The following is a 63,833-nucleotide window of genomic DNA, read 5'->3' as shown; positions in this document are numbered from 1 at the left end:
GCACTTCACCAACCCAGCATGCCTGTATTCCACAGCAGGCCAGCAACATGAGTTGCAAGGAGCTGGCATCTTTCTTCACTGATATTAGCAGACCTCCTATTTTCAGTCACACCTCAGCTATAACTTTTTGAAACTTTTACATTTTAGGACTGAAACACTCCATGCGTAGTCTCTGCTTGGAGCTTGTTTATTTTTAAAGTTTAGGAAAAAAACATTTCTACAGGTTTTAAATGTGAAGAAAGCAAAAAAATATAGACTTCTCCTATTATAAAAAAGTCTTGTAAACTTTCTTTGATTAGGTCTACAGCTGAAGTTGAATGCTAACATGTCATGGAAATAACTCTCACTGGGAAGTTCTTTCACTTGTTTCAAAGGAAACTGGATTATATTTGATCAATTTAGGAGCCTTTGAAAGTCACCTATTGAGCACAGTCGGTTTTTTGCTAAACTTGTGAAGTTGACTGCTAAGGGAAGATCCCAGGACATATCATTCTGCTTCTCTAACTTAGCTATGTAGTGAAATACAAAGCTGTGAATTGTTACCAATGCCTGGGGCTGGAGAAAGGGCCTTGTAAGATGCAATAAATAAGGGTGGGGTTTGTGCACTTTGTAAGGTAAGCATGGTGTTATCTAGGGACTTATCTTGTAATGTTCAGTCAGCAGCAAGCTTTCAACAAAATGTAGAGGGGTTCCAGATTGTGCATAGTACCCTGCCTGTATTGTCAGGGGAGGCAGGGACCAAGGCTATTTTTTGTTCTTTTATGTACCTAGCACACTTTAGGTGCTATAGAAATAATATTAAAACTCCAAATAGACTTTCTATCCATATATGTTAGTATTGTTAAAGTTAAACACAAGATTCCTAAAGTCATATTTAGGTAAGGAACCTCCTCATTATTAGCATGAAGTTTCCCTCAGTTCTATGAGATTTTGAATCCTTAATGCAAAAAGGAGTTTCAGTTCTGCATTATATATTAAGCAAATGCGTTGGAAGTATCGAAGTACTTAAAAAAAAGTAATTTCTTCTGAAATAACTTTCACCTAATTTTTATGCACACGATTTTTCTTAGGAAGCTGGAGGTGTAATTTTTAGCTCACGGCATTACCTGGGAGGGTACTAAAAATAGAGTGCAGCTGCAGCAGTGGGAGGGGCTAGCTGTCTCAAGTATATACCTAGTGTCACAGACAGGTAGCTAGCCCCTCCTACTGCTGCACCTACACTATTTCTAGGGCGCTTGATTAAAGCTAGCACAGGTATGTCTCTCCTCAAGCTGGAATTTACATCTCCAGCTTGAAGTGCAGATATACCCAAAATCTTAAAAGCATTGCTCCATAGGTGCTGGAACTATGGGTGCAGAGGGTGCTGCAGCCATAGGCACCGACTCCGTGGGTGGAACACCCACAGGGAAAAATTAGTGGGTACTCTGCACCCACTGGCAGCCAAGATCCACCCCCAGAGAGCACCGCATCTCCGCTCCTCCGCCTCCCTCCCAGTGCTTCCTGCCCAGCTGCAGCCAAACAGCTGGGAGGGAGGGGGAGGAGTGGGAACGTGGTGCACTCAGGGGAGGAGGTGGGGAAGAGGTGGGGCCAGGGCATGGATTTGGGGAAGGAGTTGGAATAGGGGCAGGGAGGGGGCGGAGTTGGTGCATGGCAGGGGTGTGAGGGGCGGGGCCTCGTGGAAGGAGTGGAGTGGGTTGAGGTCAGAGGCAGAGGGGGGGTCGAGCACCCACCAGGGAGAGCAGAAGTCAGCGCCTATGGCGGCAGCACCCCCCAACTTGAAGTGGTTTCCATTATATACAGGATTTACAGTTTGGTTCAATGGCTTACAGCACCCCCACTATACAAATGGTTCCAGCACCCCTGCATTGCTCTGATTACTTCAGGTGAAAATCACCCTGTACAGGGGTCGAGCACAAGGTCTGTGCAGCACTTAAGTCCTATTTACAGAGCTCAAGCTGGCTCCTACTGAAATTCCTGAAGGTGTTGCCATTTATCTCAAAGGGAGCAGAATCCAGCCCACAAGACTTACAGGGGACTTATATGGTTCAGCAGGCTTTATGCTTGTCCTCAGCACAGACAGGGTGAATTTCACTCTATCAGAAAGTCACTGGAGCAAAGCAACATTTCTACAGCTTTATAATCACCTAAATCTGAAGGACATCCTTGCTCTGACTTTATATACTGCAGTCATGTTTTTCTTTTGTATTTGACAACAATACTATCAATACATTTTGCCCATAAACATTTTTTATCAGCTATCATGGCAAGCAATTTAAATACCAAAAAAATATTTTGAAACATTTTATCACTAAAAAATCCCAAACAGCACTCCGTGTCCCATTTTACCTTCCCTCTGGAGAAAATCATTGTTTTTATCTTTTCAGCTAATATAAGCATTTCATTAATATGTTACGTGCTAGTTCAGTGCTTTTGCTCTCAACTTGCAATCACACTGTCATCAACATTCACTATAATGCTACTTCCATCTACAGACCAGACTCAGCCATTCTTGCACTTGCTGAGTGAAACTCATCCCCATGTGGAAAGGGCCTGCACAGGACCTGAGCATCACTTTGTTCCATTCTAACTAGGGTTTAAATTTCACCTATTGATTTGTAGTAATAAGAAAGTCTGTCATTAATTAAAGGGGGCAAAGTCTACAGTAAGTAGAGTTGAGTTTATTTTATTACGGTATGTTATTTTAGGGGCTCTACTTCTAATAGTTCATACCTGCAATATTTGGAAACTTTTGTTTAATTTAGATAAATAATAGATATTATTTCATTTATTTATATTACAGCAGTGCCTAAAGGTCCCATTTTTTTTCTCTTGATTTGTGAAGTTTTCAGACATCAAAATCTCACATCATTTTAATACAAATTTTCTATGCCTTTGGTGAAATTTTACACCTTTATTTTATTTATTTTTTAAATCAGGATTCGTCTCCCTGTATCTTTACCTTTGCACCAGCTCATTTTCTTGCTTTCCCTGGTTAGCTTTGATGTCACAGTCCCAGCTACTTGATCAATCAAGTCAGAATATTTTCTTGGGAAAAGAGTGCTGCTATGCTGCTGTGACCCCCTAACAAAGAAAAACCCAGATTAGCCCTTGCTTAGTAAATTTACCTTTTCTCCTCACTAAAAAGAAAAACAGTATAGAGATCAAAGTGAGCAAAATGCAAATTTGGGTCATGATTTCTCCCAACAGGAACAACGAGGTATTAGCATTTTATTTTTAATTTGAGAATTAATTTTTTAATTAGGAAAATAAAAAGAGAAGGAAGCTATTAAGAATGGTGAAAGCAGAGACTGAACACGTCGTTCTGCCTTTATAAATTACAGCACAGAAACCCTGGATTCCATACTTTCCAGGTTGTCCCTGCTCAGATTGGGCAGTGTCCCAAGCCATAATTAACAGTAGCTTTTAATATAGGTAGGGATAGTCTTCATCATTCTTCACTCCCAGCCCCTGGTCAGTGGCTGAGATAACATCAGGGCCCATAGGTGGGCAGTCTGACCTAATGGTCAGATCCTAGCGTAGCATAAGGGGTCGCACCGGGGTTACAGCCAGAATTAGAAGCCACACCAAGTGTCAAGCCAGAGTCAATAACTAGAGTTAGGGCAAGGGGGCAGGGGCAAGACAAGAGGAACAAGGAGTAGGAACCACAGGAGGAGGCAGGACGACTCTGGCTGGCAGGAGGCCTAGCAACTAGTTGCTTAGACATGGGGCATGGAAGCTTTATGCTAAGAAGTGACCAAGCAGCAGTCTGCTGGTCTCACTGAGTCAGGGTGTAGCCCCTGTTTGTGTGATATCAACTGCTCTCACTTGGTAACCTCTGGGTTTGAGACTTGCACTGCATGGCAGGTCAATGCACCCGTGGGAAATGGTCTACGAGCGTTACCCCAAGGAATTAGATACACAGGCCCTTTTGCCACACCAATACCAGAAAGCCCACATACCCCAACCTGTATTTTTCTTTCTTCAGGCAGGCAAGGCCCTAAATGGGCTGGGTCACAGACCAGAACAGTTGTGGAGAATACCGAGGTAAGCCTTGGCAAGAATGGAAAGTGGTCACCAGCTCTAGAGTTTTGCCCTTTTGGCTTTGACAGTCCTATCATTACCATTCAGGAAGATTGCTGCAACAGATTCTGCTGCATCATCCCCTCCAGTCTGTGTCCACTCTCACTGATGCAGTGCTGTAGTGCTTCCTGATGGCCCTCCTGTAACCATCCACCTTGCCCCTCTCCCTGTGTTTCCTTTTGAATACCTTGTCCCCCTCTACATACATACAATACATAACATTTCTGTATGTGTATACTCGGGCAGAGTCTTTATTCAAAGGATGAAAAATAGGCAGTGCAGCTTACCTGGTTGCACAGCCTGCTAACTTGAGCTCTCAGCTCTGAAAAATCCCACAGTCCCCCTGGCTCCTTCAAGGGAAAATAGCTTCATTAATCTCACATAAACATCTGCAATAAAAGTGGCTAAAAAGCAATCAATCCGCCACTGGTCACTTACTTTTAAAGACCTATTTTCTCTACTGGAAGTTCCCCCCGGCAAGATCAACAGTGGGAGGCAAAGTGACACTCATATGCCAAACACTTCATGGGTTTGGTTTCGTATTACTTTCTCAGTAGCTTTCAGTTCCTTTGGGAGCTCTTTCAGTGTATGTGTCAAGGTAACTCAGCTTTGAATTGTTCATCATGAAAAAATTAAGCAGATTCCTACTTCCACCAATTTTTGCCACTTTAATCCCAGATCTGTCATTCTTATCTCATGGCTTAGCTGAGGACATATAGTGTATATATATTAACAACTTTTAATGAATAGGTTCCAGTGCTCAAAGTCCTCTGAGATGCAGTCACGCGGTAGTTCTTATCACTATTTACATCTCAACTTTACTCTCCCACGGGTGTTTTAGTACACCTAACATTTTACATGCCGTCAGAGTGATAGCTGATAGAAAAAAGACCATATGTGCAATAATATCTACTTTTACAGAGACCAGGGGCTAAGAGAGACATCTGAACTCTTTACTTTCTCTACTTATGTAGCTGGCAGACAAGAAAGTAGTTCTTGGGGACGTCATAATTGTAGGTTCTGATTTTCCACCTTGTGCCTGTGTAGTCATTTATACCTGTGTGAACTGAGGGCAAAGAAATTTCAAGCAGCAAGTGCAGGGAGTGGCTCTTCACATAGCGTATTGTTTCTCTGTTTCAGACAAGTAGGTCCATGGAGAGAAAAGCAAATGAAGCACCTTCGGGGATTGTTGTGACTACAATCCCATCTAAGGTTACACGGAGTGCAAGTAAGCCCTGTGCAGAGGGCTAGTGCAAACCTATGCACCTCTGAGGATATATCTACACTTCGAGCTGGAGGTATGATTCCCAGCTTATGGAGACATACCCATGCTAACTCTCATTGAGCTAGTGCATTAAAAAATAGTGCATAGCTGCTGTGACGGAAGCTGCAGGACAGGCTAACCACCCCAAGGATGTACCCATTGGAGATCCTAGGGCTACTCAGGGCGGAGTCTTGCCTGCAGCTCACACCATGGCAGCTACACACTATTTTTTAGTGCACTAGCTCTGTAGTTCTCAAACTTTTGTACTAGTGACCCCTTTCACATAGCAAGCCTCTGAGTGCAACCCTCCCTTATAAATTAAAAATACTTTTTAATATATTTAACACCATTATAAATACTGGATGCAATGTGGGGCTTCGGGTAGAGGCTGACAGCTCATGACCCCTATGTAATAACCTTGTGACCCCCTGAGAGGTCCCAACCCCCAGTTTGAGAACCCCTGCACTAGCTCAATCAGAGATAGCATGGCTATGTCTTCTGAAGCTGGGAATCACACCTCCAGATTGAAGTATAGACGTACACTTAAACTCTATTTTTAGTGCATATACTTTGTGCTAACCCTGTGAACAGGGGTAAATTTCACCTTTACAGAGCTGTATGTTGAAATCCTGGTTTCACTGAAATTAGTGGTAAAAATTCCATTGACATTGAAGGGACCAAAATGGCCCTTAAACTCTATTTACATTTAAAGAATTAAAAACTGATTAGACAAATTCTGGTCTTAGGCCTTGTTTAACAGGAAAGTTTTTCTGTGTATGTTTTCTCATTATAACTTCACCAAAAGTGAATCCATACCACTTTGCATATGCTGGTTTGTGCTACTTCCCTGATGAATCATTGTGTGCCCATGTAACTCTATGCTTTTATTAAATTACTTCACAGCAATCTGGCAGCTATCCAATGGTGCAATTGTAACATGCCCCGTTACACAATGTTCCAATCATGATTTTTCTTGCAGCTCATTGTAGGACACTTGCCAGAACCTACAGGAATTCTTGTGGTTGGGGTCAAATTATCAGGAAGAAATCATGTGATTTTGTTATTCCATAATTAATATGGTTCTAGTGAGGTAGTACCATTTTCAAACTGCTGTCACATAGCCTGGAGGAAACACTGCTTAGTGGTGTGACTCTGACAATCATTGATACAAACAGGGTACTCTAGAATCTAGATGTATTGGCTGTCACACAGCCAGATGGCTTTGGATGAATTGAGACATCCACCAACAGAACTGCTGTGATGCTGTGTGTTCCTGTAAAGAGGAGGAGGAGGAAATCAAGCAGTTACTTCGGCGTGACATTTTCCTACAGTGGTTTTACTCGCTGGAGTGCTGCTTCTGGTCTTGCCTAGCTAACACCAACTGGTGGGACAGGATAGTGCTGCAGAACTGAGACAGCCAACAGAGGCAGCAAGAACTTCAGGATGTGGAAGGCTATTTGTATCATAGTGCCTAAGAGTCCCAGGAGCAGACTAGGACTCCGTTGTGCTAGGTATTGTGCAAAGACAGAACAAAAAAGTGGCCCCTGTTCCAAAGAGTTTACAGTTTAAGTATCTGTGCAGAGCTCACCCTGAAGCTGCAATGGAAGAATACCAATATGAGAGTTCTTCTCATTGCAGAGGAGCATTTGGCTGTTGCTATATGGAAGCTTACCACCCCCAACTGTTACCAGTCCATAGCTCACCAGTTTGGTGTGCACACCTATTAAGAGGGTGCTGCTGCCCTCAGTCATACATCTTAGCAATGCTAAGGATGGATGGATTTGCATAGTTGTAGCTACCAAATAGTATTGAGACTACTGATGGAACCCACATGCCTATTATTTGCCATTCCACACTAGGCATTCGAGTTCAACAGAAAGGGGTATTTCACTATGGTGATCCCGGACAAATTAAGCCATTGTAACTGCATTAACATTAGTAGCATCATCCTGGTGCAATGTAACACAGTTTGTCCCTTAACCTTGATTAGATTAAAATAGTCCATGGTTCAGACCAGGGGTAGGCAACCCATGCCACGCATGCCGAAGGCAGCACGCGAGCTGATTTTCAGAAGCACTCACACTGCCTGGCCCCTGGCCACCGGTCCAGGGGGCTCTGCATTTTAATTTAATTTTAAATGAAACTTCTTAAACATTTAAAAAACCTTATTTACTTTACATACAACAATAGTTTAGTTATATATTATAGACTTATAGAAAGAGACCTTCTAAAAACATTAAAATGCATTATTGGCACACAAAACCTTAAATTAGAGTGAATAAATGAAGACTCAGCACACCACTTCTGAAAGGTTTCTGACCCCTGATTTAGACGGTCCAGTTTCAATAATAAAATTGAAAATGTTGGGCCTGCTTACTACAGCTTTAAACAGGTATAAATTCGTTGAAGTTAAAAAGTGGTAGTTAACCAAGCCCATTATTTTATATAAATGCACAAAAGTCCAAATACGTTATTTTCAGTAGCTTAAAAAGAAATATCATGTAACAGCTGTGAGGAGCCACAAAAACAAATAACCGTTTGCTTACTTACTGGCTATCAGAGTCTTGATGGTGCTTTTGGTTCATTTATGGCTCTGGATCCAGATAAAAATTAGCATTGACCACACAACAATAACCTAATACTGTTGCTTGGGAACACAATGCCAATATTTTCCATGTTGAGATCAGCACCTGTTCTGTCTCTTAAATAGCACAATTTATAAATAACTCATATGAATGCAAACATCAACTAGATACCAATTTTCTAAGAATTACATAAAGACAAGGTGTTGGGGGATTAGGCAGATTTCACATTAATTTAAAAAAAACATGTAATTTGTTTAAACTTTGATATAATCCATTCACTAATTGGTTTTAAGGTTGGAATGGAACAGGAATAATTTCTAGAATTTGAGTTATTTCTTTAGTTATTTCTTTATGCATTGTGTTTAGCAGCTAAGCTCAAGTAGTGCACAGAGAGTTATGGTAATATGTTGTGTAGTTTTATTGCAAGCCAGATGAAGTACTGTAGAATGAAGGAGAAGAAATAGTTTACAAGGGTGTCTAGTTAAAACCTGGTGTCTTGTTGTTACATACCCCAGGCCTCCATCCTCCAATCTGGGCTATCACACAGGACTTTTGTTTTTACCAATTGTGATGAAGTCCTTTGGCTCATGGTTGGCTGAACCAGGACAATCTACAATGGTTTGTCTGCAGTGTCACAGGGAGTCACAATCCCTAACTTCAACCCATATTGCAATGCCTTTGAGTTGAGAAATTACCCAAAAGCTCCTGTTTCCAATATCAGTGCTGGACAGGTACTAAAGGAGTCTCAGAAAGCTGTCTTGTATGTGGATACTTCAGAAGGGTTCCATCAAAAGTAATGCTGTTGTGTAGATCCTTAAGCCATTGCAAGGCCAAATAATGTAGCAAACGGCATCATGCAACCAATGTCTCTGAAACAGCATCCTTGCTAATGTAAGACTTTTACGCTGGAGAATGATTTTGGGAAGGGGGAGAATATATTTGCATCTGCTAAACTTTATTAAATGTTAAACTTGGTCGTAAACCTAGATGGGTTGGGCAGAGCCTCCGATGAAGCCCAGGATTTAATAAAGTTTGTTCCATAGTTTACTACCACATCTACCTGCCTTCATGGAAAATAGTCTCTTCTCCAAAAATTAATTACTTAAAAATACAATAAAACCACATGAAAATGATGGAAGTCATGGGCCCTGACAACCATGATCAGCGAGAGTTCATAAAGCATCAAATGAAAAGAACTGGCCACTGAGCTCCCCCACCTTAATCTATTGTTCACTGATGAGATCCTTAAGGCTCTGCAATTTATCACAGTGCGATCACCACCACATATCTGCTTGCCTTCACACTTTTCTTAGCAGTGCATCCAGAGCAGTTGTCACCTTTACGAAACTTGTATTACTTAACATACAGACAAGAGAGGTATTTAGGGCAATTCAGAATGTAAGGGAGATCTCTTATATGTATGCTCTTGGTATACACAAAGTCTTCACAGTAAACCTTTAACTGCTTTATTCTTCTATTAGGTGTTAGGGGTGGGATTTCATGCAGCACTAACAAACTGCTGCATTTAGCATGCTAATTCATTTAATAGTTTTGTAATCCTTTAGTTTCACCACTTGGAAGAAACTAGGAGCTTTAATTAAGAGGTAGTGTCAATGGAATAAGAACAACTATCACAGGACAATGGACTCCTGCTGCTTCACAGCCTGAGGCATTTGAGGAAAAATAAATGTTGAAATGAGGCACAAGAACTGCTGCACTGCATCTTTTCTTTTTGCTGTTTCACTGCAGTCCTTCACAATGTCAGCTGCAGTGATAAAACTATAGGCATGGCTGCAGTTTATAGTATGGTAGTAGTCACATTACTTATGGACTGTGGGAAGGTGCTCAGATACCACAGTGTTAAATGCAGTATAAGAACCTGTGCAGACACTATAAGATGGGTGCTACAACTCCATTTCTTTGTGAGGATGAGGCCTTAGGCCAGGGCATCAGTGCAGCTACATCCATTGCTTGCCACCAGTGGTGGAGTTGGGTCCCTAGGGTAGGCAAGTATCAGAGAGGTAGCCGTGTTAGTCTGGTTCTGTAACAGCAGCAAAGAATCCTGTGGCACCTTATAGACTAACAGACGTTTTGCAGCATGAGCTTTCGTGGGTGAATACCCACTTCGTCGGATGCAAGTGGGTATTCACCCACGAAAGCTCATGCTGCAAAACGTCTGTTAGTCTATAAGACTTATAGACTAACAGACGTTTTGCAGCATGAGCTTTCGTGGGTGAATACCCACTTCGTCGGATGCAAGTGGGTATTCACCCATGAAAGCTCATGCTGCAAAACGTCTGTTAGTCTATAAGATGCCACAGGATTCTTTGCTGCTTTTAGGGTAGGCAAGGTCCTAATGCAGAAGATTTATCAGCTGCTGATGTTTTTAACTCTGTTGATTAGACCCTCTCAGACAGGTTACATGTCAGTGTTAAAAATGCCAGGCACAATTGAAAATAACAATCTCTTACAGGGGCTGACTCAATGGCCACAGATGTCAGGGCAAGTGGGAGTCTGCCCATACGTATTGAAGCAAGTTTATATAATGTTTTTCATCCAGAGATCTCAAAGTCCAAAGACACCAGGAGGAAATAATTAGGAGTACAGTCCTTTGTGTATATCTTTCCCCTAGCTCAACTATCCCTTCTTCTCTCCCTTTGTGGCACTTATATTTTTCTTGGTCCTTCATCATGTTTCGTGTTACTTTTCTCTTGGCTGCATTAGGGTTTATGTCAATCAGGGATATCTGCAGTGGTGTAACAGTCACTCCGGTGCAATCCCCCACACACAGTCCTAGGGTACCAGTGCGAAACATGCCAGTTTCCCTAATCTAGACAAGCCCTCGGGTGCATTCAGTGTCCCACCTCAGGCAACTTTTTCATTACCCATTTGACCACCCCTCCACACGCTCCCCCCCCCCCCAGTTTCCTTTCCAGTTCTAGACCAGTGATTTTCAGCCTTTTTTCATTTGCGGCAGGGCCGGTTCCAGGCCCCAGCACGCCAAGCGCGTGCTTGGGGTGGCATGCTGCGGGGGGGCGCTCTGCCGGTCGCCGGGACGGCGGCAGGTGGCTCCGGGGGACCTCCCGCAGGCGTGCCTGTGGATGCTCCACCGGAGCCGCGGGACCAGCGGACCCTCTGCAGGCACGTCTGCGGGAGGTCCACCGGAGCCACGGGACTGGCGACTGCCAGAGCATCCCCCGCGGCGTGCCGCCGTGCTTGGGGCGGCGAAATTGCTAGAGCCGCCCCTGATTTGCAGACCCCTAAAATATTTCAAATGGAGGTGTTGACCCCACTGAAAATCTTAGACATATTCTGCGGACCACAGGTTGAAACCCACTGCCCTGGAGAGTGTCTCCCCTCTAGTCCCTGGGAGGGAGAGGGGGGAGGAGTGAGGTCTCCTGTACCGAGCTGCCTGTTCACACTGACAATGGAGAAAGGAAAAGCCATGGAGTTAGAGCGTGACCAGTCCCTGGTGCATTAAGTTACTGCCCCATGAACACAGAGACGGGGAAAGCCTCCAGGGCAGCCATTGTAAACGGATTAACCTCCGTTTTGGTTTGCTCGGGGCCGCTCCGGCTCCGGATGGATGGGAAACCGGAGCGAGCCTGCTGCGTGTGATCGCCGCCTGCCCTGCATGACAGCGTGCGCCGGCTTCCCCACCTCACCGGGCAAATCGCTCAGCCCCAGCGGAGGGGGAGGGGTCGGCGAGACTTTCCTGTCACTCTCCAAACAGCGATTTTTAAATCCTATTGTGTCCCTGGGGCGCATCTGGGTTCCGAAGGGGCCCATTGCCCACAAGCAGCGGGGTCACCCCGCCGCAGCGCAGCGCAGCGCAGCGCAGCCCTTTGCCCGAGCCCGGCTGCTGGCCTCTCAGGTAACAGGTGGCAGGTTCCCCCGGCAGGCTCCAAGGGCAGCAGAGGATGACTTCATAGGGGTGGGGCCCTGCGAGGCTGTAGTCGAGGTGGCAGGCAACCTGAGCCAGGGAACAAGTGAACTTGTGAAGTCACAGACAGGTGAGCTGAGAGGCAGCTTTTGCACCCACCTGGGAAACAAACACTAAACCCAGCTCCCTAAGAATCGACATTCTCCCAAGGAAGAGGGTTGTCACTGCTGAAAATGGAAACCAAAGGAACCCCTGGGAAAGAAGGCATGGGAGCCAAGAGGAAGAATTTGACCTTCTTGAAGCACAGGCTGTACATGTTGGAGAGAAGGAAGACAGACACCGTTGTTGAGAACAGTGTTTCTGTGGACCAGGGTAACTCTGGCACTTTGAGGAGGAGCCAATCCGACAGGACAGAATACAGCCAGAAGTTACAAGGTAACAGAAAAAAATCTACTTATTTATTATTTGTATTGCAGCCCCATCACAAACCAGGACCCCACTGTGCCAGGCACCCTATAAATAGGGAACAAGCCAGTAGTCCCTATCTCAAAAAGCTTAAAATCTAAGTGACCATTCCCCCCCCCCCCCACTATGGTAACCATTCCTGGCTGGTTTTATATTTATACATAATGCCACTTGCACAGGATTCCAAATGGGATTCATATGATGCCCAGCTTTTTAAAGCTTATGTACAAAATATAAATGGAACTGAAATCCTACTCTACATGTTAGCCATATTATCTACCAGTTTTCAGTATTTTGAAAATATGTCTCCGCATGAGCTGATAGTATTCTGTGGAATGGAATATACACTGTCAAACTAATAGAGGTAGGAAGGGATATTTTTGTTTAAGTTAAAGCTTGATTAAATTTAAAAGAAAAATGTGCCTGTTCATCTCTTATCTAGATTGAATATGTCTGAATTTCAAGTACACCCAATTACATGCTTTTAATAGTTATACGAACTATGTCATCAGAATACCTTTTATGGCAATAATCTTGTATCAGGGGAATAAAACAATAATGTGTTTTAATAAAATATGTATGGTTTTGGTGTATTTAATAAAAGAACAGCATTCCCTCAAATGGAAAATATAATGTACATAGCTACTGAGCTGTTGAAATGCAGTTAACAGGTCTGGTGATGACATTCCCTTTCAGTGACTAAAATGCTACCTATTCAGATGTAGTAAGAAGTATGAAGAGCTGTAGGTTAATTTTTCCTCTCTGCAATACTGACTTTAAGGAGAAATTCACTATTAGTTAATTTGCTGGTGCTTAGTGAAAAACAAAGCATACTTTGGAATTTGAATTACTTACAGCTTAATATTTTGAGAAAACAGCAATACTAAGATAATTATATCAGTAAAGTGGGAAAAATCTTACTTCAATGTTCTGCCAAAAGAGAAAGGAAACTTAACTATTAGCATATACCAGAATACATGATAGGTGATCTTTTCTGAAGGTGCTGCTCCTTCCTCCCACACACATTGGGCTTGAGTCTCTTCTCACTTATATTACAGTAAATCCAGAGTGAGGAAGTCACAGAAATCTATGGAGTTACAGCAGTGCAAAACTAACTTAAAGTGAGAGAAGATTAGGGCTACTGGGTTTCAGAACGATAGTCCTCTTCTAGTGAATTCAACCAGGAGTCCTTGTAGCACCTTAGAGATTAAACAAATTTATTTGGGCATAAGCTTTCATGGGCTATAACCCACTTCATGAGCCCATAAAAGCTTATGCCCAAATACATTTGTTAGTCTCTAAGGCCTGGTCTACACTGGTGGTGGGGTGGGGAGGGGTTGATGTAAAATACACAACTTCAGCTACAGGAATACCGTAGTTGAAGTCAACATATCTTATTTTGACTTACCTCCCATCCTCACAGCGCGGGTTCAATGGCCGCGGCTCTCCCATCGACTCCGCTACCGCCGCTCGCTCTGGTGGAGTTCCAGAGTCGACAGGAGTGCGTTCAGGGATCGATATATTGCGTCTAGATGAGATGCAATATATTGATACCTGATAAATTGATCACTACCCGCCGATCCGGAGGGTAGTCTGGACGTACCCTAAGGTGCCACAAGGACTCCTGGTTGGTTTTGCTGATACAGACTAACATGGCTACCCCTCTGAAACCTTCTAGTGAATTGTCATTCTTGATAGCAAAATGAACTGTAACCAATTTGGAAAGAGCCATGCAAATTTATACTTAGCAGATCTTTAGCAGAGATAATTCAGGGTTTATTTGTGGGGAAGGAAATCTGCAGGGCTGGTCAAACTTGTTAATAAAAATAAAAGATTTACAGAAGCACTGATCTGACAGTTAACCGTGTCTTATCAAACATTCTCTGAACTAGTAGGTTTTTTTGTGGGGGAGGGGGCAGGGTTTAAGAAATTTTAGTTTAAGTGAAAAATACTAGCTTGATAGATCTGGCCACATTCTCTGAACAGACAGAGAAAGGGAGGCAACCCTGCCCTTCTACAATGTGCCTCAATCCTGTTGAGAAGGCCTCACACATGAAAAGTCTTGTCTAGAATGGTATTTAAGTTAAGCCTGTTTATATTAGGAAAATGTATGAGAGTTTCGACTGTGCAACATCAGTTGAAACCCCTAATGTAGGTACACTGTCCTGGTGCAAAATAGGGCTCTCTAAAAAACCACCTCCACGAGGGGCATAGCTACCAGCACTGGAAGCATGTGCACCGTCTATACTGGCACGTTACAGCACTGAAACTTGCAGCGCTCGGGGGGGTGTTTTTTCACCCCCCTGAGCGAGAAAGTTGCAGTGCTGTAAAATACCAGTGTAGGCAAGCCCTTAGACTGACCTAGCTATGTCACGATATAACCCTGTAGTGTAGACACAAGCTATGTCGATGGAAGGAGTTTTTCCATTGCTGAACGAAAACCATCTCTGAGTGATGGTAGCTACCTCAATAGAAGCAGCACATTCACTGGGGCTTAGCTACACTTAAAAGTTATATCATCCTATATCCTGAGTTTCATAGTCAGGTTGACCTACCCCCAGCACAGACATGGCTAGCTTGACCCAAGAATTCTCTCCACTTCTCGAAGAGGTGGATTAACTACAATTGATGTAGAAACTCCTTCTGTCAATGTAGGAAGCGTCTACACCAGGGGTCGGCAGCCTTTCAGAAGTGGTGTGCCGAGTCTTCATTTATTCACTCTGATTTAAGGTTTCGTGTGCCAGTAATATATTTTAACATTTTTAGAAAGTCTCTTCTATAAGTCTATAATATATAATTAAACTATTGTTGTATTTTAAGTAAATAAGGTTTTTAAAATGTTTAAGAAGCTTCATTTAAAATTAAATTAAAATGCACAGCCCACCCCCACCCACCCCCGGACTGGTGGCCAGGACCCGGGCAGTGTGAGTGCCACTGAAATCAGCTTGTGTGCCGCCTTTGCCACGCGTGCCATAGGTTGCCTACCTCTGGTCTACACTAAGGTGCTGCAGCAGCTGCGTCCTTGCTGTGCTTCTGTATCACAGACGTAGCCTAGATGATGAGAGCAGCTATAATGCATGCTATAATTGTGCTGTTGTCATCCCAGCCCTTTCACAGGCACTAGAATTTACTTTTAAAAGGTTGTTAGGCACACAGAAAAATGGGTGCAATTTGTATGACTAGAATTACAGACATGAAAAATCCACAATTCTTAGGGATCTAGGGCCTCCCCATGGATTCTCATTAGATTTTCCCATTTTCTACAGAATCTAAACTTTCATCTAAAAAGAGTTACTAGATCTCTGGTTGCAAAGATAACCAGGGGCATTCAGTTAGCTTTGTGAATGGAGATATTGAAACAACAGGATCACAAGAGGTGTGAACTTCCCATTGTAAAGGCTTTTCACTTTAAAACGTAATCACTTAATTAGCAACACAGCTATGGAAATTTTAACTAATGATTATACCAGAAACATCCAGTTAATGCACTTATCTAGTGTGAGTGGTCATTCAACATCTTGATGTTTCATTTGTTTAAAAAATTCCTTTTGAGAAAGGCTGCACATTTTGCACTTCAATAGCATCATTTCATTCTTAAATTTCACAATGCATTACAAACGTCAGTCAAGTCTCTCAGTATCTTCTGTAAGGTAGCTAGGTACTATTAGCCCCATTTTACATATGGGTAAACCTAGGCACCTACTGATTGACGTCACAGAGCGCCTCAGTCAGTGGCAGAACCAAAATAAAAAGGAAGTTGGTTGGAATTCAGGAGATCTGTGCTTGTTTCCTGGATCTGCCACAGACTCCTTGGCTAAGTCATTTCTCTATACCACAGTTCTCCTCCTGGTAAAGTGGGGGTAATACGTTACTATTGCACATAGATGTCATGAAGATAATTCATTCATGCTTGTGATTTATTTAGAAACATTGATGGGGATCTTATATGTGCTTAGATGCGTCTTAGGACTTCTGACTCCGAGTCCCCTGAAAATAATGTCGTTTACTTTTGACTGAATAATTGAGGAAATTAATACTGTCCTTAAAAATCATGTAAAAAGTAATGGTTAGTTTGTCAGGTTTTAAAACAAATTGTTGGTCTCCCTACTAGTAAGATTTGGTCTTTCCTATAAAACTTGGACCAACAGCAGTGAAAGTCATTGTTATCTGGGCTTGGACTACTCTAAGGCCTCCATCCTGCAAATACTTTTGTACTTGAGTAACTCAAGTTCAGTGAGTGTAGTTAATCACATGCATAAGTGTCTGCAGGATCAGGGCATAAGCGAAGCCAGGTCTACACTTAGAAATTAGATTGACCTAGCTATGTTGCTCAGGACTGTGAAAAATTTTGCACCCTGTACGACACAGTTAGGTTAACCTAACTCCCTGTATAGGTGCAGCTAGGTCAACAAAAAAATTCTTCCATTGACCTAGATACCCTCTTTACGAAAGATGGATTACCTCCATCAGCTACAGTGCTATAGCTGTGCTGCAGTCGTGTGAACGTAGGAGGAACACACAAAATATTTGAAGAGATTACTTATGTTACGTTTGTTTCTTTTAAAACCTAGCTAGATAAGAGCTTGGCATATTATTGTCTGAGGGATTATGGAAAAAATGGGTTTCCAGAAAGTATCTGATTTAGGGATTTGCAGTATTTCACTTTAAGGTAGTAAATATTTTTGAAAAATCTTCATGTTGGAAGTCTATCTAGTATTAATACCCTTGCTTTTGACTTGTCACTTTAGTGGTGTACTGATCAGCTGTACTGTCAAATTGTTTGCAGTATCTTGGAGGGTAGCAGCACTACCCTTTGATGTTCTAAGAAGTCAGAGAACAGCCCCTCCCCCAGCCTTTTTCTGAACAGCATGCCTCTTCTTCCTGTCAGCTGACAGCTTCTCCAACCCCCTGCTTCTGCATCTCCTCATTGAAAGCCCACATATTTCTCCCCCAATTTCCTTATATGCTTTGTACTATATTTAGATTTTAAATATACATAGAGCTAATTTCTTCTTGCACTGCAAAATTTGTTGCTCTTTGGAGCAGCTGGTTTCTTGATTGAATTAAAGTCCAATTAGGAGTAAAAGTTTGCATATCTTACACTGGTGCAGAAGATACACCTATGTAAATATACCCATTGTCTTGAGATCATATAAAGCAACAAGTCCACTTGTCCTTCCATGCTCAAATTTCTATTCAGTAGGCGTATGTCTGCTTTTACTTGCCCTAGGGTAAATCTGGAGAACTTTGCTGAAGTCATTGGAGTTTCACTGATGTAACCTCTTTGGGGAACCATTTTTGTGTTCTGTGTTTGTACAGCACCTAGCAGAAAGGGGTCCATGACTGAGGCTCCAAAGGGCTACTGAAACAGTCTTCACTCCCTTAGAGTGTCTAAAAGACCCAATGTTTTTAAAGTGTATGAATTCCATCTCCATATACACGGTCAGACACACACAAATAAACATTTTATTAATCAAAATTGTTAGATCTTGGGTCAGAGACACCTGACAATCCTTGCAGACGATCCGTGCCAAAGCTTGACATGTGCATATCACTGGATGTAGCCCTTTCTCAGGTCTTCTGTTACCAACATTAACCAAGTAGCATAAGACTGATATAAATACACCAGCCCATGACATATTGGAAAGGTTTATTTGCAGGTAGTAGCACTAACAGTCAAGGCATTCTTCTGTCACACAGCAATAAGCTTTCTCTTCCAGCACATTCCTATGGGGATCTCTCTAGTCTCCTGTCAGCACACACAGAATTAACAGTCTAATCTCAAGGAACTGAAGAAAGGAATTTCATAGAATATGTGGATTTTTTCTATACCTGATGCAAAACAAATAATGACAGAGTTTGTAATTAGGTAATTCAACCATCTTTGGTCCTGATGTTCTGAGAAATCTCATTGCCCTGGCAACTCATGCAATATACTACAATATTCCTCTTGGTGTATTCTAAATACTGTATTTTTTTCTTCATCTTACACACTGGTTACTTTCATAGCTTCTTCAGGCTGGGTGAAATGCCCCTGACTGCAGAGTGTCAGCATAAGGCTTATGCATCACTTAAGTGCCACTTGAGCCCTCAAAAATAGGCCATGTACTGATCCTTTGCAGAGGGGGCAATTTCATCCTCTAGGCAATTTCATTCTCTAGAATCCTACTCCCAGGGCTGCCCACTCTATGAAGTAGAAGGACTGGAGGATGGTGGATCTTCTGGCTCTGGCTTCTCCCAAAACAGGCCCCAACACCTCCTGCAAGTTGCTGTACAGTGAGGGAGCTATTGCAGATGAGGGATCTATTGTGTATTGCACACAAGGTATATAGCTCCACAAATCCTACCCACACTCGCCTATTGCCAGAAGACCCTCTGTACTTGTGGAGGTAAGTGCAGGGATTTCTGCATATTCACAAACGGAACAAGTAAAACACAGGTAGCTCCTTTGACAATGTCATTGCTTGGAGAATGTTATGCTCATATAACCTGACATCTAAGGACAAAGGGACTGTATTGTACAACAATGGCACTGAGCCTAAGCAATACTTCTTCTTTCTCCTCCCTCCGCCCTCACCAGACTTATATCACTGTTGATGCAGGTGCCAGATGGAAAATAAAGTCTGCCTATATTTGAAGTATGTGTTTGCTATAGCTGCATTCCTCAAGCTTTTCCCCTTTTTCCCTTCTGACCATAGAATGCTATTAAAATCCTCAAAGGGCTTAAAAGCAATCAGCCGAACATAAAACCACAAGTTCTGCTATAATCATTGATTCAGTAGCTCCCTTTTGCATTGTATAGAGACAGGCACATCCAAAGTGAAATAGTAAATATATTTAGCAAAAATGTAAAGTTATATTACAAAAATACAAAGAAAACAAGATTTACTGAATTTTTTCCTAGCTATTTCTTTGTGTTGAGGTTGAGTGTAGTTATTTCCTGGTACCTATATTATGTACTATATTAAGACTAATAAGTGAGTACTGACAATACAAGGATTGAATTTGATCAAGCAATTTGAATGACAAACCAAAAGAATAACTCAAGGGTTACATCTTGAAGCCCAAAATGGGATGCAATAGTTTTATTTTGTTCATTTAAAAAAAAAGTTATAGCGTAAGATTAGAATGTTTTTCTTCAATAAGTCTGTTTACATTCACATTTCTAACAATGTCCTATTAGTCCTGATAGCCAGACAGAGTGATACTAGTGAGATTTTTTCATGTTGTCTGGTGTTTTATTCACAAGGTAGATAAATTATTTTCACATGCCACCTCAATGGAAATGTTAATTTTTGTGCAGAAATCACTACACCTAGAACTTAAATGGATTCAATTCTGCAGTATTTTCAGTGGTTCACTCTGAAGTTTTAAATATAGTTACAAATCAAGATTTCTGTAAAAAAATGAATGCACTATTGCATAGAGGAAGCAGACAGAAAGCTCTGGCCCTATGTTTTTAGCTGGGAAATGGGAAGTAATTGGAAGGAGGCCACGAAAAGGTACAAATGACCCCTTTGTTCTCCCCTTTACCGGTGTGGGCCAATTGCTAGGTACAGCAACAGCCTGTTCATTTATTCCACTTTGCAGCATCCATGATGAATGGGTATTATAGGTGGATGCAGCTCCCTTGTAATCAGCACCTGCTCACATCAGGGCTGAATTCGGCCTAAAAATCTTGATCAATTGGGCCTGGAAAGGAGAAACCTCCTTTGCCTGGTTTGCCATTCGATGGCAATGTTTCAACCTAAAGAAGAAAACATTCACCCCTCCTGATCACCCCTCTTCTATTTGCACATCAAGGCTGAGAAGCTCAATGGTGGAAATAATGATTGCCCAAGAGGAGAAAAAAAACTCTAAGCAGAAAAGTGCCTAACTGAATAGGGCTACAAATTTATTCAGCCTCATCGTTTGTCTTTGCCTCAATTTTGATATTTTCAAAGAAATGCTCTGATTAAAAAAAAAAACATGGCCACACAGGCTTACTAGCAAATGTGTCATATAACAAGGGTAAGATTAGCAACACGACTGCCCTTTCTGAATATCCAGGGTCAGCACTCAGTATAATTATAGAAGATGATGATGACAACATGTTGGATCAATAACAATTTATGACCCGTGATGAAGAACAACTCAGAATATTCCATCTTGCAAGCTTGTTGGTTCTCTGATAAACATTATCCCAAGTATCAGAGACCTAGTCCTTCATTGTCTTATGCAGGCATTGCTGGATGTTTATGACTCTTCTCCTGCTAAGCAGTTCATTCATAAACTACAGAATGTTCAATATGGGTTATCACCTTGCAAAAATAAAAGATACATCTTGTTACTGGCTCATTAGACAATAGGGTGTACACAAGATGTTGACACAAATAGCATAAGAGTGTGCGTCTCAATAGAGGGTTCCAATGCATTGCCACTCAGCTGTAAGTCTCTCTGCTGTCAAACAGTTATACGAGTATTGCACTGATACTCAGTAATGGTATGTCCATTTTTTGCTGGTTCTATACACCATCTTGTGGCTAGCAGTATCTTAAACACCCTCCAAAGTCTCTCTTCCTATTAAGTGTTTTTTCCTGTGAAAAAGAGGTAGATCTGTGCCTACAGATAAAATACACAACCTGTCTACACAGCTCACACAGCATATCTGCTGGATTGGCAAACCAAATGCCTTACGAATCTGTGAAAGGAAGGAACCTCATTACAGACAGTTTCTCTTTCTTCTCTACCTGTAACACATATATATGACTCATCAATATCAAAGGAACATTTCCAAATGTCTGGGATAAAAATAGGTATTTTAGGTTTATTATAAGGTAAAATAGTCATGAGTGGCCACATCCCCATATCTCCTGCTCTTTGGATCCTTTGTTACTGGATATCACAGCTGACCTCATTCTCCTAGAATTTCTCAGCAATGTCCAAAGGAACCTATTCAGATAGAATTACAGATTTCATCATCATCATGGACAGATGAATTCATAGCACAACTTCCTGTATCCCTGAGCCAGAATATCCTCACATTAATCTTTTTTAACAGGGCTAAGGTTATTTCAGTGAGCCTCAGTTAAAGGCAATCTTTATCTTACATAAGAAGTGACATTTTTCCTGCCCCAAAGAGTTAATCTAGGGCTAAAATGTTATTTCTAAAGGAGTCAAATGCACAAATGCTAATCATTTTAAATGGGAGATATGTATCTAAATCTTTCAGAAGTCTCAGCCTAAAATTAAAATAGTAACCTGCCCCAAATGACCACAGCCTTATCCCATAACTGCCAGTGGCAGGGTTTCTTCCACCAAAGCAACTGCTACTGGGCACTCAGAGACAGGTTAATTGGACTAAATGGACCACTGGCCTTATCCTGTATAGCAATTCCTATATAGCTAGTCTGCTGAATACACTTCTCTCCTCATTGCCCATGTGGCTGGAGGAGTCTTCAGTGGACACTAGCATTGTTTCTGACCCCATTTTCTCCCCCTGCACTAACACAAAGCAAACCCTGGAAGGAGCTATGCTGCTCAGTCCACAGGATTCCTACAGTATCAGAGGGGTAGCTGTGTTAGTCTGTATCCACAAAAACAATGAGGAGTCCGGTGACACCATAAAGACTAACAGATTTATTTGGGCATAAGCTTTCGTGGGTAAAACCCCCCACTTCTTCAGATGCATGGAGTGAAAATGACAGATACAGGCATAAATATATATAAGGTAACTCCCTTCTCTTCATGTGCCAGTATATACATTTATGCCTGTATCTGTCATTTTCACTCCATACATCTGAAGTGGAGGTTTTTACCCACAAAAGCTTATGCCCAAATAAATCTATTAGTCATTAAGGTGCCACGGGAGTCCCACAGTGAAGCTCCCCATTCCAGGACAATGAAACAACATGAGTCTGCTGCTTGTTTGGCTTTCCTTGCTTCAGTCAATGAGGCAGGGTTTATCCTTGTCTGAGATACACCAAGCATCTGAAACCACGCTGAAACCAAGCATCTTCGATGACTCTGAATAGACTAAACATGTATCAGTGACTCAAACCAGATTAGGCATGACAGTGGGAATGCAGTTCTACACTACAGTTCTCACAAGTTTTCTGTGCTAAATTTTAACAGAAAAGATGGCCCCACAAGCTGGGTCCTTGTCACCCGTCACTTCACTGCAGGAGAATGAAGAGCAGCTGACCAGGCGAATGATGGCCAAGAGGGTAAAAATCATTGCAGAACTGGTGCAGACAGAGAAAGACTACCTCAATGACCTGGAGCTGTGCATCAGGGAAGTGGTTCAGCCCTTGAGAAACAAGCAGGTAAGAAAGTGTTGGGTTTATTTGTTTTGTTTTTTGGAGGAAAGGCTGATTTGACAGAGATCTGAATTTACCAATCAACAATAAACACAAATGTCTGCCAAGGGATACGCAGGAATGGCATGGTGCCAGGTACAATTCTAGGCATAACTTTTTGGAGGGGATGGGGCTTGCTGCAGGGAGGGCAAGCAGGAATACTTTAAATGCTCAAGGCTTTCAGGGTGAAATTCATTTCACCTGCATAAAGCTGGAATAAATGGGGCAGAAACAGGACTGCAGCTCAGACCTCCCCACCCTGAACCCCATGGCCATTATTCCAGGCTATGAACTAGAATAGCAGCCTCAGCTCCTCCATGCTACTTGGGCAACCTGCTGTGTAATCACAGATTACACATCCCGTCCCCTCCCTGGCTTTCTCCCATCACCATGGAAGCTCCATTATACCAACTTCCCCAGTAAGGGGCTTGAATGTTATGGCCCTTCACACCATGGTGAATTTCACCCTTGAAGACCGCTTTTATTCAAACAAACTCATCCTGGTTGCTTGAACAGCTGTTGTGGGAAAATGCTAGGCAAGGCAACCCAGTGAGTCCTGAGGTATTTGCATTTTAGATAGTGAAGCTACATGTAAGCAGGATGGATCAGATGACATCTTTCCCGCAGATTTTGTAGTTCAGATTATACTCATTCTCCTCTTCCACAGAAACTTCAAACTTGCTTGGCTGCTATTCAGAGAGAGCACATTTTCCCCAAAAACCTTTGCAGTTTTGGGCAAACTGTGTGCTGGAGTACCAGCATTCCCTGCAGGCAGGAGCACTCATATGCTGGTGTGCAACAGGTTCTGGCAGACAAATTTAACTTGTCCTCCTACCTCACAGCCTACCAGGCCAGGCAGCTGGTATATGCTACTAGCACAGCTCAGAATCCACACCGGGTCTTTAACCAATTATCCAAACTGTGTATATATGATTCCATATGAAACAGTTTTGCTGCTTAAGTTGGGCCAAACTATTTTTCAACTGCCTTGACTTCACCTCTCCTGGAATCCTACCTATTTTAGGCACGGCAAAGTACATTAGAGGGTTGTGATTTGTGAAACACTAACATGTTGCTCTAGAACAGCCTGATGTAGACCCTGCTGGTGTGCTCTATAAGGTACTTAGTTCATTTTAACCTGCGCCAGTAGGGCCTGTAGCACACACAATAGAGGAGTGTGATCTGTAAAGTGCTCTTATGTGCTTTGCTGGCACCCTGTAGACAAGCCCTTAGAGACCCTGACACCTGCTGGTGTTACTGAGAGGACAACATGACTCCTCATCTCTCTTCCTCTCCTCACTAGCTGCACTCATCAATTACAATCTTGTCAATGTTGATGCAAGAGCTTTCGCCTCTGCAGCTCCTGCTATTTGGAACCACCTTATGTATCCATTTGCCGCTCCTCATACTGAAAACATGTTCTCCATTGCCTGCTACTTTTAGCAGTTAGGCACATATACCAATTTGGGCCTTTGTCTTTATGTGCCCGTGTATTTCTGAATACCACAAACATATTGCATTAAGTAAGATATCAGAGATCCACTGTTAAAAGACAAAAGCTTATAAAAATAAGATCACAACCCTACATTTTTAATTTAACATAATCTGCATTTTTTTTAAACAAGGCTTTAAGAATGTCATATGCTTTTAAGATTATTTTTTAGGTGAATAACCACATTTGAAAGCTTGTTTTTTTATTTATTTGAGGGCAGACTGCTTCAACAGGGAAAAAGTAGTGTCTAGAAAATTGAGCTATAGATGAATCTTTCACATTTCCTAATGGAGCAAAAATGTTGTTAATCTCTATAATCAGAAATTAACGACACAAGCAATTAAAACATGATGTTGATTCTATTACTGTAACATGCAATTTGATTCTCCTGGACTCCTTCTGTAAGCTGCTGTGTAAACACACTGTTCTATTACTAATGGATAGGCATGGTCAGAAGGAGCAGCATATGTGCCAAAATCAACACTGCCTTTAGTTTTCTGCCTTTCCACATACTGGGTAACTCTAATTGTTCCATAACCTTAATCACTGTCCCTCTGTCCATGGAAGCAAGTTGCCAGTATGAAAAGTATATTTTCTAATTTTTTTTTTTGCCTATTTCAAAATAAGCAGAGCGATAATTTTGCCCTATGTATTAAGATTTCCTGTTAGTGTAAGTTCGTTCAGCTTGACTGAAGTCAATGAAGTTGTGCCAGTTTGCATCAGCAGAGGGTCTGGCCCACAGATTATATTAATGACTAACCACAAATCTGCATATGTAGTGTTGTTGTAGCTGTGTTGGTCCCAGGATATTAGAGACAAGGTGTGTGAGGTAATTTTTTACTGGACCAACTTCTGTTGGTGAGAGAGACAAGCTTTCAGGTTAGGAAGAGTTCTTGGGCCAGAAGTTGGTCCAATAAAAGGTATTACCACATCCACCTTGTCTCTAATAACCATAAATCTGTTTATTCTAGCCAAAATACACTGCCTGGATTTTACTCCTATCACCTCACATAAAATGGCCTCTTCTAGGCCAGAAAGGCTATTTGCCTGATATGTGGCACCTATGTAAACAAACAACCAGGGCTCAGTTTATGTAGTCTCTATGGGTAACATCATAAAGGGAGCAGATTCTTTCATAATTGTCACTTTCAGTTTTACTGTCTTTTTTTCCTCTATGATGAAATAAGTAAACATTTTAGCCAGCTACAGCTCTTCCTTTAGCTAGCTAATAATATTTACTTCTCTCCAAGACACACATATTCCCTTTAGGAATTGTTCAGAATAAGTTTAAATACACTTAATAAAGTGCCCCTTGTTAACTGCTTTAGCCCAGCTGTATTAATTAAAACACTGCACATGTGTCTTTGAAATTGCAGCAAGGATGTTTACATAGGCTTCTGCAAAAGTGGCATGTCCTGGAGTTTTGAAAAAACCTGTAGTATTCAGTGTCCCTCCTTATGCTTCTATCAGTTGTTGCTCAATATTTGTGTTCCATCAGATTGTTAGGTTTGACGTGGATGGCTTGTTTAGCAACATTGAATCAGTCCATCAAATATCAGCCAAACTGCTGTCATTGTTGGAAGAAGCCACAGCAGACGTGGACCCACCCATGCAAGTAATTGGTATGTTTACTGTCTTTTTGAGTCCTACAAAATGGTATGAAGGGATAATATAAGAACATTTGTCCATCTCATACACCAACCTTTGTTCTGAGCTAGTGCCAGTCTCATTGTGAGCAGGCCCTTACTAAATCTCCATAATGATACATAAAAATAAAAAATGGACAGCCTATCTAGTGATGTATTGCATTCATGAGATGTAGCCCTTACTCCATCCTTACTTGATTTCAGTAGGGGAGTAAAAACTGTAAAAGGGAGTCCTGACTATGATGCCACAGGTACTAACCACAGGGTCACCCCACCCCTCACCCCACCTTTGGTATTTCCTACTTAGATAATTAGGCAAAAACTTTCATACAGTACTGTGATAGTAAAGAATTAAACAAATGATTAGAAAAATAAAAATATCAAAACATCGTTGTACTGATGTTTACTTGTAATATATTATTCAGCCAAGAATTATTCACATTTGAGCATGGTGAATAGACAAGTGGTTCTCAAACTTTTTTTTTTCATGGACCACTTGAAAATTGCTGAGGGTCTCGGTGGACCACTTAATGATCTTTCCAAATGTTGTTTGTACCGTTAGCTAACTATTGTAAAGAGCTTTGGATAAAAGTGCTATATAAAAAAACCCTTAATAATAATAATTAAATGTTTTTTTCTTCTACAAATAAAAGCACAAAACTCATTTTAATATCAGTAGTCTTACCTTTCTGATGCGATGGTTGTGCCCTCTCTCCCCTGCCACAGCAGCTCCTGAGCTGGGGCTAGGAAGGAGTGTGTGTGGGGGGGTCTTTCCCTCTCTCCCTCACTGCGGCAGCCCCCAAGCTGAGGCTGGTAAGGGGGGGGTCTCCCTCTCTCCCCCACCACGGCAGCCCCCAAGCTGAGGCTGGGAAGGAGGGCCATCTCTCCCCAGCAGCCGCAGCCCTGGAGCTGAGGAAAGTTGCCTCTTTCTCTGGCCACCATAGCCCTGAATGCCCCAAATTCCCCCCACCTCCTCTTCTCACCCCACTGCCTCCCCACCTACCTCCTATTTCCCCCACCTCATCCCACTTCCCCCTCCCACCTATCCCCTATTCCCCCAAAGGCCATCACCTCACCTTACATGTGCGCCACCTACATCACCTGCATGGCTCCACTAATTAGGTGGGTGGCCCTTCATTCTCTTGTATTCGGCTGCCCAGGCGCACACCTTAGAAGGAACTATCCATGGACCGCCTGAATGGAGCTCGCAGACCACTGGTGGTCCACAGACCACAGTCTGAGAACCTCTGGAATAGAGTTCCAAACAGGGTGTGGCTCATGGTCAACAAGGGAAGGTAAAGCAGAACACAAGCTGTACATTTATGCCTGTAGTTTGCAGTTGTTTTAATCAGATGGATTGATTACATGCATCATGACAATCACCCATTCAAGAGTTCTTGTGTGGTTTTAAGGATGTGATAAATCTACTCTTTGGGTTATTAGACACTACAGGCCAATTATGGCAATGCAAGCCTCTGGAACCTTGGAGTATAGGAAGCACCTACTGTGCTCCCATAGTGGGAGAGAAAGGTGTTTTGCCTCCATAAGCAGGGCTGGCTCCAGGTTTTTTGCCGCCCCAAGCAGCGAAGAGAGAGAGAGAGAAGAAAAAAAAAAAAGCCGCGACGGCGGCACTTCGGCGGCTGCTCTACCGCGCCACTTCATGCTTCGGCAGCAATTTGGCGGCCAATCCTTCCCTCCGAGAGGGACTGAGGGACCCGCCGCCAAAGACCCGGACGTGCCGCCCCTTTCCATTGGCTGCCCCAAGCACCTGCTTCCTGCGCTGGTGCCTGGAGCCAGCCCTGTCCATAAGGCACAAAACCTCCAAGGGCACTAGGGTAAGTGTGCTCAGCTGTGGCACTTCTAAAAGTGTGGAGGCAGCACTCACATCAGTGAAAACCTGCTAGTGCTTATTGGTGCATAGGAAGGACAATTCCACCCCCTCATGGCCAATAAGTGCTTCCTAAAGCACTATAGCAGACTCCTACTGTTTGCATTCCTAAGCACAACCAACCACATTATGGCTGTCTCCTGCATAGGTGCACTGCAAGGGACAGAGGGTTTCCTTGTGCTGTCTTCCCCTCACAGCCAGCCATAATTTACCCCTAAATATCTATGCAACAGTTTTATTGGATACAAAATCCAGTTTTGGATAATAAAAATTCTATAAAAAATGTATATACTTGAAGAGAGATTTCACTTATAAGTCCCATTTATTTTCTACATTACTTACTCGCAGATCTGTGAGGGCTTACCATGGGGTTTACTTAGCATTGGACCCCAATTTGTGGAAACATCTGAGGATTAGCACTAGTCAGGTCCGATGCCCCTTGCCAAGAGTTGTTTACACCACATTCCTCCTTTTCCAGGACTCATGGAGCTCCCTCTTCATGACTCAGCCCTCCAGCCAAGTCGCTGTCTAGTCTGCCTCTTCCAGGGTATCAAAGGCCCACTATATCAGCTGTCCATATGCTGTTTCAGACATCTTCTGCTCCAAGGCTGGGTCCTATGCCACTTCCCCAGTGGCCGGTAGCCACTCTGTGTCTAGCAACTCCTGTTTGCTTGCTCCAAAACCCTGTTGCTATTTTCCTAGACTCTTTCCTACTTCCCTCTTTGACTACTTGCCAAACTCTGTAGCCTCAAACACACCTCCCTTCTCCCAGGGAGTGACTGCGGACTATTTTCTCTGCAGCACCCTTCTGCTTCTCATCCTGGTGGCTTTATACAAGTTCAGCCTGCCTCTGCCCCTGCCCAGCTGGGCTTCACAATCAATTAATGCTTTTTTTTCAAGCCTAAATCTCCTTCCAGGTGCAGTTGACCAACCTATAAAATATAGGGGTTAGCGGAAGAGAAAACCTTGATTAGTATTAGAACACAGAAAAAGAAGTAACATTTATTATTCTATAGTTTCAGCTTCCAAAATCTGTTAGTGCTTTCCAAGAGTCAAGAGAATGAAACCTGAGCAGCAGAGATGGGAAAGAATTCTTAGTCAGACTATTTAACCATCTTTGTATTTTGTCAACAGCTACTTAACTTCAATGACTAATACACATTTTGGAGACAATAAGTTTTTGTTAAATATGTAACACCACTACCCAAGGTATACGATAATATATTATATAGGCTCTGAGACAGCCAGAAGGTCCTCCAACAAAACCAGAGAAGATCAAACTTGGCATTCTTTGGGTTTTGGATTAAGACAGAGGAGCTCCTTCTTCTTCTGTCTCAGAACTGCCCCCAGAAGGCAGCACCAGCCCTTTTTAATTGCCTGCTGGGCCTAGTTCATCTAGCTGCCGGAAGACAAATTCTCATTGGTTCTGCTAGCGACTGACTCTGCATGGTCTCTCTAGGAAGCTCCAGGAGGTCTAAACTGACTGCTGTTTTCTCCCAAAAGGTACCTCTTTTGGGTACGGTGTGTCAAGGTGGAAGAGCCTCCAGCAGGGAGGCATCAAATGCCTGGTACACCCCTTCACTCCAAGTTTAATTCAAATACCTTTTGCAGACCCACTTTAATGAAAGCTGTGCATGTAGCTTAGCAAATGTGCTCACCTCCCATGCTCAGAACTCAACCAAGCCATTACACACAGAGAATAGTCAAAGGAGAGTTTGGGGGTTTTTGTTTGTTTGTTTTTTCCAAATTAGTCATAAGCCTGAGGCAACATGCTATAGAGAAGCCCCATGTTCTTGCAAGAGAATTGAGAAAAAAGTATAATTTGCCACAGATTTTAATGCATATGATGCTTGGCCAAAGTACTGATCTTAGTAAGTCTGTATCCTGTTTGCCAAGGCAAACAGCTAATGTAATTTGATGAGACTGTGCTGTTTGATGGTATTTCAATAACTGTGCGTCATAGTGATTCACACACCTAATAAAAAATGTTGCATTCTATCAGGCAGTTGTTTCCTTCACAGCAAAGGGAGTCAGTGTTTCGAGTCCCTACCGTGTCTGGAAGAAAAGACAAACAATTTCATGAATTTATTAGGTTATATTTAGCTATTTACATGGAAGCAGTATGGACATAAGACCTATTTATTAAACTATATGTGGGTCTGGTTCAGACGGATGACTAAACCATATTGTGTCAGTGACTAGAGTGGGCAGGATAGAGCTGGTAAAAAAAGAAAGAGTGATTCCTTCTTGTGTGCTTAGTTTCCAAAAAAGGGTGGTCATATCATTATAGAGGGTCAATTTAGCCTTTGGCATCCCAAAGGGATAACATGTGAAGATAGCTTTGTTTGTGGGGTTCTAATATTCACTGTGTGGGATGTAAAAACAAGCCCCTGAAAAAACAATTCTCTTTAGGAAAGGGAACAAAAGAGGATCCCCAAAATGATTTCTGACTCTTTAACCCATTCTCCAGTGACTAGGGGCTAAAAAAATATATTTAATGTAGACATTTTTCAATGTACAATCTTTCTCTTGAATCCAACCAGTCAGTGTAACATTGGACTGCGCTGCTAATTCTCCAGTCTGACACCAGAAATGAGATAGGTCCTGTCTATATTAGAGAAATTTGCACTGGTGTAATAACTTCAATGTAGTTAGTTACACTGGGGTAAATCCCTAACATAGACACACTTACCCAAGTAAATTACACCAGCATACACTCTACCTTATATCAGTGCAGTCTGCTCACTAGGGGTTTGGCCTGGCAAAACTACATCAAAGTTGCATATTTCTCTAATGTAAAAAGGACCATAATGTAGTTGGTTTCCATTTTAACGTCCCCTGGTTCTTATATTAAGAGAAAAGGCAAATAGGAGCACCTCACTTTACCTTCTCTAATGCTATTCCTTGTTTTGTGTACCTCCATCACGTCCCCTCTTATTCATCTCCTCTAAACTAACCAGTCCTAGTCCTTGTCTACACTTAAAACACTGCAGCAGAGCAGCTACACCAACCTACACCAATGGGAGGGCTTCTCCTGTCAGTGCAGGTCAGTGCATCTCCCTCAGGAAGAATTGTCTCATCAACCTAGCTTTGTCTACACTGGGGGTTAGGTCAGTTTAACTGTGTCATTCAGGGGTTTAGTAGTTATATTTACTGAATTTCCTAATGTAGACCAGGCCCTAGTCTTTTTAGGGCTTGTCTACACTTATCGGGGGATTGATCCTGCAGCGATCGATGCATTGGTGGTCGATTTAGTGGGTCTAGTGAAGACCCGCTAAATCGACTGCAGATCACTCTCCCGTCGACTCCTGTACTCCACTGGATCAAGAAGAGTCGGGGGAGTCGATGGGAGAGCGTCTCCCATCGACATCGTGTAGTGTGTAAGTAGATCTAAGCTACGTTGATTTGAGTTACGCTATTCACGTAACTCAAATTGTGTAGCTTAGATCGAATTTCCCCCGTAGTGCAAACAAGGTCTTATTCTCTCTTCATGCCTAAGTCTCTTCATGCCTTTAATTATTATTAGTATCTGTCTCTGGACCCTCTTTTTTTCCTGTATCGTTTTTTAGATTGTGTGACTAGAACTAAACACAGTATTCCAAGTGAGGAGGTACCATTGATCTACATAATGACCTTATATTATTTTCTGTTACATTCCACACAACATGAAATATTGTTTGCCCTTCTGAATATATTGAGCGGAGCTTATACACACATTTTAGTTCTCCTCCTCCTGTATATTTTTTTCTCTCCCCATTCTAGTGACTGGATGTCACAGGAATATGAAGTTTTAGAAATTTCAGCAAGGCTTTACCATTTGACCCCTTCTGCCCTCTTCCCTTTGTTGCAGAAACAGGAAGCACCACTGAAAGCTGTGGGGAAAGGTTTTTTCCTTCATTCAAGCCTTTCTGGGGTTTCATCTCCAAGACCAATTTACCAAAGCATTCTAGAATGCAGTACAGGAGAGCTGTCAGCGTTGGATTCCCCAGATTACTCAGAAGACTGAGACTGGAAGTAATACCAGTCCCCAAACACAGCCCAATAGTTTGGACTATATAGAGTAAACTGGAAGCTGCCATAATAATTTACCTACGTCTGTGTTGGTTGCTTCAGTTCATATGGTCTGGGATGGAGAAGAACTTTAGACTTAGGAAATACATCTATCTCTATAAAGATCTTTCATTTGAGTCAAGTCAGGACATAATCTCTTGTTTAGCAACAACATAAACTCCAGTTAATTAATTTGACATAGTGGCACACTATACTACTGCACAGATTTTGTGGCGCTCATTTATTTTGTAGGAGTGAGTAACATTTTTGGTCCTATTTGGGAATCTGCTGAGATGAATTGTGAGCCTTTAGTTGGCATTTGTGGTGCAGAAAACAAAACTGTCACTCTTATCAGAGGCTAATACACTAAAGGTTGTGCTGAGCAGTCACAGCTCCTCTTGAAGTCAGTGGAAACTATGAATAATTAGCATCTCAGGGCTTGTCTAAACTACCGGCTGGATCGACAGGCAGTGATCGATCTAGCGGGGTTCGATTTATTGTGTCTAGTATAGACACACTAAATTGACCGCCGATCACTCTATCATTGACTCCGGTACTCCACCTCAATGAAAAGCGCAAGGGGAATCGACAGGAGAGCGTCTCCGGTCGACACACCGCAGTGAAGACACCGCGGTAAGTAGATCTCAGTACATCGACTTAGATCGATTCCCCCCCATAGTGTAGACCAGCCCAAATCAGAACTAAGGGAACAGGACCCAGCGATCGTTTGTATGGTTTTCCTTGCACTTTTGGATAATAATGCAGGGTTAATGGGAAAGTCAGTCTGCAATGAATGTTGCTAGCTGTTGGTATTAGCATTTATCACAGAGGATACAGAAAAGAGATGATGTAAGTACCTTTGCCTCCAGGATTCTGGCAGATTTCTTATTTGTGGTCCAACACTAAGTGAAATGAACTTTGGTGGTCTTATCTCAGTCATTGTTGTTCCCCTGTTCACACCTTAAAACCAACACACACTGGACAGCCCAGTTAACCTTCTCTGCTATGGAAAAAAACCAGAGCTGTTGTTACTGTGGAAACAGAATCACTTTTCACTTCAAGACAGAGTGGTTCATACAGTGTATTATGAGACGGAAAGCAACGGTCAAGCTGAAAGGCAACATGTACACTGTAACTGACAGCACTGTGCTTGACCTGTGAATGGGGCGATGGATCCCAATTAATGTATCATTCTGCTTTTAATTTTAGTCATTATTACTATAACTCCAATGGAACCTTCTTGTTTATAAAAGGAGAAGAATCTGAGTGGTTGCCACACAGGTGTAATTTTTCTATAAATGCCCAGCACAGTAGTTCACATTATAATTATTATTTATTACGTGCATTCTAAGGTACATCTTGTTGTTGATCCTGGCACCATTACTTAGGGTTAGAAGAACAAAAAATAAAACCACTCAGGAAAACAGATGTATTCAGCTTACTGTCTCTTTCTAACGAGGAAACCAAGCTAGGAGGTTTAGAGTGGGGGCGCAGGCTGAGGGAGTTAGGCACAGAAATCCAATTTATATTCAATAGGAGATGGAACCACATTTGAAAATCCCAAATATAATTCTTAAGGGTAGAATGGTGTAGGGTGTGTAGTGTGCAGGGAACGGAATGTAAGCATGTTCCTTTATCCTTTTCCATTTTGGTTGCATATAAATCTAAATGGTATATAATAATGACTCCAGTCCACAGTATTTCTTGGGTTCTCAGTGGTGTGAAGAAAAACTCTATCCTGGGCCTCAATTGTTGTTACTTCAGTTTTCTGCGGAACAAGTGAAAAGAGAAAAACAAATAGACTAATGGGAGGCTGCAGTCGTTATTCCTGTTATGACCCATTTAGGTTTATATGCAGCTGAAAAAGCATCAAAAAAAAAAATTAGCATGCTTATGTTCCTTCCCCCGACGTCCACACACACCACCATTCTTCCTTTAAGAGCTAAACCACCCAATTTGGGTTCCTTGTAAACTGAGAGGGATTGGGCACAGGAATTGGGGAGGAAGAGAGCATTTCAAACCTTTCCCTGAGGGAATTTTTGTTCTTTCAAACTGTTATAATGGTGCCCAGCTATGACAAAGATGAGCAACTGAGAAAGGCATATAATAAATAATGCACATACACACACAAGGTAGCTTCTAAGGTGAGTAAAGTGGAAACCAGCCTTTTTAGCTCATGACTAATGTTGTGGAAAACGCCTTCTGAGATGCTGTTGTCTGGCTTGACATGCTTTGTTTTTCTCTTTAACAGGAGAAGTGTTCTTGGAGATTAAAGGCCCACTAGAAGACACATATAAAATCTACTGCTACCACCATGACGATGCGCACACCATGCTCGAATCCTATGAAAAGGATGAAGAACTGAAACAGCATTTAAAACACTGCGTACAGTCCTTAAAGTAAGATCTTTTCAAATGATGATTTCCGTCCATAGTTAGCTGCCTGGCAGGAAACATTTTAAATGGATGTAGATGAAAGGTCCCCTGTAAATCTGGAGTTTTCTGAGGCTTGCTGGGAGCTCTGGCTTATGCTGCTTTCATGAAAAGATGACAAGCCAGGGGCCATGATTAGATTTCTTTCTCTCTAGGATGGCCAAAAATAGCACAAGGAAGATTTCTCTTCCCTTAGCTTCAGTGCCCAGACTGGCAAAGAAATGCAGTATCATAAAAGGTGTTGAGAGAACCTTTTCCAAGCCCCCCAAAGACCTGTCACACACACCCCCTATCTTCTGTAATTCCATCAAATGTGTGTGCACAGGATAATGTCACTGGAATTAAAATGTCATGTGATTGTAGCTATTTGCTTTCTTGGACAGTATACTCGAACGTCTGTCTCCCTACAGTTTTCTCAGGCTACAGGAATTAGAAGTGACTGCACTATTAGATACTTTGTGTTGTGGGTGTTGGAATTCACAGTTAAGGCATGCTGTGACTGCCTGAATGGCAAGTGAATTTGCTCAGTTCCACAGCTTCAATTTCCAGTTCTTTAAAGAAGTTCTATTCAGAGCTGGCATGGAACAGGATAATGTGACTTAATCCTAAACCCAGCCATGTGAATCTGAGCACCTTGATCCCAACCCCCAAATTCTCTATCTCCATTTTGCCATCTAGTCCGATGGCCTATCTCTGATTGTGGCCATTGCAGGATGCTTCTGTGGGAAGAAACCACCATAATGCATCTAGTTACTGGATTCCCCAGTTCAGAGCTTTACTAAGCTTTCATAGCTGGAAGTGGCTCTAAAGTACATCACTATGAAGCCTTTTTTTCAATTCTGTTCTTTCCTGGTTAACCCTTAATCTTTTTCACAAACTAATGGGAAAAAATCACTATGTGCATTGCATTGTGGTTTTTGCTTTCCCCTCCCCTGGGTTTTGTTTACAGTGACTAAAGGTGACAAGCAGAACATTTATATCCACTTCAGCAAGTGTCAGAAATGTTAGTAAAAAAAAGAGTTGAAAGTACTCAATTAAAATGTATAGCTGTATTCATCTGAATCTGTAACTATCCTGTAGCGAGTACGGCTCAAAACGGGGAATTAACTAGAGTTCCTACTCAATAAGGCATAGACTCCTTTCCTCCATGAGGCATAACACATTCCGGTGCCCACAACTGTTATTCTTGTAAAAATTCACTTCTTAAAAATAAAGACATTTTTGTTTGGGCAAAGTATTGCCAAATTTAAAAAAAAAACTGAAACTGGATCCAAATGATTAAGGGGTGGAGTTGCTGCTTCTCAGCTGAGCTGTACCCTACAGTATTAAAATACTTCCATATTAGGACTGTTGTGAGGTTTGTGCTCTGCACACCTGTGCTGGCACACTGTATTTAATTATTCTTGTCCAGTCTCTCACATTGCAGAGGAGTTCTAACATGTCAGAAATTCCATCCAAATTGTAGGTGATATCTTGGAGACATCAGCATTAGTAAATTCTGTAGAATCTTATAATCCAGTAGTGATATTGTGCATTAGTTTAGCCTATGGAATTCATTTTGTATACATTAAATGTTGCTGGGGATCTCCTGCTTTACTTTTAGTCAGAAGCATCTTGGCTACCAAAGAGAACTCTCCCAAAGCTATCACTGCAGGAACACTGCAGCACTACTATATCAGATTCCTGATGCTCCGCTAGTCAGCTGTAGTCGAGGGGGCTTTATGGGCAGCCAGATGGCAATGGGATGATTTTGGGAGGGAATATTGTTCAGCACTGGGCAAGAGAAAAGTCAGGTATGAAGAGATGCTGAATTTCTGATTCTAATGTGTTGTTTCACTAAACATACCATCCTGTCCAATGGCCAAACTTCTTCTGTACGTTAAATCATACCTTTAATAAAATATCCCAATGTGTGTTTGTTTCCAAAACATTAGCACATATCCCTGCATATTTTTGGTGAATAAATTCATAGTAGTTACACATCTGTTGACGGCTTTTGAAAGTTAATCTACATAAAGAGCCTTTCAGGAAGTAAATCTTTTCATTGGGGAAAAAAAAAACGGAATCCTAATAAAATACAAGGGAACTTATATTCAAAAAGACTGAAATACACTGTCCATCTTTCATTCTTTAAATTTTTATTTCTATTTAAAGAGAATAGAGTGGACAAATATATAGCCCAAGAATTTACACTCTTTCTTTTATTGATTAGTGATTTTGTAGCTAGGACTTAAACATTAATTACTGCTAGCACAGTACTCTCAACTCCCTTATATAAACTATCTATGAGATGGTTGAGTTTTATCACCAAAACCTGATTTATTAAAGTCCTTACCCATTAAGGGCTGTATTTTCAAGAAGATGTGGGGCCAGATTCACTGGTACCCACTGGCTGCTTTGTGAAGTACCTAGCTCAACTGGCCAGTTATGGCTGTTTTGTGTCACTGAACACATTAGTGAATTTCACCCATAGTCTGTATATATTTTTTTCTTAGGACGAAGCTAACACTTGTTTTGTTTTTCTCCTTTTGCAGAAAGATATACGAGGAAGAGTAAGTATCATGCCAACTTTTTTGTTGTTTTTTAGGGAAAAAAAATCTAAATTATCTCCAGATGTTAAAAATGTTTAAAATTGCATGTATGGAAATGTTCAGAACAAGAGCATCATTTTAGTAAACCAAAAGTAATCCTGTGCAGCAACAGAAATTAGATTTCTCCTAGACATTGGTAATAAAGTCTTTGACTTTTAATTTTTCCTAATCTATCTGGTTTTCTAATTACAATTGCACCTGCTTTGCAGTATCTTTCAAAATTGGTTTATGAAGCTACTTAATCTGGTTCCCAGTCCTTCAAGAGCCCTTTATTTTATCGCCTCCCTTCAGAACAGACGTATTTCTGTGATTCTAAAGCATGCGTCTCAAAAAAACCAACAACGGTGCTGGCCTTTGACATCCTAGACTAGCACAGCAAGGTCCAAGTGATAGAGATTTGAGCTCTGGATTCAAAATCCCTCTAGACTCTTCTCAGAATAAAATTCTTTCCGAGCTAATGACTGTCTTCCTGCCTTAAATAAGGCAATAAAGAAGGGTACATTCCTAGACTGTAGTTTTGGGAGACCCACAAGCCCAGGGCCATCAAAATGGGACAAATCTGAAGATATCTTGGAAGAGGAGTGAGAGAACTGAAAAAAAAATTACAATCCTAGGCAAAAATATTAATTATGATAGAGAAGAGGTAAGGTTATATTGCTCTGCTAAAAACCTTATGGGGGTGGGGAAGGAACACTTGAAAGCCAGGAAATTCTAAGTTAAGGCTACAGTCATGGGAGGAAAAAAAGCAAATAGTTGAAAATGTGAGTGTTAGTGTTTATAGTGTGAACTGGCCAAACTGACTTGCACTGCACTATCAGAAATTAACATGCACTTTTATCCCTCAAAGAATGTCCAGTAGAAACACTAAATTGTGAGTTTCTCACTGAGTTTAAATTGATCAAGGATTCATAAGCAGTCACCTCTTAGATGCCAAATTGTGCCTGGTGCTTGTGTGGTTGTGATTGTGACAGATGCAAGGAGCCATTCTCCTGAGCGAGGACCAGACATAATCACAGTCCATGTACTCAGGAATGCTAAGGAATACTGTAGTATGTGCACTGCAAATACCTTCTCCTGAGGTGGTACAGTGTCAGGCCACCCTTTCCTCAGGATTGTGGCTAAAAACCACCACTGAGCCCTTACCTTGTAGCTATTTCAATGAGGTTCTGTGGCCTGCAATGTGCAGGAGGTCAGACTAGATGATCATGATGGTCCCTTCTGGCCTTAAAATCTGTGAGCCTATAAAAAGAAGGATTGCTTCAATGGGATCCATTGCTGCTTCTTCCATTCCTGCTCTCCACAACTGGTTTATCCTGATTTAGAAAGTACACTGGTGTTTACCCCAAGCATCTCTGAGGTCACTGGAACTGTGAGGCTACAGATTGCTTTTCATTGTAGTATAACTGGGAAAACATAGTCTTCAGTGTTAAAGCATGCTACACTTAGCCATCAGTTGGATGGGTTACTCCAGCTGGACAATAAAATAGAACTGAATTCTGTGCTTACTTATACCTGTGCAACCTCCATTGAGTTCACTGATGTTGCATAGGTGTAAGTGACAGCAGAATATGGGCCATAGTGATTTATTTGCCCTGTAGATTTTGTGAAACAGTGAATTTGCACACACAAAAATAATAATGTTTAAGTAACATTAAGTGACAAACACACACAGCAATAACTTAATGTGACCCTAACGCCACCTTAACATGTTTTCTGCTAGTGTGTCCCACAATGGAATTATATATTTCATAAAGAGAGCATGCCAGACTTAACATTGAATAGTATATTTTTTCCTAGTTTGCCACCATGACTATTTAGACGTACGTATCCATGCCCCCACCCCATCTGTGACTTTATTTTGTTGCATGCAGTGCGGAGGGGTGTGCAGTGGAACCTGATGTAGTTAAACCAGCTGTGTTTACATGACTGCAAAGCAACAGCAATGATTTGCAATGAGATTACTGCAGCTACTTATGGCACTAAACTACTTGCTAAATTCATGATAAGACTGGGTGGCTGCAGTGGCATTACAAATGAATTATCAGCTTAATTTTCTGCACAAAAGATGTCACAAGTCGTTACACATCTGTTTAAATTGTGTGGCAATGCAGTGTTCTGATTGGCCGCAGCGTATTCTAAAGGGGTGTATTAGAAACAGGACTAATCTAGGGAGAGTGGTTATCGTAAAATAATCTTACTGAGTAGAATTAGATGAGTTGAACTTCGTGGCATTTTGTGCCGCAGGGAGTCATCATCTCACAACAAACCTACTATCTTTCAAACCATATTGCTAGACTGTGTCATGCAGATATGTGAACAGAGGGCTGTTTATCACTTGGGCGGCTGTCCAAAGTGCAACTGTATGAAGAGAAGACACTTGAAGATTTCGATTCATGAGGCAGCTTTTAAAAGATTTGCATTCATGGGGCTTTTCAGGGAAAACAATAACAATTTAAGATTATTTTTATTCCTGCTGCCAGAAGCTAAAAGAAGGGAAAACAGCTTTATATTTGATGCAGGATAGATGGGGAGGAGGAAGAGAAAAGAGAAATGATGAAAAGGTTTGGGGACATCAAGAGGCTTTAAAAAGCATTTACTGTTAAAACTCCTTTTTTCATGCAGGACTTTTTATACTGAGTGCCTGCGTGTGAAAGATGGCTTAAATATGCAGATGCCTCTTTTCCAAAGCATCCAAATCATGACTTAATTAGTCAACAGTGCTCCAGTATATTTTTATAAGTGGAAGCCAAAGTGTTTTCTTTCTTTCTTTCTTTCTTTCTCATCAGCTGTGTTTATGGCTGAACACAACAAAAGTTGGCAGTTTGCAATATTCAGTGGGTATTCCCTCTATGTTCCCTTTATTTTCCATAAACCCAGTCCCTCCCCATGCTCAGACATTCTGGCTCACCTCTCATTAAATCTCACATAATTAATCTCAGAACTTTTTTCCTCCCAGAAATTCTTTCTTTAGGATGCAATGGAAGCACTGCTCTGTGTTTCTGTCATGAAAAGCTGCATTACAGTCAGGGCTCCTGTCTTCTTCACACTATTATCAATGTCTCCCTCCCTCCTTTAAAGTGCAGACCTACAAGAAGGTCCCCAGCAGTTTATACATGATTGCTACCAACATGGGGTTGTAGCCGAGTTTCCCAGTGTGTCCAGAAATTTCTTTCCTTCTCTTTCTCCCTGGAAACACTGTCACTGTCATGAGTGAAGAGGCAAACAGGCCCTTTTTACCCACATGCTGCAGAGGAAGCAAATTACCCCAATACTTTTCCATAAAAGAACCTGCAGAAAGAGGTGGGAGCAGGGCTTTAGAATGTTTGCCACTTGGTGGGGATGGATTGTGTGGGAAAGGAGGGAGCCACAGCATGATAGGAGTGGGGTCAAGAGATCCAGATGATTTGGATAAGCTTGGGGTAAACATCCAAACTGGATAATCCAGACCAAATTTTGAATTCTTTTCAAATTCGCCCATCACTAGCTGTGATCCACCAATCAGCAACCAAGGCTACTAGTATCGACCCTGTCACTTCTGCAGCAGAAAGCATAACAAAGGACTGTGGTTACAGAGGCAAGCTCAGTGGTGTAAGGTACACAACAGTTAGTGGGTGTAAATAAGGAACTTTGAGCTGATGTCACTTTCACAGTGAGGTGCCTAAAGGAAGTGTAATATGAATACTTTAATACATTCTTTTTGTTAGTTATTTTTCCTACTGCATCCCTCTCTCCCAGGCTTGGTGTGTAAAGTGTACCATACAAACTCCTTTAGCCACAGTGGGCCAAATTCAGAGGTCATGTAGAAATTATATGTTAGTAAGTAGATGTGCGTCTAAGAAAGTCTAAGCTGGTGTAACTTTCATACTGAGGGAGCCAGAAAAAGTTTTCAATTTACCCCAACCCAGACTCCCCACTAAATGTGTCTCCTAATCTTTCCATTTAAATGGGAATTGCACCTGTGTAACTGAATGCAAAACTAGGCCCCAGTTTTGACATCTTCAGTAATTAAAAACTCAACTGTAGATTTAAAAAGGTAATAACTTCACTGACTAGATAGGACTAATGCATCTTTTTCTTCAAGGGGTTGCCATTTTACATGACAGTTCTGTTTGTTTGTATAAATTATAGAGGAAAACCGAATTTAATGGACATGGGATCCCTGATGATCAAACCAATACAGCGTGTGATGAAATACCCCTTGTTACTGTGCGAGCTCTTGAATTCGACTCCTGCTTCCCACCCTGACCACAAGGCACTGCAAGATGCCTTTGCTGCTGTGAAAGACATTAATGTGAACATCAATGAACTTAAAAGAAGGAAAGACTTAGGTAGGGAACAGAGATGGTATATTCCTTTCTCCTATTAATTGTATTCATACATTGTAGATTTTGGCTGGTGATTATAGGAGATGGTTTCAGCTCCAATTATGTTACTAAAGATATTGTTTTCTGGCTTTATCTGGGCTACAAAACCTGCTGGGTTTTGAGATACATAACTGCATTGTAGTCTCAAACTTAGAAACAAACATCCAGGTTGGATCACTAGGGATGTAAACTTCAAAAATGTGAAAATGAATATAGTTCAGTATTGCATATAATACATTATACTAACGTCAGTGATGCTCCTGCAAACACTAATAATTAATAAATAATAAAGATATTTTTAAAGACCTGCCATATTTAAGCCTTAACTTTACTACCTCTTTCCAGCATTTTCACAGAAGATTACAGCAAGGGATATCAAAGTCTCTTGTCTCAAATGGTCTTATATTAGAGTGCAGAGCTGTGTTAGAGCCCTATGAATCCAGATTATTAGTGTTGTGAAATTCTCTGTCTGCAGTGTTGAAGTATAAGAAGAATGATGAAGAAGAATCTCTTAAAGAGAAGTTTTCCAGACTGAATATTCACTCCATTAGCAAGAAATCCAAGAGGGTTACTAGCCACCTGAAAATTCTGACGGGGGGAGAGCCTCAGGTACTTAGTGAGCCATTTGCAAATTTGCATTGAGGACTTCATGATGTCACTTGTTTTACGGTATTTATCGTGTAATTTTCCATGTGTCACATCAAAGATGAAAAGATATTATGACCCTAGATTGAAAGGAAAACCTTTCAATGTGTCCTCCATCTTTTCTTTTGGATCTAGCCTTTTCTACAAATCTCTGACCTGCAGCAAAGAGGTACTGGTCAGCAATTCTCAAAAAAATGAATATGCAAGTCAACGCTCAATAGATGGGTTGGTAGAAGATATTGCAGGTGAAGAATAGCTACAGAGGGCATTTTCTGTGCATTTTATTCAGCATCATTCAGATCCTAGTACACCAGGATCATCAAACAAGACTTATATGGTGATTAGTATGGGCAATGAGTTTTCCCCTACATGCATAAGAAACTTTGACTGTCAAAATGATTAGATGACTACACATTTTTTTTAATAAATCTGCTGCAGTGTGTTGAACGCAAAGAATTAAAACACTACTTTATTGTTCCATTGCCCTAATTAAATAATTATAGATTAATTGGGAAAAAAATTTCAAAAGCACCTAAGCCATTTGGAAGGCTAAGTCCCATTGACTTTCACCGAGACTTAGGGTCCTAAGTGAGATAGGTGCCTTTGAAAATGTTATCCCAATAAATAATTTAATTAGGGCAATGAAAATATAAAGAAGTGTTTTAATTTTTCACTCAAGCCCCATTTTCAAAAGTCTCTTAGGTGCTTTGGACATTGTGTCTCAGTGAAAGTCAATGGGACGTAACCTCCTAAATGACTGAGTTGCTTTTGAACATTTTACCATGTATACTTTACTATGATTGCTTATCCAAGAACATTTGCCCTTTGAAAGGTTACCTGCAGCCTTGTGCCTTTTTTCTGTTTGTTTCTTTTTGAGGAGACGTTTCTCCCTCCCACCCGCTCCACCTCCCCAATTTTTTTTTAACATTAGAAATTCAGATTTACTTCTGTTTTTCCTAGAAGGCTCCATGGCAGACTGGGGGATTAATAGGTTTATGAGATTCAAGATACAATGACATCTGACTGAGAGGGGAAATGATTTTTATTCAGTCTGTTAGAACTATTTACTATTTGTTTTTGTTAACATTTTTTGAATTCTAAAAACTTGAGAATCACTTTGGAAAAAAGATGCCAGTGTTATAGGAGAGGGAATGCTGAATCTTTAATTGGAAGCTGAGAAAGCTCATGACACACATCTCTGAGTCTTTCAATGACTCTGACAGTGAAAGCAGTGAAGACTAGACTTGACATTTCTCATACTTCTAAGGTAAAAAGCAAGCAGAAAGGAAGAATTAAAAAAAAACCAGGCTTTCTTTATATACCATAAAGGAGTAAAACAACCCCTTTAGAGATAATGGGACTGTAACATGTACAGGGCCGCACAGTGCTACAGAAATAATAGCAACAAAATTTCTGCACAGGCAGTAGTTGCCCACATCTGCACTAGGGAGCACTGGAGGAAGCACTGCTATGATGTGAAAAGACTTATGTTGTTACCTATCATTTCTTGCCCAAATTGTGTAAACATAAAAAAGGAGAGGTTCACTGATAAACATAGATGTGCCTACAATTAAATAACTTCATGCTACCTTAATGCTCTGCAAAACTCAAACTCTTTATCATACACATTCCAGTATCCTTGTTTTTTCCTCTCTTTAGACCTGATAATTGTAGGTGGGTTTGGAAGAGTTACTTCAGTACAGTGATCCAGCTTCACAGAGAGGAATTCATGGGCTTTTCTTTAGATTTTTCTAGCAGACCTCTGGCCAATCCTTTCATTAGTTCACTGCTGCCCTAACTGTCATGTAAACATCTATTTCAGGTGAAAGACCAGACCTTTAATAAGGAGGAAAAGCTATTTAGAAGTTTAGAAAAGACTGTGAAATTTTGCGTGAAGAATATTTCATTCTCCCTACAACATCTACAGGTGAGTATATCACACACCCACACCTATATGAGCTATGCACACATAAAACACATATGTTAACAGTTTAACACACACTTTTCACAGTGTCATGTAATACCAAATCCTAAACGACCCAAAATGCAGCAGAAATGAACAAAGGTGAATTTCACATTTTCTGAGTAAGCCCTAATGGTGTGGAATAATCTGCTAAACTGAATGGTGATAACCCTGTTCCTTGAGAAATATACAATAAAACTAAATAAAACACAGGATAATATATTATAGGATACAATCTTGCACTGTTAAGGGATGGAATAGATAACCAAAGAGATGAATACTATTGCAGGGTTTGCATAAACACGTATACTGTATTACAGCAAATTATCAATCTATTTTAATTTTCCCACCTTATTCCTTTCTAGGATTCCATGTTTCTAGCTGCACAGAATATAACTGAACTACAAAGTATTTTACACCACAAAGATGATGAAGACAATGGCTGTTCAAAAATGCTGAATAACATTGGAAACCCCTGTGAAGGCTTTGTAAGTTCATGAAACATGTCAATATCACACAGCTATCAGCATGTATGAGCTATGGGTCATACATACAAATACAGTGAAGGGAAAAGAGCAGAAAAAAGTAGGTCTCCATTAAAAATACTGAGAAAAATACAATTTTTTACTTAAGTTTCTGTAGGAAATAAGATAATTTAAGTTACAAAAATTCCTGTCAGTTTAAGTACAATGGAAGCTGGATCAGGCTTCTGCTTAAACTAGCAGTGTTGCCAACTCACACAATTTTATCATTAGTCTTATGATATCTGGTGTTTCCCTAAAGCCCCAGCTCCTGGAATCATATGACTGTGTGGGAATTGCAGCTTTTCTTTTCTTTTCTTTTCTTTTCTTTTCTTTTCTTTTCTTTTCTTTTCTTTTCTTTTCTATCCCTTGTGGTTGCAGAGAAAAAGATTGAAAACATGAGCTCTAACATTTAAAAAAACAAACAAACAGAAGGCAAATAAAAAAAACCCCAATATATATAATTTTTAAATCTCATGATTTTTGGGGTCTGACTTGTGATTTTTGAACTCCTGGGATTGGCAGTACAAGCTAAGATTCAGGCTGGAGTACATCTTTCAAGGTAGGGAAAACTTCTGCCTGAACCAGGCTCTCAAGCTAAACTAACATTTTCAAGCAAGGGGCAAATTTTATATTTCCTTACTCTTACCCTTCCTAAACGCCAGCCCACCAGGTTTCCTCCACCTAACTCAAAGTGGAGTCCCCGTACTAACAGCAAATACTCTCAGTGACAGATCATTCCCTCCCAACCAATGAAAGGACTACTAGTTATATTTTTTTACTAAAAGATAAGCTGTTCCATTCCAAAACCAAACCACCAAAACGGGCTCTGTAACTGCAATTCTACTTCCTTTCTAATTCCACCATTTAAAATAATTGCATCATTTAAAAGTATATTTTAAAAAATAAATAAAATGAATATAGTGAAGAAAGGAACACAGGAATCGCCATTCTGGCTCATCACAATGGTCCACTGAGTGCAGTAGGTTTTGCAATAGTGTCGGGTCTGAGATGTTTCAGAAGAAGGCACAAGAATCTCCTTAGTGGACAATTATGGCATAATCTGTGCATAGGGGAAGTTTCTGCCTAACCTCTGTAGGTTAGAAGTTGGGCTCATGACCTGAAGCATGAACGTTTATATCCCTTCTAATTTTTTTTATCCTATCTATTATAACTGTAAATGTTTACAATATCCATACAGATATATTTTCCTTCTTTTAATCCTAGTGGGAGCTTGGCAACAAGGGATATCTAGAGCAATATGTTCCAGGGATTAATTATGCATTAGGTAAAAGGGTATTTCCTTTTATGAGTTTGAAACTGCTGCCTTTCAGTCTAAATAGCCCCTTGCTTTTGTATTGTGAGAGTAGGTAAATAGAAGTGCTTGATTTACCTTCTTTATCCCATTCATTATTTTGCATACCTGAATCATGTTCCCTTTTATTCATCTCCTTTGAGAACTAAACAGTCCTAGCCTTTTCAATGTCTCCCTATATGGAAGTTTTTCTATTCCTGTAATCATTTTTGTTGCCTGTCTCTGAACCACTTCTATTACTGTTATATCTATTTTTGAGGTAGTCTGACCAGAACTGAATGCAGTATACCAAGCAAGGGCCTATCACTGACTTATACGCTGGAATTACAATATTTTCAATCCAATTCGTTATACATCCTAACATTTTGTTTGCACTTTTGACCACCATTTCCCCAGGAGCACAGATTTTCATTGTGCTGTTTCGTGTTTTTTTCTTGAGTACTTATAGTTGAGAACTATGGAGATGAATAACTTCAATTATTTCTTTCCATGTGCATTACCTTGCATTTGTCAATACTGAATCATCTCCCTAACCCTCTTAGTTAGGGCCAAATCAAGAATAGCCTCTCCTTTCCTGTGCTCCAGAACCAACAGTTCCAATAAACAACTGATTAAGGTACTGAAAAATTGCTTTCCTAAGCATTTGTCATGGGTGCCAGCTTTTCACATGAAAATGGAAAGCTTTCTCCACAGAACAATTATATATCAAAGGCAGTACCAATGTGAAACTACCACTGTACATCAGTCCTTACCTTGAGGGACCACTCCTGGGGATGATGGACATACAGCCTTTTGCAGCAGTGGTTTTTGTTATGCAGGAGCCTTCTTTCTTGTTAGTGGACTGAGTCTAGCAATTCATTTCACAAGACTATCCAGCAGCCTTTAGATGGTAATGAGTTTCAGTCACTAGCAGTCTGTGTTGGATGTGAACCTACAGATGAAACAATCTTTAAGCCTGATATTAATCTCTTGAACCATCCAGATACCCATAGGCATGGTTTCTTAAAAAAAAAAAAAAATTAGCCACCAGCACTGTGAATTTATGACTCACTTTCAGTAAACTAAAGGAAACCTTACAAGAAAGCATACCACATTTTAATCAACTCAGATCTTTCTATCTGTCTATGTAGGCATTTATACTGCATCATCAGGATATTAGACCTATCCCCCGGGAAAGTGGTTGTTCCTTTATTTTATTCAGTGGGAAAGTGCCATTTAATTGAGACTGCACTGCCTCTTGCCTCAGATGGTCTTTCCCAGTTTAAAGGTCCCGGTCCCAGTGAAGCTTCACAATATTACTACTGTGGCTAGCACAGGGGACTGGAGGCAGGAATTCCTGCTTTCCGATCCCAGCTCTAACACTCATCCTTTGTGTGCCCATTTAAGTTGTCTGGGCCTCAGTTTCCCCATGAGGATAATAATAAAGCCCTGTGCACTTAGAATTGTTACTAGGCTGTTTGATAGGGGTGCTGTCGGGCTTAATTAGTTACTGTTGGAAAGCAATGTGAGTGCTACAAATGCGTGAATGCAGTATTATTATTTTTGCTTTGTTTTTAACATTAGAACATAATTGTAAGTGCTACAAATGGGAGAAGGAAGTATTATTTGTTGGACTGATTTTTTGCTTTGTTTTCCCCTTCCCAGGTGGATCAATTGGAAAAGCTGGTTTTGACCCCTCTCTCAGCGCTACAAGCCTTGTTTCCAGGCCCCCAGAAGCTTATCCAGAAGCGTTATGACAAGTTGCTGGATTACAATGGCTACCTCGAAAGGTCAGCAGGAGATGAACTTGATCTGGCAAAGAAGGACTATGAGGCTCTCAATGCACAGCTTGTGGAGGAACTTCAGCTGTTCAACCGGACGGCCAAGACGATTGTGATGAACTGTCTGCATTGCTTCATCACTCTCCTCAGGGACATGATGTCCTCAGCATTTCAGTCATATTCGACCATTGTGGTGCCTGTTCCGGTGAGCAGACTCTCTGTGTGCATGTGTATGTATGGTATTTGGCCAGAGGTACTTAAAAACCCACTGTCTGTTCTGGTGATCGCAGTGGATATTTTTTCACATTTCATGTCCTTTACCCTTGTCTGCTTTGAGCTTTTTTTTTTTTTTGCCAGGAATGATCCCAGTGTTGTTGCTGCTGTTCCTCTAGTAGTAGCAATGGTAGCAGTTGCTAGCATTTTAACCCCTGTATTATTTACTGCTGCCCTGAGCAATGTTAGATTACCCACTAGGAAGAATGCCAGCAGCCACTGGAATCCCTTCTACACATGTGCTCCCACCACTAATACCTGTGGAGCCGTGGCGTGTTAGCAATGGTAGGACAATGCTGTTGTCACAAAAGCCTACTGCAGACACCTCCTTCAGAGTAAGGAACAGCTTTCTGGTTTGGCTACAATATGAGCTACATCAACACTTTATATATTTTGAGGTATATTTAGACAGTGCCTAGCTGAGGTGCATGGAAGTGTATTGGTTTGCATAACATTCTATTCACACACAGTGTTAATCATAACTCTAAGATATGGATCCAACACTCCATCTAAATATAATGACTGAGTTGGGGTGAATATCAAACAATGCTAGAGTTTTGTTGTATTCCCCCCCCCGCCCCCCGCCAGAGGAAATAAGTCCTCTCCTTGACTCAGGGTATGTCTTCACTACCGGCCGGATCAGCGGGCAGCCATCGATCCAGCGGGGATCAATTTATTGTGTCTAGTCTAGATGCGATAAATCGATCCCCGAGCACTCTCCCATCAACTCCTGTACTCCAGCTCGGTGAGAGGTGCAGGCAGAGTAGACGGGGGGCACCACGGTAACTCGATCTAAGTACGTGGACTTCAGCTATGTTATTCACATAGCTGAAGTTGCGTAACTTAGACCGATCCTCCCCCCTCCCCCACACAGTGTAGACCAGGCCTATGGGAGTCTGAAGGGTGTCCCACAATTCCAAACCCCCACACTCTGAAGAAGCCATGTTCTCCTGGCTGACATCTGGACAAGATTCCACACCACTCCTTAGTAGGCCATAGAGGTTACCTTTGGGTGCTGCACTGCACTCCTTCCAGGGGAGGATCAGGCTATTTCCCGGCCCCTGACAAGCTGGAAGTGAGAATCCATGCAAGGGTTCAACACAGAGCTTTGCAGTTTAAGGGGAAAGTGGGGGCTTTTTCTACATGAGGAATTTTCACCAGTATAACTTGAATTAACTTTTACATTGATATAACAAACCAGTGCAAAAGACAGTGTGGGACACACTTATTTCATTATAAGAGTGGCTTATTCCATTCAGTTTAAATCAATTAGAAAACAGATTTATTTAAACCAAAATAAGCCTTCCACACCAGTTTTAAATACATCAGTATAAATTCACACTTTAAGCTACCCTTGTGCAACTTCCTCCTGTAGACAAGCCCTACATCATTAAAGAGGCCTTTATGTTTTTGGGAAAGCTGCTTATACCAGGCATTGTTTTCACTGGGGATTTTCCCAGTGTCACTTTTGAGTTTTGCTGTTTACATCATGTTTAAAATGAGGGATAGCCCTGAGCCAAACCCACAGATCCAAGACCACAGGGACAAGTTAAACTGACATGACCAGTTTAAATCATAGTGAGTTAAATAGATACTGGTTTTTAAACTGATTTAAATTAAACTGATAGCACTTCTGTGTATAGACAAGCCCTAAACAGAAATGATTTTAAGATCATGCCTTCTTTTATATCTGCCTGATGCCTAGCTTCTTGTGGGCACTACCAGAAACCATAATAACAACTCAGATTTCATGAGTCCTAGTGCTTGATCCACTAGATTAGAGCTACTGTTCCTTACCTCTCTATCCTATGTAATGTACATAAGATCTAATCTTACTGTGTATTTGCAGCTTTCTTCCTCAAGTATCTGTGAAGTACAAAATCAGGTGTTAGAAGAGTTTCACAATCTAAATTTTGTAAAAGAAAACAGCAGTGCAACATTTATTGAGCGAAAACTGAGCTTTGAAAAGAAGAAACCTGCCCCTACCCAGGTGAGTATCATGCCTCTGTCAGTGAAAATTTAACATGTGTCAAATGCATCATCTTTTGATTCTCCTGGGGCCTGGGCATTGATTTGCCACACAGCGTTTAGGGCCAGAAAGGACCACCAGATGATCTAGTCTGACCTCCTAAATGGGGATCCAAGCTTGGTCCCTTGCTTTTGGGGCCTGAGCTTAAACTACCATTCCTGGGATGAGAGTGCTACAATGACCAGTTACTCTTTGGTGATTTTCTGTTGTCTTTTTGTTACTTTTGCTTTTTGTCACGTAATCACCTTGAGACTTTTCCTGATCATCCCCTGCAGCTCCCATTGGCCATGGTTGCCGGCCAATGGTAGTTATGGGGGCAGTGCTTGGGGCAGGAGCAGAGTGCAGAGCCCCCTGGCTGCCCTATGCGTAAGAGCTGGAGGGGGGAACATGCTGCTGCTTCTGGGAGCCATGCGGAGCCATGGCACACGTGAAGCGGGGCAAGCCCTGGACCCCGCTCCCTGGCAGGAGCTCGAGGGCCAGATAAAAATGTCTGAAGAGCCAGATGCAGCCCCCGGGCTGTAGTTTGCCTACCCCTGTACTAGAGGATGTGGGTGGGGGGAGCCAATGGAGAACTGCTGGTGGGTGCTCAGCACCCACCATTTTTTCCCTGTGGGTGCTCTAGCCCCAGAGCACCCACGGAGTCAGCGCCTATGGCCACAAACTTAAATCGACCTATGTTAGGTCAACTTACAGCCATCACAGTAGTTACTGTGGTGGCTGATGTCCACACTACCCTTCTTCTTCGGTGGGGTGCGTCCTCACTGGGAGCGCTTCCATCGACTGAAGAGGGGCAACATGGAGGGCTGAAAGCCAGGGCTTTCAGCTCCATTCAGCTCCTTACTGGGAGCCCCGTTGTCCCTGGGGGCTTCTTGCCCTCTCACTACCAGCTGGGAGTGGGGGGAAGGAAGCCATGTGGGGATTCTCCTCTCCGGTGAGGAGATCTACGCCCAGCTGAGACATGACCAGACAGCCAACAGCCAATGTAAGGAACGCAGTGTCTACACAGACACTAGCCCTACATTAGCCCTATGCCTCTTGTGGAGGTGGAGTTATTGCGTTGGAGTATTAGGGCACTTACCTCAGCAGGAGCAAGGCTGTAGTGTAGTGTCGACACTGACATAGTTAGGTCGACATAAAGCATTTATGCCCAGGCACTAACTCTGTAGTCTAGACCCAGCCGAAGACTGCACATGCAAGTCATAGTTGTTTCACTTGTTAAATATTCTCACACAGACATTAATCTTGCGATGTTTATTTTGTTGAAGTTTTGTGAGTGGGTTTGATGGTTTTATATAGCTAGAGCAGGAGCTGAAATGTCTACCATGGAATTCAGACACACCTAGCACACAGAGTAGTCTAGAAGTGCACAGAACTGCAGGAGCGCCACTTAATATAATAATAATTAATACCTTCCTTTTTATATAGCAATGTCATTTAATATAATATCACAGTCCAAGGCTCCTGCCTTGGCTCCTGCCTTGTAATGTGTTATATGACCTCAGTACATGTCTGCCAATTTTTGGGTTACTTCAAAATGCTTTCAGTCATTTTACATGGGAATTGTAACTGCACTGATACAGAGAGACAAGGTGAGTTAGGTAATACCTCTTTTTGGACCAACTTCAGTTGGTGAAAGAGATAAGCTTTTGAGCTTACACAGAGTTCTTCAGGTCTGTGATCGCTTTGTGAAAGTGTTCTCCCACAGGCTTTTGTCTTTTAATAATTTTTCAGTGTGTTCATTTGAGAGAACAGTTATTGTCTCATTTCACTATGCTCTTGAGTGAACTCACACAGAAAAATGATAAAAGACAAAAACAGTGGGCGAACACTTTTCACACAGTGATCACTCTGTATCTGACCTCTCTGTCTTCATTCTCAAAGGAAACCCGCACAACACCTTCCAAAGATGAGCCTGGGAGCTTAAATTAATAAATCTGCGAGATACTAAAAATTATGGACAGAATAAAGACCTTGGATTTATGGTTTACAATCTATAACCCACTTAACCCCCCAGCCACCTTTTATTTCTTTTCCTCCTATGACTTGGAGAGGTGTTAATGGGTCACTTCACCTTGAATGGTCACTTGAAATATATGTTAACTACTTATACAATCTGTTCCACCTTGTGTTTAGCTGTGACACTTTGAGTACATTTCCCAGACCCGAAGAATAGCTCTGTGTAAGCTCAAAGTTTGTCTCCCTCACCTACAGAAGTTGGTCCAATAAAAGATAGTACCATACTCACCTTGTTTCTCTAATATTCTGGGACCAACACAGCTACAACAACACCGCATAAACCAAATACCTGACAGTTCACATCCAGTAAGTTTTTTTTTTATCCTTCAGTGACTATAGTTTCAGCCATTAGTGCAACAGGTGAACACACACACCTACTGTGCACACAAAACTCACAGGTTTGAGGGCACAGTTTAGGAAATTATACTCCTAACTGTCCAATGGGCACGTAATTGCATGCTTTGCCTGTTCAAATGTAGATTGCTGCAATCAGACTGGTGTGCATTAGTTTAGTTTGTACACAGCTGTTAATCCAGAAGTCTTAAAATACATTGCTCCCAATTAATGTTGTCTCTTTTTTTCCCGTTTTTAGCCTGAATCTCCACGTCAGACAGAGAGCCAGAGATATAAGCTACTGTCTACATACAGCACAGAATCACTATATCAAGCTAAGCGCAAATGCAATGCCACACAGGAATTTGATATTGATTTATATGAAGGTGAGCTGGTGGCTGTTGTTGAGCAAAAGGATCCCTTTGGAAGTACAAGCAGGTGGCGTGTTGACACAGGAAGTAAGTCCTTTGCACAAACATCCCAATAACAGCTTTCCTTTTGGCTATTGATTTTCTTTTCAGTCTGGGCCCATCTGTTTACCTCTATCAGATCAACAGTTTGTAAAAAACAGGTGACTGAAACATATTTGAAATATTTTTTTTTCTTTTTAATCTGATATCTAGTTCATAAAGGGTATGTGTATTCCTCCTTCCTGAAGCCCTACAATCCAGCCAAGGTGCAGAAGGATGTAGCAGAAACCAGTTTCTGTGATGACGATTTCGATAATATCAGCCTTTTTGTCTCTTCACGGCCTACCAATGATAGCAGTGCAAGAAATCTAGGACATAAGAGGAGTGACAGCAGCTCATCTAATAATAGCCTATGTGAAAAACCTGCAATTAATGGGACAGAGACTGATCACGATGTGGATGATCAACATGTAAGCATAATACATGCAGCATATCTATCTATATCTGTTTTTCCTATTCCAAATATAAAAGTTGTGCACTACTGCTTACAATTTAAAGGGGAAACCTTCGTTTATAAAAGGACTGTTCTAATCTATTAGGATGCCGTAGGATTTCACACAACATTCTTACCTAGGGTGACCAGACGTCCCGATTTTATCGGGACTGTCCCGATATTTGCTTGTTTGTCCCGCATCCCGACCAATGTTAGGTCGGGACACTGGACAAACAAGCAAAGGCTCCGGAGCCCAGAAGGGCTCGCGCCCTCCCCTGCCCTGATTCTGCCCCTTCCTTCCCCCATTGGCTCCCTCCCCAAATCCCCGCCTCTTGCCAAGCATGCCATGCCCAGGAGACGCAGGGGAGTGCGGGGCCAGGGTGAGTGTGAGTCTGGCCTGGCCCCGAGCAGGTACCTGAAGGGAGAGTAGGGGGGCGGCCCGCGGGGCCAGGCGGCGGCTGTTCTCCCCACCTGGGCAGCAGGACTCGGGAGCAGCCGCTGCTGCAGCTCCCACTGCCGCGGGGGGAGGAAAGCGGCCAAGCACATGGCGCTCAGCGGCTGCGGCTTTGGCGCCCGGGCCAGAACCCCCCGAGCCTGGGCCTGCTGCAGGGACCCAGCAGCGCGCACGCTGCGCCCAGCCCCTGGCCAGTCGTGTCTGGGCTGGCTGCCCGGCTGGTGCAATCCCGCAGCGGAGGCATCGGCAGCCCAGCCCCATTCGTTCTCCTGCGGGACCCAAGCGGGATGGGGGGGCTGGGGCCTGCTGCCCCCACTCCGGGGCCGCCCGCGGGATTGCACCAGCTGGGCAGCCAGCCCAGACGCGACTGGCCAGGAGCTGGGTGCGTGCTGGGTCCCCGCAGCAGGCCCGGGCTCGGGGGGTTAATGGGTGCTAGAGCCGCAGCTGCCGAGCTTGGCCAGTGGCCGCTTCCTCCCCCCGCGGCAGTGGGAGCTGCAGCAGCGGCTGCTCCCGAGTTCTGCTGCCCAGGTGGGTAGAACAACCGCCGCCTGGCCCTGCAGGCCGCCCCCTACTCTCCCTCCAGGTACCGCGCCCGAGTCCTGCCTGCTTGGGGCCAGGCCAGGCTCACACTCACCCCAGCCCCGCGCTCCCCTGAGTCTCCCGGGCCTCCCTCCAGCGCTTGCGGAGGGAGGAGGAATCGGGGGTGGGGGATTTTTTTTTTTTTTTTGCTCTGCCCCATTTTTTTCCCCCCTGTCCCTGTCCCCCCCCCCCCCCCCCATGTCCCGATATTTGACCTGGGTGATCTGGTCACCCTACTGCAATGTGTGCCTTATAGAACATCTGGTGGTTGAGAGAACTGAAGTGCTCAAGTTAGAAGCTTCTAGATTTAAATGCCTGGGCTGGGACCTACCCTAGCTCAGTCTTATTTATTTAGTCTGGTTCTTTTTCAGCAGTGACTTAAAGGGCTGAGTTTGGTTTTTCTGGGGATGTACTATGTGCCCCCTTGTGGCCACAGGTGGCCTTGCAGGCACTTTGCTCCTGTTAGTCCCCCACTTGTGGACCCCTTAAAAGAACTACACATAGTCTCTGTTGTGGCTCATAGCATCCCACACCTAAGGCTAGTTTAATAACAGAAAATGTTCAAGCAATCCTTAGAGTTCCCAAAATAAAGTCCATAACAACGACATAAAAATTCATACTCAGCCATGGGTTTTCTGCCATACCTATAGCTCTTCCTCTTTCCCAATCTGCACTACCCAAAGCCACCAGTCTCAGCCTTTCGGGCTGGAGCTCAGCCCTCTAACCCTGGCTTCCTTCTTTTTCACTGTCTCCTTTGTTGTTTTTGGCGCAGCACCCTCATTACCTGAGGCTATGGCCACCACTTTTTTCATTCATTATAGACCATGTTATATATATTTTTAAATCTATTCTCTCTCTCTAGTTTCCCTAAGGAAACGCAGCAAGGCCTTTTTTGCACTATTCCATTTCCCTGACATTCTCACTAGTTCCTTTAGGGAAAAAATCTTTGATTCCAAGCCGACTCAATTTTTCATAAAGAAACTTTCTTTCCATAGAATGTTGCCAACAGTGCCAGAGAACATGATCAACAGTTTTTTTGGTTTTGCACACTTTACACAGTCTATCTTTATGTCTTTTTAATAAGTTTAACTAACCATTTAAGGCACAATGACCTGTTAACACTTTAAAAATTACTACTTCATTTTTTCCACCATGATTGTGGGGTATAGTATTATCTTTGATTTTTTAGCATACATCATAGAACTTTCATCCTTTTGTTTCCTTAATCCATAGTTCTTGCCACTCTCCTTTGCAACCTTCTTCATGACCACATTTTTGAATTCTTGTCTATTTAAGGTTATCTTAATATGTACCTCCTCATTTTTTAGAGCATGTTTTGCTGTTCTGTCAGCCATCTCATTTCTAGATATTCTACTATGTACTGGAATCCATGCTATTGTCAAGGACGGTGGGTGGAGCCCCCCTTTGGGGAGCCTAGCCCCCAGGTCTGGCCCTTCTGCCCATGGCCAGAGCCCCAAACTTCCTTCCCCCCTGCCCGGAGAAGCCCTGAGCACCCCTCCCCCTCGGAGGAGCCCTGAGCTGGCCGCAGCGCAGCCTGGATTGTCCCCCTCCCCTCGGCTGGAGGAGCCCCGGGTTGGCTGCAGCCCTAAGGCCCCCCACAGTCCTGAGCTCCAGGCTGGCCGAAGCCCCAGGAGCCCTCCTCCCCTGCCAAGAGGAGCCCCGGGCTGGCCAAAGCCATGCTGTGCTTTCCCTCCCCGGACCCAACTCACCCAGCAGAAAAGTGTCTGTTAGAAGCTATTTTTGATATGCCCCATGCAGGTTCCAGGGTGGCTGAGGAGGGGTATGTGCCTCCTCAGGCAGCCCGGAACCTGAATGGGGCATAATAAAACAAAAACGTTGCCGCCAAACCCTGCAGCCAGGGATCTGGCCTATTATACCCGCCGCCTATGGCTATTGTTCTAGAGATATCTGCTTGCATTATATCCATAGTTAGGAACACTATTTCATTTATTATGGCATTTTGACTTTCTGAAGTACCTGTTCTGATTGTCATTATGACTGACAAGGAATCAGATAAAATTACAGCTGCAGCCCATTACACATCTTTTATCTCTGTACATCGTCAATACATTCTTATTCGTACCCCATTTGTTTCCAGCTACATTTTAAAGTAAGTTCATCCTACTTTACACTTTTGTATGTTATTTATGTGACCATTCCAAGTTAATTTATTATCAAATATTGCTCCAAGGAAATAAACTTTTGAACTACTGACTTTTTCACCATTCTTCCCTAATTTTCTTCCTTGTTAAAAGTATTCTCTTGGTTTTTGCAAGCGACCATTTAAATCCCCAATTATTTCCCCTCTTGGAAATTCTCTGGAGTGCTTCATTTGTCTTTTCCATGGCTACTCTGTCTTTTATGTTTAGTCCATATAGCACAGTCATCTGTGAAAAAGGAAATACCTATTCTCATCTGCATACTTTCCGAGAGGTCATTTATCATAATGGAACACAAAGTAGGGCTGATAACTCTCCCTTGTGGAGTTCCACTTGTAAACCTGTCCGGTTTTGATAAAGCTGTTCCCACTTTGACGTGTATTGTTCTATCACTTAAAAAAAAGTCCCTTATCCACCAAACATTCTCCCTTTTATTTCAATTTTGGCTACTTTATATAGGAGGCCTTCCCTTCCCTCCATAACATGTAATCTGCTTTTCCACTGTCCAGGCAGATTATCATCTAGTTGTTAGTCCTTATATTTTTTTGTACCTCCATTTCTAGTCTCAACTGTGCATCTTCCTTTCCTAAAACCATGTGGAACTTCATTTTTCTCCGAGCATTTCACTATCTTACATTTATCATTTTTTCCCTTATTTTCCTCATACATGATGTGAGGGCAATAGGCCTATAAGCATCTGGTCTTGTATGTACCTTGCCTGGTTTACTAACATCAAAGCAAAGCTTGTTTCTATTCTATTGGCAGCACTCCTTTTCCCATATATCATTATATTAACTGCAATAGAATCTTTCGACTCCCTTCTGACCTGTGTTGAAGCATTTCATTACTTATGGTATATATTATCTTTACCTGGAGCTGTATTTTTCCTTTTCCTAATGGCTACAATAAGCTCTTGCATACTTAAATTTTTTATGCATCATTGGTATATTCTCTCCAGCCATTTAATAGTTCACAGATATCCTCAATAACCTTTTTTTTTCTTTTTTCATGAAACTCATTGTTTTGAATTAGATCAGTACTGACCTTTTGGAATTCTTTTGCTAAAATGTTTGCTTTTCCTAAATTGGAGATCTCCATGTCATTGTTTACAATAAGAACAGCTATACATTTACTTTTACTTTGAATTCCATTCATTCTGTGAGTTTGCTTATATTTTTGAAAGATTTGAATCTTTGTCAATTTCCCACAGAAATTTCTCCAACTTTATTTTGTAATTGTTTTTTTTGATAATCCTTTGTGCCACCACGTTACAACTTTTATAATTCATTAAGTCTGTACTATTAATTGTGTGTTTTGCTTGCTTGTATGCCTTATTTTTTTCCCTTGATTGCTAATTTGCAATCCTCATTCCATCAGGGAACTGGATGTCTACCCTGGGGGCAATTTGATGTTTTTTAGATGGCCAGATCAGCTGCTGCTGTAATTCTTTTTATTATATCATCATAGAATTCTCCTAGGTTACTACTTGTATACTTACTGCAAAAATATTCATCGCATTAATTTTGAAAAGGTTCCAGTCAACTTTTTGAAAATTCCAGCTAGGAACTCTTTTTGTGTTTTTGACATTTCCTCAACCTTGGTACTCAATATGCATAGGGAAGTGATAACTTCCCATTTTGTCTTCTTTATAAAATTCCCTGCTGCATTTACTAGCTATGCTATTTGTTGTAGTTCCTGGATCCAAAACAGAAACGGAGCTATTCACTGAATTAAATCTAGAAGGTGCTCCTGCATTCATTAGCAGCAGGTTATGTATATCAATAAATTGTTCTAAGCATGGTTTTCTTACTTTCCCATATATCATTATGACTGTTATAATTGCCACAAATTGTGAGTAGGTTTTTTACATTAATAACTAATTTTTCTAGTTCTAAAATAACTAATTTTTACATGGATTATAAACAAAAATCTGTTTTTGTTCTGCATGGGAATCTCAGTAGCACTATATTAAAAGCTTAGTTTCTGCACACCCTTTTGACATTGCTAAGTCTTTTATGAATATATAGACCCCTCATCCCTTCCTCTGGTAGCCACTTGATTCCTCTAGAGTATATCATATCCTGGTAGATTGAACACAAGTTTACTTATTAGCTATGTTTCTTGCACACATATCACATCAGCCTTTTTTCCCATTTCAAAGATGGCTTTCTTAAATTCCTCTCCATACATTATTAAACTATGAGGATTCCAGCTAAGGATCATTAAAACCTTTAATAAGCTGTATTATTTCCTTCATTTAAAATTCGGTGAATGCGGTCTATCGAGAGATTGTCTATTTTTAGATATTTTCTGCTGCTTTTGCTATGATTTTAATCCTTTCATTTTTTCTCCACGTCTGCAAGGTGCAGTTAATTACTTCTTAATGAATGTTATAAACGTCTCTTTATCCACAAGCAATATATCATCATCTCCCATTCCTCTCATATTCTCCTCCCTGCCCAATATAGTTTTCTTTTTCTATTTTCTGCAGTGGCTACCTTTTGGTAGCCTCAACATATAATACTTTTTGAATAATTTTTATTGTTTGTATTTCCCTAGCTCATTCTGATACTGTACGTCCTTTATATGCAGCACTGTGCAACTAGGTTCTGTTTCCACCTCATTGTTCCCTTACAAATGGCTGGTGCACGCCCAAACCTCTACCCTCTAACCATCATAGTGCTTCACAAGGGTGGATGAGGGGAAATATAGACCAATAGATACCACAGTTGGATCCTAGCCAGAATCATCCCTCCATTAAGCATGCCAGGTGGTATAAGACTCATGCCCATATCTGCGGGGTTGCTATGCAAGAACCTTACCTACTGCACCACCAAGTCAGATGAGGGAACTGCAGATAACATCTCATTGCCAGAGGCTACACTCACTGACTCAGCTGGGTCAGGTGACTGGCAGCAGACTTTTGCTTGGACACCACCAGGCATAAAGCTTCCTGCTCCTGTCCCACTCCCTAGCTGAGCAACTAGTTGCTGAGCTTGCTGCTGAACAGACTCCTGAGTCTAAGTTCCTGCTGCTGGTGCCTCACCCTAGTTCCAGTGAGTGACTCCAACTTGACCCTTGGTGTCACTTTTCACGCCAATTCTGGCTTAACTCTTGGCATGGCTATTGATTCTGACCCTAGCATTGACCATCTTGGCATGGCTCCTGACTCTGGCTTTGATCTATGGTATGACTTCTGAATTGACCCTGATGCTGCCCCTTGGCTCTGACCATTAGGTCAGGCTGCCCCATTATGACTGACAAAGTGTTATGTGCACAGCTGTAAGTGGCTGGTTTTCTCCCTCTCCCACTAAATAGTCATTTAACAAACAATACTTTCATTGCCTATTGTCTTTTTTATATCATCCTCAGACAATCCTAGTGGCACTCCATACGTCACCCTCTTGCTTCAGTCAGGAATTTAGCCAGTTGATGAGTAACCTTCATTTCCCCTTAGGTTACATTTTAAAGAAGTTTTTCACCTTGCTCCTTATGTGTACATTTTATCAATAGATCTCCACTCTTTATTCTTTTAGCTTTTGTACATCACCAACACTTTGTTTTATCCATTCTGCCATTTTTGTTGGGTTAACATCTCTTATTTTCACATCTTCTGTCATTGATTTGACAGTTATGAAATGTTGACTTTTATCCTGTTTTTCATTTAATTACTTCTTTAAATCCTGATATATCGAGTCTTTCCCCCCCTTTCCCCTGATCTAAGACCATTCCTCATGCCCCTACTTCTTCTCCTTCATAGTTCAAGGCAACTTTCTCTCTCCTCACATCCTCCATTGTCAGTTTCGATGTTCAACCTCATTACAACTGGGGGCTAGCCGAAGCAGCTTTAGCTCATCTTTGTTCTGATGGAGAAGGTAGCCTATAGTCTGTCTCCTCACCAGAAAATTCCTCCTGATAGACTGAAAGAGAGGGGAGCCCTAACCCACACTACAGGGCTCCTGACAGCAGGCCCTTAAAGGAACAGTGTCCTGGGATTTTCTCCCATCCAACTCCTTATTCCCTGGACCACTTCCCTTCTTCTGCTACCAGGCCATTTTCTGGGCCTTTGTTCATTCCAACTCCCTGGAATGGGGTCTTCTGACCCCCTTTAATCTTAAAAGGCCAGAATACCCTGTTACAGGGGATTTCGTTGGGTCTTTTTGTTGAAATTATCAATTTTATTTTGTATTAATTGCCTTTTTTATATAAAATGTATCCCTTCTGAGTACATTTTATATATTAAGATAAATTAATGGGACATAATATAGTTAAATTTTATCAGTTCAGGTTTCATTTCTGCCGGTTGTTTCTTTTTCAGACTTTCTATGCTGTTTATGCATTTCAAGCAAGAAGCCATCAGGAACTCAGTCTTCAGGAGTACCAGCGGGTTCGGATACTCCAGTTTTCTGACCTGAGCGGCAATAAAGAATGGTGGTTAGCAGAAGCCAAAGGACATAAAGGATATGTACCTGCTAATTACCTTGGGAAGATGACATATGCATAGGAACAGAAAGGATTGTTGGGACTAGTTTCTCTGAAATAGAGACTCATAGTCAGAATAATAATCTGTTATAATTTACAGCAAGCAGAGTGAACGCACAAGTGATTTATAACCCAGTTATAATATCTGGAGAGGTACATAGGCTACACTGAGAACTCCTACACGCTAAAAGCCATTGCTTTGTCAAGACCTGAGGAAGAGGAAGTGTTTAACAAGATTCTCTCTGATGAATGTCCTGGAGAGCTTGCTATTTCTTTACTCATTCATTCACTCTCTTAGTACTATACTTCATATGTCAGGAGTTAACACACAAATACAAAGCACAGCTAAACTTATAACTTTCTATGGGTACCTCTCCAACATATTTAGCAAATAATATGTGAACCCAAGAGAATTAACCTTGGAAAAGGATAAATTGTGTCATCAGAATTGCCGTAGACACTGTTGTTCAGAATGAGATAACTATTCCATCCCAACTCCCTATTAATGCTCAGAACATTACTTTTGGGCTGTGAACACTTACAGGAAGTCCATCGAGCCATTTATTAATTATTAGAGATGAAAAAAGTTGTCTTTTAAGAACATTGTCCTTTTTGGTACTTGATCACTCAAAAAGAGCTGTTTTAAAACTTAAAACCTGGCAAGTACCTAACCTTCACTCAGAGAAGTGCACTTTGCCAAATTTGCAATAAAAAAGGTGGTTGAGAAATAAGCAAGTTATCTTTTGACAACGACATATATAGCATGCACAATGTGTAATTTTTCATAACTTAAATCTGCACCATATAGCTCTAGATACATGCCCCACTAATATGTTTATATTTGGAGACCTGCACATTGACAAATCCTGATTTTTTGCAGTTATTAGACTTTAAAATAAAATCAAGTGGTGCCTTTATTTGAATGCCTTATTGCAGTGGTTTTCAATCTGAGGTCTGTGGCCCCCTAGAGGTCCCCAGACTATGTCTAAGGGGTCTGCGAAAAGTGACTATGAAAATAAAGTTTTAGATCCCAGAAAAGGCATCCCAGTTTTTCTGAACAATCAAAAGTATGTGAATACTCCCACCTACAGGTCAAAACCTGGAAGTGTTGTCGCTACCATAGAAGCCCACAGTTTAGCGCCCTTTCTCACATTGCATCAAATACCATGCTGAGCACATGCAACATTTATAGTTGAATTCTGTTCAGCCAGTTTTCAGTCTAAGACATCTATGGTAGGGTCCATGGACCACAGGTTGAATTTTCAGAGGGGTCCACACGTCCATTTGAAATTTTTTAGTGGACCACAAATAAAAACAGGTTGAAAACTACTGCTTTATTGCTTATGTGAGCCCTTTGGGGGTGCATGTCTAGTCACTGAGATAAGAATGCCTTGAGGAAGTGCATCTAGGTGCCAGGCCTCATGGTGTGGCACAGTATCTCCTTCAGATGCTTCTTTTACTCTTGGAGTATATGATCATTAGATTGGACAGTGGAAAAAAACTAAATGTATTTGACTGTGCAATCATTAGATTTTTCTAGTGTTTGCAGGATTAGGGACCAACCTTTGTTATCACTAAAGTAGCTTTAAATACCCTGATATCATCAGTGGACACAAATACAAAATTATGAGGAAAGATGTGATCACTGCAATACTGCTCTTATAGGTTCCTATCCATTACACAGTGGAAAGACTCCTATGGACTACAGTAGTCATCAGATAAGACCTGCAACCCACCTCTGACCTGAAATGGTGACCTACTAACATATAAGCCCTTGTCAGGTATTTTCTGTCCTACAACATCATTGATGACTGACTGTGATAGTGACAATACAATGAAAATTGTAATCAGACTGAATGGTCAACAATACACAAGCCACGACTGCATGTTTCCTGCTCCCCTAGCCCAAATGTAGCATTTAAAGATAAAATGAATGAAACCATTTAATAGGATTCAGAAAAAAAGGAGACTACCAGCAAAGAAAGGGTGAGAGAGGGCAGATTTGCTCATGAAGTGCAAAGAGGTCTGTTAAAAGAAAAATCTAGCTTTAATTTTTCCAAGAAAGGGAGAGACACTTGTTGAACTCGCAAAAGAGGAGAGGTGTGGCAGGTCATGGAGGAGCTTTAGCCCTCTGTACACTGTATGACAGAAAAGGCTTGAGAGTTCACTGGTACGGACATACAGATTTTGGTATTTGAACTTCTGTGATTGATCACAATCCATATGAAAAATAAATAACAATGTGGTTTCACTGCCTTATTTGTGATGCACCGGACTGTACCTAGCTATTGCAATTTCCATGAGTGGAATGTGTCCATCCCTTCAACAAATGTTATCATCCCATTCAATCTGTTCAGAGTGCAGCTGATACTGTAAATAATATTGTCTTTATGTCAAGTAAAAAACCAAAAAGCTTTGGGGTAGATTGTTTTTGGGGTAGAATGTCAGCTTGGTGCTGCGCAACCTTCATTATATTTAATGGGGACTATGGGCTCACAGCCCTGCGCGTAGAGTTGAATATACTCCAATAACAAATTGCACTAATTTTGCACTACAAACAACAAAAAAGTTTTGTTATTGGAAAGATCCCCCACAAGAAGTTTTTCAGCATGTCTTATATTTCAGAATATCTTAATTAGAGAGGATCTGCTATCTGCAGTAGCTGAAAACTGTTTTAAAGTAGCTGAATTGTGTGTAATAGGCTTAATAAACTCCTACAAGCACAGTGATGAAGCTTTGTATGCTAGGGACCGTAGTTAAATGAAAGAACTAGGGAGCAAGATATTAAAAAGGGACTAGTGATTTTGGATTCCTTGGTATTTGTGTGCCCAGCCTGACCCATCTTAAAGGTCTCTGATTTTTAGAAAGTGCTGAGCATGCACACTATGAATATCAGCCACTTTTCAGGTGTCTCAAATTGATATTAAAAAAATGGCATCCAAAATCACTAACTCACTTTTGAAAATCTTGGCCTAAGTGTCTTGATTTCACAAGGAATGAAGGACTGCGCTCTAGTACTAAAGGATGAGCTTTTCAAAGGAATCTGAGGGAGTTGGACACCTAAGCCCTATTGAATTTAACTGGGATTTGGGAGCCTAGTCCCTCAGGCCCTTTTGAAAACTCCAGCCTTAACTGCTGGTGCCCAGAATATATTTTGTATATTTTAGGATAAAAATAATCTATATATCTTGAATTATATCTGCTTTCTTCCATCAATCACAATCACTTTGGAGTCACAAAAAGTTTAATGGTAATGTACTCCGTATTGACTGATGGGATTGGCTTTGATCATTTCTGAAACCT

The 63,833-nt window shown here is 41.7% G+C and overlaps 1 protein-coding gene and 1 long non-coding RNA gene across 2 annotated transcripts; one reads left to right on the top strand and one right to left on the bottom strand.

Annotated features, from left to right (window-relative positions):
* The first annotated feature begins 11,890 nt into the window (after positions 1 to 11,890).
* Positions 11,891 to 61,072, top strand: ARHGEF38 (Rho guanine nucleotide exchange factor 38). The gene is made up of 14 exons (XM_039540196.1): positions 11,891 to 12,247; positions 22,391 to 22,581; positions 25,605 to 25,728; positions 33,942 to 34,089; positions 36,657 to 36,674; positions 40,842 to 41,041; positions 41,553 to 41,686; positions 43,545 to 43,649; positions 44,051 to 44,173; positions 47,166 to 47,486; positions 49,404 to 49,544; positions 52,192 to 52,390; positions 52,556 to 52,812; positions 60,367 to 61,072. The coding sequence occupies exons 1-14, from the start codon at positions 12,046 to 12,048 to the stop codon at positions 60,550 to 60,552; spliced, it is 2,349 nt and encodes a 782-aa protein (XP_039396130.1). The 5' UTR covers positions 11,891 to 12,045; the 3' UTR covers positions 60,553 to 61,072.
* Positions 29,200 to 49,480, bottom strand: LOC120406040. The gene is made up of 4 exons (XR_005599047.1): positions 49,352 to 49,480; positions 46,274 to 46,452; positions 32,548 to 32,693; positions 29,200 to 29,695 (listed from the first exon to the last, which is right to left on the bottom strand). It is a non-coding gene; the product is annotated as an uncharacterized LOC120406040 (long non-coding RNA).
* Positions 61,073 to 63,833: the final 2,761 nt, after the last annotated feature.

This window comes from Mauremys reevesii, linkage group 5, assembly GCF_016161935.1.
Source record: "Mauremys reevesii isolate NIE-2019 linkage group 5, ASM1616193v1, whole genome shotgun sequence".
Lineage (NCBI taxonomy): Eukaryota > Metazoa > Chordata > Testudines > Geoemydidae > Mauremys > Mauremys reevesii.
This window is presented reverse-complemented; position numbering and strand designations above follow the sequence as displayed.

What these genes read in the sequence shown, in the direction of transcription:
- ARHGEF38 (XM_039540196.1), top strand. Translation starts at nt 12,046, where the DNA reads ATGGAAACCAAAGGAACCCCTGGGAAAGAAGGCATGGGAGCCAAGAGG. An exon ending in AGCCCTTGAGAAACAAGCAG is followed by an intron (nt 22,582 to 25,604) that starts GTAAGAAAGTGT and finishes GTGTTCCATCAG; the next exon opens with ATTGTTAGGTTTGACGTGGA. An exon ending in TGACGGGGGGAGAGCCTCAG is followed by an intron (nt 41,687 to 43,544) that starts GTACTTAGTGAG and finishes CATCTATTTCAG; the next exon opens with GTGAAAGACCAGACCTTTAA.